Source organism: Papaver somniferum, chromosome 2, assembly GCF_003573695.1.
Source record: "Papaver somniferum cultivar HN1 chromosome 2, ASM357369v1, whole genome shotgun sequence".
In the NCBI taxonomy this organism is placed as follows: Eukaryota; Viridiplantae; Streptophyta; class Magnoliopsida; order Ranunculales; family Papaveraceae; genus Papaver; species Papaver somniferum.
The window spans coordinates 141554101-141626189 of NC_039359.1; the positions used below are offsets into that span (position 1 = coordinate 141554101).

The 72089-nt window shown below is 35.2% G+C and overlaps 1 protein-coding gene and 1 pseudogene across 4 annotated transcripts; both read left to right on the forward strand.

Annotated features, from left to right (window-relative positions):
* Nucleotides 1-17688: 17688 nt before the first annotated feature.
* Nucleotides 17689-20895, forward strand: LOC113354041 (annotated as a pseudogene).
* Nucleotides 20896-21599: 704 nt separating this feature from the next.
* On the forward strand, nt 21600-28558 carry LOC113349303 (glutamyl-tRNA(Gln) amidotransferase subunit C, chloroplastic/mitochondrial-like). Of its 4 annotated transcripts, XM_026593253.1 has the most exons (7): nt 21600-21877; nt 21968-22008; nt 22593-22717; nt 27030-27085; nt 27581-27632; nt 27740-27838; nt 28154-28558. In XM_026593253.1, the coding sequence occupies exons 1-6, from the start codon at nt 21665-21667 to the stop codon at nt 27802-27804; spliced, it is 552 nt and encodes a 183-aa protein (XP_026449038.1). In that variant the 5' UTR covers nt 21600-21664; the 3' UTR covers nt 27805-27838; nt 28154-28558. The 4 variants fall into 4 exon arrangements, with proteins under 4 accessions (XP_026449038.1, XP_026449040.1, XP_026449037.1 ...); XM_026593255.1 differs by lacking the exon at nt 22593-22717; XM_026593252.1 differs by having other exon boundaries at nt 27740-28545.
* The last annotated feature ends 43531 nt before the right edge of the window (nt 28559-72089 follow it).

Here is a 72089-nt window from a genome sequence, read left to right on the forward strand (position 1 = left end):
CTATTTGCTTCCGACGTTCTATTTTCTTTTGTGTGTGTAATTTTAAGATTCAATTTTTGTTCTGGACCCTCTCGAAAGTTTATCCTGAATCCTGATTGCTTTGTATGATTGATTTTTAGGATGTTGGAATCTCTCGAAACTATAACATTCGAGGTTGATTTTACAGGTGTGAACCCTAATACTGGATACCTTGATTGATTATTTTGTTCAATGTAATTTACTGTTTTTTATCGCCCGAGTTTCAAAATTCCATTAGTTAGACAATAATTAATTAATTATGTCTTGAGTTTTGGGTTTAATGTGTATCACCCAAATCAACGTGATAAACCCTTATTTTTAGTTTTTCTGTAGATTTTGTAGTGCAGATGAAACAATGTAATACATAAGTCATGGGGGATAGTGGTAGCTGCACTTCAAAGCCTCTCATATTCTTTGGATTCATGAAGGTGAGTCTCTTATAAGTTGTAATCAAATCTTGAGTTGTAGCAGGACGTCCTGTTTGTTGATTTGACAGGTAATATATCCCTGCTTAGAATTTGAAAGAAACTTTTTGATTTTTCTCTTTGTATCTGCCAGTCGTTTGTAGGGTTTCAATACATTGTTGGGATCTGATGATTCTTTTGAATGAGAATGCGCCTATAGAAAAAGCTCTATAATCAGTACTATTACCTATAAGATTTGTTTTTCACTAAAACAAAACTACAATTATGTACTAATCTATGTATCCTTGCAAGAATACTACCCAAAAAAAAAATATTTTTCGTTTGATCTTCTTCTTCTCAGTCTATTGACGCACAACGTTCCTCGGATAATTAACCTACAACATTAGGTTTTAAAAGGAATTCGTAATCTAGCAATACTAGAAATTATGAAGAAATACTAGAAACTATGAAGATTAGGGTTTTTGTAATCGGAGGAGGAGCTGAGTAAAGTTCCATCGACATTATTGGCAATTGATTTCAAAGAGAAAGATCCCCTTTGAATCAACTTTCTATTAAAGAGGCATGTATGAACTCATACAATCTTTATTACATTCTTGCGCATCAAACAACATAGCATTTCTGTTTTAAATGTCTAAAGTACCCGCAGTTCAACACGCGGGAGAAACTATGTTTTGTTTATTTATATTTTTTGGTTTAATGATAAGAAAGTATCTTTTGCTGAGATGTTGCTACGGATTTGGTTCATGTTCTTGTCATTTGTGTGATTCTATGTTTCGCAGTTCAGGGTTGTTACTCAGTTTTTGCTGGTGTAATCTTTACCCTAGGTACTGCTGCTAATAATCCTCCCTTCTAAGTTTTTCTTGGACATTAGAGTTGGCAGTAGTTTCCAAGGGAAGTTGAACGAACGGCAAAATTGTGTTTGGGACAGATGTGATGGTGATTACAAAATTTTAGGTTTCGTTAAGGCAGACTTGGAAGGTGAGGCTCAAGGCACTATGTGATTCTGGAAACTCCGGTGTTGGATGTGACTGCCGCTGTATGTGAGTTTCATATATTACATCGCTTCTTGGTTACTCATGTTAGCTGAATAACAAGTCCCAGAGCCTCCTGCTGAAATGTTTGTCTACCAGGTTTGCCAATTTAGATCTATGTATGGTATGTTCTTATGGGAATTAATTATTAAGGAAATTCTTTTTTGTGTAATTGATGTTAATCGATTAAGGAGGGTTTGTTTTTGGTGGATTGGTTTTGGTTTGGTTGGTGGCTATTGGTAACAAGTTTTCCTTTGGCGAATAGCTTTGGATTCTTCATGTAAGATTAATCTATTTATTTATCGTATTACCTCTGAGGCTTTGTCTATTGCTGACGCCATGTATGCTCTCTCAATGCGAGTCTTTTGGTGTTTTCTCTTAATACCTGAAATTACTGATCTTTTTAGTTATATCACTATGTAGTAAGATTGTCGGTACTAGAGCTACATCAGTGAAGGGAGTCATGACCATTCGGTTTTGGTGGTTTCTCTACGTAACTATGAACATTTTGGTTGATGCCTTATGGAGTGGTAGATGGGATTTGAGTTTACCTGGAAAGAGATTTATTAGTGAATCATTCCTTACTCAGTTTGAGCCTTTACTCTGATTAGTTGTTAATTATCTACAGGGGTCATAAATATAACCTTGATCTCTTACATTTTCATATTATATACCCTCACGTCTCATCATTTTTCATGGGAATCCGATATAGCTATGGCATACTGAGTACTGAGCATGAAGATTACTGGTTTTCTTAAATTTATTATTTACAATCTTGAAAATTTGGTAGTAGTTATTATTATGTAAGAAGAGCTTTTCCTTTTATGATCCCGAGTAGTTAATACTTGTGGCTCATATCTACGTTTTGCACCAATTGATTTGTTTCCTCTTAATTAGATTATGTAAGAAACTATATGACTCTCATCTGAGATTTGCTATACGAGAAGTCCAATAGTAGACCTACAACATTATATGGTGCAAGATCAAATGTTTCTTAAGCATCGATGTGATTCAGAAGCATGCGAGTTTGTGTTACGGGCAGGGTCTCCGGCTTTTAATGCAGTTGTTGTTACGTTGGAGAGATCGAATGTCAAAAATCTCTTTATTCCACCTACAACAGTTAGAAAGATCTATCCAAAGTCTGTTACCCATGGATGCAGCAACGTCCATAGCAGCGGTCACAACTTCAATTGAGCAACCAGCACCAACACCAGCAAGTGCTCCATCTAGAATTCCCAAACCTATGCGAGATGTTTTATATTAATACCATTTTCAGTTTTATTTGTATAACTGATATAATTTTTCTATTCTTCTTACTTTTATTTTTGTTGCCATGTTACAAAAGCAGCTACACTCCAAGAAAGTTAGAGAGAAATTCGGATAAGAACCCTCAACAACGCACTTATCTTATGGAATCTTGAAGGTAAGTGCATGTTTGCGGCACTCTGTTGTTAATATTAGGTGTATTTTGTCCATTTTGTTCATAAAACTGCTATTGCTAGCAGTCTGATGTAGTTTTTTTTCAGATGAACTGCTCAGGCTTCACATGCCTGATTCGCATGTATACATGCTCAGGCTTCTGCTTCAAAATATATCAATGAGATAGTCAATCGAGTGCTGCCTTTGCAAAACATTAGTAATGAATCCCTCAAAATCACTTTCAAGCAGGACCTGAGACGAACAACTTTCCCCCCATCACATCAACTGAAAGTGTCGGTCGAGGAGGTAGAAAATATCGTAAATAATTCTTATAAAAATACTGATAGTTTTTATTCTTAAGCTAATTCTCATTTGTCTCACCAGTTCATACCTGTGTTTGCATGGTAAGTACTTTTGTATTGAATTGTGTTTTACATCACTTTGATTTATGCAAGAGCTGTAGGAAGTAGCTACCTACAATATCTGTGAGCTCGGACAGATTTATTGGTTTGTTGGCCTTTGCGTCTAAATATATCCAGGTAACAATGTGTATTAGAAGTATGGATTCATTTTCTGCCATTTTCAAAGCTCCATAATCCTAAAAACAGGAAACATAGCATTCTACAGAACTCTTAATGCTTAGATTAAGCTCATTATTTCATGTTCATTAGTTGATTAACAAAACTCTATTCCATCTTCCAAATCCTGTTTTAAAAATAGTTTTTTTAGAACACTACTGTTTTAAGTTTCAGAGTTTTCAAATCCTATAGAAATATTTATTTGAAATCCCGTACAAGATTCTGAAAGTACAAAATCTTAATCACCAATTTACTTCATCTTATTCCTCCCAAGTTGGCAGAAAGCCAAGCCCTCCTTTACAAAGACAGAAGATAACAAGGTTGTCTTTACAGAATTTGAGGTGTCTGCTTGGGGTCTTTAGTTTGATGAAGGTAACTCTAATTGTTTCATCTTTGCTAGACTTTTCAGTATTAGAACTTTGTGATGTCCGATTGTTGGTCTTTTCTACTTGATTTCTTCAGTTGTGTGTATCACTCATTTATGAAATATAAAGTATTGCAGGGTTATGATGACTGCAATATGTTTTACGTGATGGATTTTTGTTGCTAGATGCTTCACAGTAAATTTTCAGAAATTCCTAAGATTATATAATTCAACATATTATAATTCAACATATTATAATTCAACAGATTATAATTTTCAGAAATCTTACAAGTTGTTAAAAACTACTGTATAACTTCTTAAGGATCAACAGTGGTACCCGTATGTTTGTCAAGTACGGTTGCATGGGTTACTCTAGCAAAAGTCAGATAATCTTCATATTATACATTTATTTTCCTTTACAATCAATTTTTAAGTTACTTGATGCATAATCGGACTTTAATCATTACAGTCTGTCCACTGCTTTCTAAAGTTCAATAAATTTTAGTAACATCTTCCTTGCCAAGTTCTCATAGTTAACAGCTACTTCCTTTATATATACAAACTGAAGCATTTTTTAGGTTATTGTATATTGAGTATTCCAAGGTGTAATTTCTGTTTGATTTCTAAAATATATTACTAATACGCAACAGTGTTTCTTACTTTTATCTTTTTTCCGATGTTTAATCTCTAGGTGTTAACATTATCAAGGGGGAAGATGTTATGTTCAAATTTAGGTTCAATACTGATCCTTATTCATTTCTTTCATTTCTTTTCGAAATAGACAAGTGCGCCGAGTGGGATGCAGATAGAAGCAATGGCAACTCGGATTATGAAAGTTAGTCTAATTCTTATGTTGGTTTCGGCCTTGGTAAGATTGTGTCTACAACATCTTTTAATATTACATTTGCTTGATTTAAATAGATGTTACTATGTAATTAGAAGTGGGATACCGTTTCTTCGAAGATTCTGAAAGTTTTGTTGTCGTCGTTGATAAGGCCTCATTTTTGAGTTATATATATTTTCAAAGCATGTCTTTTCAGTTCCTTCTATCGATGCTTTTCAAATGATACTGAAAAGATCAAATGAAGGCTTCCTTTTTCTGACTTTGGTCATTGCAGGTCTTTATGAAGGGTGTGCAGAAAATTCGTTAGATTCTTGAACAAAAATTTCACCCTAATGTTGATGATTTGTGTGCAAACATATTCTTGCAAATCCACCTGTTCAATTTAGTTAACTGTATTATTAAATATTATTTATAATTGGATATTTTTATTTTAGCGCAGGTCCAGTAACAAGCAGAGAATATTGCTACCTTGATAGTGACAACTAGTATCCAATGTTTACAAGTCTTACTAGCTCAGCCTCTTTGCTAAGTTGGTTGAGAATAAGAACCTTGAGGACTTGATCACCAACATTGGCTTGGGGTGGTGCTGCTGCCGTTGTTTTCTCTGCTTCATCAGGCACTGCTGCTGCACCGACACCCAAGGAGAAGGTAAGAATTGTGTGTTTTTAAACATTTTTTTTCCCATATTGCGTTCACTGACTTTATGTTTTAGAAGAGGCCAAGGAATTAGTGAGTTCTTAAAGGTCCATGTTTTTATATAGGCACATACATTATTTGTATTACATACGTTTATAGACTTTGGTGGATGTAATTTTGTGGTTTCTTATAATGTGAATTGTTCTTATTATGTCTAGAATGATGACGCTTTCTAAAAGTTTCAGAAGAAACCTCTGGAACCACCGCCTAAACATGACCTTATCCATTCCATATGTGATCTAGAAGGGTAGTGCTCTTCCCATGGGTGTTGGATGACTACAGGTGTTGACGTGGGTGATAGACGCCTCCACATAATAATTCACAGGTTTTGGTGACAACTTGGCGTTAACCTCTTATTACTTTCTGATTTGACTTGATTTATTGAAAATCATCCTCTTCAAGTAAGCCAGAAGGGTAAGTCTCTTCCCACGAGTGTTGGATGACTGCAGGTGTTGACATGGGTGATACACGCCTCCACATAAAAATTCTCAGGTCTTGGTGAGTACTTGGTTTTACCTTCTTATATGTGTCACCTCCGCCAGACTTATTACTTTTTGATTTGACTTTATTTATCGAAAATCATCCTCACCGAATTAATCATATACAAACGCATCTTAATAGAGCTTTAGAGACTAGGGTATGCAAGCCTGGGTAGTAATTCAGTAGTACTTCTAAGTGTAAGTGTTCCAGTTCAAATCCAAAGTTTATATTTTACGTTTAATGGTTCTCCAATTAAGTAAATTCTTTTTCTCCGTCTTGCAAACTTCTGCTATTACGTTACTCTAACTACCTCATTCGGCTCTTGAATAACAGTTTCCGCTTTCCGCTTTTTATAGGAGAAAGTGTTTAATGTTTGTTACTAAAGAATAACAACTAGTGTTATTCACTTGGAATAAATATCCACAGTTCCCCAAGTGTTTACAGTATATGAAATTATGAGATGAATATCATAAAACAAGGTTTGAACTTTTAAAATACTTCATTATAGTTGGTGGATTGGGTTTTGCTGATACTTGCTGACACTTGGTTGCTTATTGTGTTGATTGACTACTGACGTATTTATCTTTTTTGGTCTTATTAGAAATGCAAGGATATAGAAAAGGCGCAAAACTATTACTTTTTTCAGCATAACACGAAGATGATGAAGTTTATGATTCTTTACTTTTAGGCTTGATCACTGAAGATGAATGAATACAACTATTAGCTAAAGTGTGTTAGTATTTGTACGTCTAATTAGTTTCGCTGCTCTTGGAAGCATCTTCTATTAGAAATATAAATACTAACCCAACTTCTGTTAAAAGTCCCGAAAGAGCTTAGCACAAGTACTGCTATCCTCAGTGTTGATGCTGAATGACGGTGTTTCCTCCATGGCTATTGAGGTTAATTTAATACATTCCTCCATTTGTTATTTAAAACCAAGACCCAAAGTACACCTACGTCATAGTCAGTTGAAAATCAGTAGGCATGAAAGTTCCATCTGAAATCTTTGCGGCACAGTCCTAAGATGGGTTTATTCTTATGAACACGACTAACAAAAAGTTGGGTTTGTCATTATGGTTTGTCTATAACTAATTCTCCTTCCCAGGGATTTTTCTCTCAATGCCCTTAAATTCTACTGCTCATTATCGTACGGCAGTAACAAGAACCTGGAGTAAGTTAGGTTGCTGTTGAGCTTTCTATTGTTGTTGTTAGAGCTTCAAGTTGTAGGAATTGACTGTGAATTTTATTTAATGGAAACAGAGAAACAAGCTTTGCTAGGGTTGTTAGGTCTTTATGGCAATATATTACTGTAGGAGGAATGGTGTTGTTTGTCATGTATATATTTTACTTTTTTTGCTTGGTTGTTCGAGTGACTTCGTCTCTCCTGCTGGGTGGATAAACAAAAATTCAATGTTAAATTATGAAAAAATATAAATGTCAAATTTATGAGATTGTATCATCCATAATTATAGTCCAGTAATTCTGGATTGTATTATCCAGAATTATCTAGCCAGTCTAATCCGAGAGGAGTCTCTTGACTAGGTGCCATGAAATTTGTCAAATTAGCAAGTCGATGAGCAATATATTGACATTTAGTTATAAAAATTCAAATCAATATCCTTCAAGAAAAAAAAAAGTCAATGTAAAATAATTTGGTGTTCTTTCATTATATATAATAATGTTCAACATATGCAAAGTGTGCAAAATGCTTAGCTTACATGTTATGATTATAAAAGATCGAAAAAGAAAAAAACTTCAAGATTCTCACGTAGATAAAGGCGTCGAGAAACTCACATTAAAAACTATATCATTTATAAACTTGGAGAAAACACCGAGAATATATGTGCACACCGTGGACTGCCAAAAGTTTTAATGACTCATATGCAATTTTCTAATTTTTAATTAGTCAAAACAAATATGAATGGTGGAACAGGTTGACAAATTTGTTTGAGATAAATTTTTAAACAAGAAGAGTGACCTAATTATTTTTTCTAACACTAAGAAAATGATGTTACATGGTACATGTTGCTGCTTGAATTCAGAATCTCCCTGTATGAGAAAAGAAAAATGTATTGTAGGTCATCTAAAGATGCACACAGATAGTAGACAAAGGTGGATATTCAGTTTACCATCAACGTAACGATGAGAATAAATTGTCCATAATGAATGTAAGGGAAGATGTAAGAGAATTGACATCATCTTTAGGGGTTATTAGGTTATTGGAAAGGTGAGTGACATTTCAGATTCTCACACTAATATTACTTGATGCAATTCCTTTGAATATATTCACATACATTATTTTTTGAATATCTCTTGGGATGCAGAAAATGACCATAGATGGCTTTACTATCATAGTTCCTAACACCATGATAGCAAAATTGAATAATAATATTCAAAACATAATAATGCGTCATTGTTGTTTACAGACGATACGTCGATACCGAGTGTTTAAAGTGGAGAGTAAATTGAGTAAAAAAATATAGAAGCCACATGTGAATTGTTAGTTTTTAGAGAATTTTTTTACTAACTCAACGAATAACTTTTGTTATGTAAAAATAGATATAGTCTAGACAGCCATGTTAATGATATGAGTAAGAGACTAAATTAATCACTAAAGAAAATCACGTTAGAGACAAATTAAGAGTAAAATAAGAACATGTTCTTTGATAAGTTATCCGTGTAATAGATTGATGTCACCAATTCTTTTGCTAAGTTCTTCTAGCAATAATTCGACCTAGCTAATCTGACCCGACAAACAAAACACAGGGGTTGCAGGTCCTGACCAAATTACAGGATCCTCCTGGGTTGTAGGTCCGGGTAATACCTATAAACGACATGGGTTATTATCTTTTATTAGCTGTAAAAGAATTTATAAGTGCTAACTAAAATTCTATTACACTCTATGCATTTTTGACAACATTTCTTTAAACTGTTAATGAGCGTTGTTATTTCCCATTTTCAATTGATATTAGCACAATAACAAAAGTTATGGCACAAGATTTAACTTTGGTACATCTATCGACTGATTTTAACCGTGTTACTAATTTCCTTTTATAAAGTTATCTTTTGTATACATTTATCCATACATGCAAACCATTTCTTTAAAATTATCTTTCATATGAAATCTTATTAGAAATTAGAGTCTTTGTATAAACTTGGAAACTATATATAGATAAAAATAAAATAACAATGTGTTTAAGGGTTAGTTTACAATGAAGTTTAAACAATGCGTATTAACAAGGCTAACCCAAACACTATAAATTTAGTCAGGAAAGTGATTAATTCCTAAATAGTTGTCAAAGTACTAAACAAGACTTAAGTGTTTAAGTTTATCCCTAAGTAGGTATCCATGATTAAAGTAGGTATTACTTACCAGTTACCATGTAATTATAAATAAATACCAGTTACCATATGGTTATCTCTAAGTAGTTATCCATGATTATGAGGTATTAATAAAGAAAGAAAAACCTCAAAATAGGGCTTGCTTATGCATTCAGTTGTTTCTTATTTCATTAGGGATATTGATCTAGAAACATCAGTTTTGTTGGAACAATTAAAGTCTAAAAATGGTGCTTGCCCTTAGTGATAGCAAACCTCACTTGTGACACCTACACATATCTTTGTTATACCAAAAAATAGAAGAAATAGGAAAACATGGCTCTTCTTGGGTCGCTTATTTCAATTTCTTTATGGCTAAAAGAATTGCATGTTTGGGCAGAGAAACAGTGAACAAAACCACTCATGGCCCATTATCAGTGAAGTGTTATCTTTTACCAATTCCAAGTGTTATTCAAAGGATGATCAGAAAAATGATTCACTTCTTAGTTCTTTTTTTAGGTTGATTTAACCCATCGAGACCTTAAAAGCTTGGGCCAGTATGGGGTTAGTTGCCAAGTGAATTACCCGAGGAAAAGCTAAAGGTTTGGTGCACATCTTGATATGTTCTCATAATGAATCACCTTAATTCTATTAGTAGATTATGCTGATGCTTTATCTTTACTTAGACATAATTGTAGGTTACTTTTCGAAGTTACTCCTCCTGACTCAAATAGGAAAATGCATTTTTAATGAAAACCTACTACATTGTTTCATTTATATTTAACATCCCCATGCTAATGCACGAGTAAAGAAGTCAATTAGATACGCCAATGAACAAACTCTTTCTCCATAAAAAACAAGTTGCTCAAGAAAAGCCAAACTTACCATTATATCAAGTAGAGGCATTTTCATTTTTGTTAGTTTAATTTTACAATTGTATGCTCTGGACAGGTCACTCCGAAAAAGGAAAAGGTATGACCTAAAAAAGAGATTTTTTTACACCTTCATATAACTTACCATCGTATAAGTAGAGGCATTGTTTTCATTAATATAATTTTAATGTATGTTCTGGATAGGTTAATCCGAAAAAAAGGATGATATAAAAAAAGAGATTTGTTTGTACCTTCTAAAACGTGCTAATTTTTTTGTACCTTCTAATAACATTCATTCTTATCACATCTCCATAGTCCCATTGGAAGTGACTATTAGATTACAACTTCTAGGTTATTTTTTATGAAGGTTATCCTAATCTGCTTGATCTTTATACATTCACCATCAAAAAAATTTAATCTGTCAAGCTGAACCTGCTGGAGCTTCAAAATCATCGATGGAGGTTATTTGACAACAACCCTTGAGAAAAGTACAAAGTGGACCAAGGTCTAGAAGAACTGGCCATTGGCAGTTTAGTGTTTGGTTAGTGTTCTCTCCCACTCTTTTGTTCATCATTTTATTTGGTTCTTACTTTATTTTTTTTCCTGCTTACATTTGATGCAAGGATTGTTGAAATTAGTTTATTTGGGTAGCCCTTTTAACTTTTAAGTTAAAAGTTAACTCAGTTTTGAAGACTTTTTTTGTTTTGGTTTGATCTGATTGGTTCGCTTGATCATAGATGAATTTGAAACTGCACATGTTGCAGCTCAGTGAATCATATATACAAGTCATTAGTTGCTTCTGGACACACTCTTCTCTCAATGCATATGCTTTCATCTAAAATGATTCACTCTACCTTAGTTAAGAATCTTTTTTTTCAACTCAGAATAAGGAGAATAAGAATCAAACGCATTCATTCTTTTCGTGTACCTATATGATTTATATTTTTTGTTTAACTCTAACTAACTGAGTTATTTTACAACGACCACAATTGAAACATGTCCTATAAGAAATATCAGCACGATAAAGGAGTTTCGGAGCCCTTTAACATGACTTTTAACATGGATACTCTAAACCCCGCGGAACTTGAAACGATGATAACTTGATGTTTGCAATAGCATAATTAATATCAATGAGCTAATTAGATGCAGTACTAATATTTTGTTTCGGTTATTCGTAGCACGATGGTGAAGACTCTAGACTGATCTTTCATCAGTTACCATTATCATCCCTGCGTTTAAAGTAGAGATCAGCTGCTGCAGAGGACAGAAAAACAGCAAGCAACTCAGAACTATCCATTACCAGTGGGACCTCAATATAAAGGGTGCAGTTTGGAAGAATTGCATCTTGGATTCATGGGTAAACTCTTAGTGGACAAGAGTGACAAAATTAAAATGAAGATCGGAGACAACCTTTATATGTGACTGCAATATACAACCTCCATTCTATATATTATTAGCTTTCTTTAGTGAATCTTAATGTGACTTTGTTCTTACCCGTTCAACCCTGTTAAGTAAACTCTTTTTAGCTGAGTTTTGTTTGATATTTTGATATGATTTCATATGCATTCTTGCTAAAAAGGAGTAAAATCTGAAGTATATTTTCAACTCTAGGATTTTTAATACTATCTGAAATCTATACCTGTTGAGCTTCAAAGAAATATTAATAATATCCACGGTAAGCACATTGACCATAACTAAGGCTCAGAAGAATCACTTTTTTGTACGTATTATAGGTTTTCTCATTTTAGTATAGCATCGGCTCTTGGCTGAGAACAAAAATGACTTTATAAGTCGCCGTCTTTGTTTCTAGATAGACCAATCTATATTGGAGGCTTGGAGCAACATTCTTAAAAGTGACTATAATTCTTTTTTCCTGTTCGCAATGCATTGCAAATATAGAGCGTCTGTGATCCTCGGTATCAGTTTTACATAACGCTCCTAACCAAAATACCAATGGACCTTCCTTGATATATCTTTGCCATAACTAAACTCTCAATTTAATTGCATTCCATTGTTTTTATTTCTTAAAGCATGAGTATATTTCCTATTTAGTTCTTCATGGATGCGTCCTTTTTGTTTGCTACCTGTGTAAGTACTAATGGTGGCATCAAATTGAACTTCTAATTCGATTCTTCTATAGATAGTAGAATTCATCATCATGGTACATTAATGATGAATTTATTCGGTAAATATATGGCAAGGTGCACTACTGTCACTGTAAACTTGGGATTATACTGTTGGGGCAATATGTGTGCATGAAGCAGAGGATCAAGTAAACTCTCTTTTTGTTATGCTTATGGATCTTTCGTTCTCAAGTATCATTATATTATAACCCAATTACATTTAGCTAATGGTACTTGCTATCTTAGCTCAAATGGAAGAGCACATGGTTCCCATGTAGTTGTGGGTTCGACTTCCGCAGATGGCGAGTCTGACTTCGTTCAAGCCTAAGTTTTTCTATCGGTAAGCATGGCTTAGTGAACTCTGTAAATCTTAACATGTATTGTGCAATTGTTGAGATCCCATTTTGTTTCCCACTTAATTGGTGATGCTCAAAAGTAAGTTTGATCCCACAACAGAGAAATATTATTAGTGCATCTTAGGGAATGCTTTGGGTGCTCAAATATACATGGTGTAGGTAGTTTATTGATATGGATGTCTACTGTGAATGGTGATGATGTTACAACTCTTTTCATAAAAGTAAATTAATGAAACTATTAAACAACACATCTGTGTGTATTAGCAACTCCTCTATTTGCTGTCTTAGCTCAAATGGCAGAGCGCATGGTTTTCACCGATGTGGTTGTGGGTTCGACTCCCACAGATGGAATAGTTCATCCAGTAAGCCAAAACTTTTTATGCTTTAGATCCCGATACATAACAACGTGAAATTCAGTAAGTCAAAACCTTTTATGCTTAAGATCCCAATACATAGTGCGAACATAAGTGTAAATGTAGAAAACCTTTCATCTGTTTACATTTTTTTGTATCAAAATCAAATAATTACCAATGAAGTGATAAGTTTTTTTTTCTTTTTTTTTTTATTACTGAACATAAGGCAATACATTAATGGGTTAATGTCATTTCGAAGTACCAACCCCCAAGTTGGACGGAAAAACTTGGACAAAAAGTACCAAAAATCAATTATTAATAAAGGAAATAGGTTCATGCAGATATATTTTTCTTAAAAAAGAGTTTCACTCATATATATTTTTCCATCTTGCGTTCTTTCCCATATGTGATGTTTTGTTGTCCCTAAAAATGAGTTAGGTAAGGAAATAGGTTCATTTAGATGTCTGAGTGTCATCTTACATACTTACCGTTATATGATGTTTTGTAGTTTCATTATGGTGGGTTAGGTTGGGAACCAGAGATGAACCAATAAGATGTAAAAAAAATTACCATATCATGATTACCGAACATGAATTATTTTATAGTTTTTCGTTTTTTTCAATGCCTAAGTGAGTATTCTACTTAACAATAAAACCAAAAATTCTATTTTAATTAATCTATGGTTTTCGGGTTTGATATTTTTCAAGAATTCTGGTATACGTTGGGAATTAGTTGAAAAATATCACCCATATAATATCTCATGCATAATCAAGAAATGTTACAAACGGATAATTGCATATGTTGGTATGACATATAAACGGTGAACCTGAGTTGGAATTTTTATTTTAAAGGTTAATTGATAATCCATTACTTGCAGTTGAAGAAATACCACCCATATAATATCTCATGCATAATCAAGAAATGTTACAAACGGATAATTGCATATGTTGTTATGACATATAAACGATGAACCTGAGTTTGCAGTTGATGATTTATTATGTGGTTCGTTGTGTTTCTCATTTTATTTTTGTTGTTGTGGTTGCCATTACCTTTAAAATGTAGGTTCTAGCTATGGAAGACGAGGTCGATGCTTTGTTTCAAATCCCGATCCATTGATGTCCCTAGGTATAGTTTGAGATATATAAATATTTGATGGAAGGAACATGTTTTAGTCATCACCTAGGTATCATTCTGATGATTACTGTGATTCCCACCCAGTTGGTCAGAAATTAGAGAGAAACTTCTACGCTATCTATATTTTTTTGGGGGTTTTGATTTAACATTTGTGCTCTTTGGTCGAAAGGAGATCATTCGATGAAATAAATCTAGGAATGAAATGTATTTGGTAAAGTTTTTACATAGATTGAATTCCAAAAAGGTTAATTACTTCAAGTACATTTATCTAATATTTGAGTAAATCTGAAAAACTACAAACAGCCAAACAAGTTGACATATTTGTTGGTGTTAAATTTCTCGATAAGCATGTCAACTCATTTCTCTTTCTAATTCGGGTTTGTTTTGTCGTGTGGATTGTAACAAGCTATTAAGGTTGTCAATTGCACAAGTTTTGACTGTGATTTCTCAGAAACAAAAATCTTCCCTTGAGGGATTCTTACAACGACGATATTTCTACCTTGATCAGTTAACTTTGACTTGCAGATTGGACATAAAGTGGCTTGATTAGTTGTTGTAAGATGCATAGGTTTAACTTCGGTGGTGGTCTGAATTGGTAATTCCATTTGGTTTATTGTAATACATAATATCAAGCTCACCAGACATTTCAGTGTTGTACTTCTGGAAGTTTACCCTCTGGGTTCTCTTATTAGTGGCTTTATTTATTGTCAGCAACCAAAAAATGTCATGAAAATCCTTGCAAGGTTATCTTCACATTAGCATGTGTAAGTCTAGATTTATTCTTAACATTCTATTTCTACCATAATCTAGGATATCAAAAGGATTTATAAAGTTGTAAGATTTTGCTGAGGAGACATTTTTGTTTTACTTCAGTGAATTAATCCGTTGCAGATGTTTGAGAGTTTCAGTTTCCATCATTTAATAAAAGATAAGGAACTCAACTTAGAAGATTACTTTCTAGATAAGGCACTGTGAACTACAACTTCATCGTATTTGAATTTCATATCTTGGAAAATCATGTCTTTATATTTTAAAATTTTATTCCATAGATATAGAAACTCTCATATTTGCATTACCATGTTTGTCCAATCGAGTCAAACTAACTTGGTTAAGCATCAGACAAGGCATGACACATGATTCTCATTGACAACCAAAAACATTTTGCACATTGATTGTTGTTGAACATCTTGATTGTCAGTTTACTTAACCGTAGTCAAGTTTTTTACTTAACCCTATGTACCGAGTATTTACCTAGGAATGAAGAAACTAGACCTTAAAATCAAGTAAACATCAGAAATATGTTAAATTATGAACCCTTATATTGGATAACCATAAACATGTAACCAAATACCAAAACCAGAGGTTGGAAACAAAGATAACCGTGACTACGGCCCCGGCTCAACCTTTTGTTTTCTATATTACTAATATCTAATTCACTTTTAGATGTAGACAATAGTTTAGGCTATTGTGGCCAATTTGCCTTGGAAAGAGAAGATTCTAAAAAATCACAGATGTTCATTGCTAAAAATAAAATAAAAATAGACAAATAATTTAATTGATAAAACTTATATTGAATAACCATGGATAAATAAGATATACAATGACGAAAGATTGAGCAAAGGACATAGGCATGGTGATGCCTAGAGACATAAAAAAAAGGCAATCATTGCTTGAAAACAAGGTAATTAAACTCTTTAAAGGATCAAGAGCTCTGACAGTAATGCTGGAAAAGAACAAGAACCCATTAGACAACAAGGGAAAGAACAATCAATTCTTAAGGGATTCTTATGGGTCCTTCATCAAGAGGCAAAATATTCTGATAGCAAAAACAAACTGGAGAACTTCTCAGAGTATCAACATCATCAACAAAAAATTATCGATTTAAACCTTTTGAGTCATTAGAATCTAAAAAAGAAATGTTCAAACATGAATTTGAAACGAAAAAGTGTATGGAAGATTATAGGATAGGTTTAGCTATCCAGAAAGGAGTGGAGCGCAGATTGTTGCTAGGTTCCCAACCCTTTCAAACAATTCGGTGTAATTTGCTTTGTTTAAATAGTTATGTATTAAAAAAAAGTATAATTAAACAATATAAAAATTAAAAAAAGTTTAGAATGGTATTATATTTTTTTATGTTGCATGATTTTAATCATCGCAACATTGGCATCTTATTATAACATGAGACAAAGTACAAGGTGTTTGACAGCATCAAGATACTGGAGGATTATTTGAAGAATGAAGATCATATTGAATATGGGGAAGATAACCCAAATTTGACAAGAACATGATTACATTTTTAAGAGGTTGGGTCATAGAAAAGGTGTTTAAACAAAGATCATGCATCAGTCTTTTTCTACAAAGTGGGTTTAAACAAAAAGTTTACAAATACATGATCCATGAAAATATGGTTAAGTTAAAATCAAAAAAGAAACACATGTTACATCGATTCAAAACAATGTCTAAAAAGGATATAAGTTCCCGATTGGACTCGGAAAAGACTATGACTATACAAGAATAATGAAATGTCCAAATAGAGAAGCTTGGAGTTCAAAGACGGGTCAAAAACATATTCATTCACTTTTTGGAGTAGATTTTAATGGATCTAAATTCTTTTACTATTTTAGCCAATTTACATTCTTGACTAGGTGTGTTATAACTCCAGTTTATATTCTTAACTGCATCATATTCATGGGGCCCCAGGTTTTGGCCGTGTCAAAGACATTAACAACTGCTTAAACAACTTCAATAGATTTTGCATTATTTACCTGATTATTTACCTTTATTATTTTTGTGGTAATTTAAATTCTTATCCATATCATATTGTTTTCTCTTCAGAATAGATCTTTTGGAATGCTTTGGTAAAATTTACGATTTTTGCTTTAAAATTCTTAAAAATAAAAATTTCTTCTTTATAATATATGAAAGAAAATACTGGAATTGTTCATTTGTTCATTTCAAGTAAACAATTCAATTTTTGTTCAAACCACCGTTCAGCTCAATTTTGTTAGATAAAAATGCTCAACACTATCCACTTCAAGTCACCTGATACTTTGACTTCCATATATGACAGGTGAGGTTCACTTTTAATCAATGACCACCATTTAGTTATCCTGGAACCAATGAACCGACAATACAAAAAAAAAATTTAGGAAATCATTAACGATGATACTTAGATGACATAAACCAGAAAATATCAATTGAAACACCTGGATAATCATCATATTATTGATATTTTGAAATATTTTTACGGAACTATCAAGATAAAAACCATAAGTCCAATATCAAAAACTACGTGACGCTTGACACTAATCAGAGGTTGAGCCAGGGCCGTAAGGCCCCGATGATACCTAGTAATCATTATAAAATAATGGCAAGATGGTGATGTGTACCCTATGGATAGATTCTAGGACTTTTCTTTTCCGCCAACCAAAATGGTTAAACCAAGGCGTGTGCTCTAAATACAGATGAGCTATCCGTTTTAAAGTTCTGAGATTGTGTTTCTAAAGTTTTGTCTTTACCATTTTCATTGGATGCATGCGTAGTTACATCTACGATATTCAATGCAATTCATTATCCAAAATGCTTCTTTCCATTGTTCTTTTGCGATGGTAATGACAATGTTTAGTACTACATCTTGCTGTTACTGGGCCTTGCCACAACCGACACTCTGGAAAAATCAAATAACAACCGTCCATCAAAAACAACTATGATACAGGTGTATCCTACTCTTTTAGGGAACTTAGTTAACCTCAAACTAAGTTGAGGGAAGAATCCTATCTAGACAGAAATCTTTGTTTAAACAGGATGTAGAAATAAAGGTTCTATTTCATTCACTCAAAAATGAGTGAGTATCCTTAGACCCTTAGGTCATGAGATCAAAAAATCATTTATTAAATAACTCATTTTCTCCAACTGATTTCACCTGCCATTGGACGCTTGAGAAACCTGCAAACTATGTAAGGATGTGCTTTTTATTTCTCCTTTCATATTATTCTCTGTGTTGTTATGCTTAATCAGTTCTTGCCTTGTAATTTTTGTGTAGATATTTGAATGGGAATCGCTTAAATGGAAGAATTTTCCATTTGAAATAGGAAAAATTCAAGGCCTGCAATCTCTGTAAGTTGTAACTACTCTTTAGACTAGTATATTTGATTTTTTGATCTCTCAAGTTGAATTTTCAGAATGTAAAGTGATTTCATTGTTCAACACTTTCCAGGGATTTATCTGGGAATGCGTTGTATGGGTATATACCCTATTCTGTTTCACAGCTCAGAGAATTGTAAGTCTAGTTTTGTGAGTTTTTACATTTTCTTTTTCAGTTTTTCGCATGGGTCTTGACCAACAGAACATGTTTGATCTGTGTTGCAGAAATCTGAGAAATAATTCTTTAAGTGGGAGATTAAATCCTGATATGTGTCAAATGGATGCTCTGGGGTGCTAGTAAGTGTTAGAACTTTGTCACTCTTTTACCTCTATTTCAGTTGTTTACATGATTTTAATGTTATAATCTATAACAGTGATGTGAGTGGCAACAACATCAGGGGTACTGGGTACAATTCCTGAAAACATAGGAAACTGTACAAGTATTGAAACTTTGTAAGTTGCTATATCTCTACCACTTTTTCAAATGTTTCTTGATCTATATGCTCGCGTTTTATGATAAATTTCAATATGGTTTCAGGGATATCTCAAACAATGAGATTGCTGGGGAAATTCCTTACAGTATTGGTTCCTTACAAATGGCCAGGATCCTGTATGCATTCTTTCTTTACTTTGCTTATGTATTTGATTCAGCTTTTAAAGTTGAGGTCCCATGTATGATGTATTCTGATAAGGTTTATTTTCCTGGTTAATTGGCTGTTCATTCACTAGGTCACTTGAAGGTAACCGGCTCACTGGGAAGATTCCAGAGGTGATTGGTCGGATGCAAGCCCTTACTGTGCTGTATGCATCATAAACTCTCTGCTTTGGAAAACATAATTGTGCCTGCACTTGTCATTTATGTTTGCTTGTGTTGCTGGCTACATTCTAGAATTTTATGTCCTTATTTAGGGATTTAAGCGAGAATGAGTTTATCGGGCAAATTCCACCCATCATTGGCAATCTTTCTAGCATTGCAAAATTGTGAGTTGTTCATTGTTCTGAGCATTTGTGCTTGTGCATCTTTTAATGACACTTAGTATACTGAATGGTGACCTTTTTTTTTGTGTGTGTAGGTACCTACATGGAAACAAACTATCTGGAGCAATTCCTCCAGAGCTGGGAAAATTGTCCAAATTACCCCACTTGTGAGTGTTTTTTATTTCGATATGGTAAGTGATTTCAATTTTAAAAGTGACGTAGCTGCCACTAACGAGTAAGGTACATAAACAGGCATCTGAATGACAATCACCTAGTTGGCGCACTTCCAGCTGAGCTTGGAAAGCTAGAAAAACTGTTTGTACTGTGAGTTTAAGTTATATCTGTCGCAGGCTGCTTGAACTCTTTGCATGTTAATTTGAGGCAATTCTGAAACATGTCAAATCTTGACACAGGTATCTTGGCAACAACTTTCTTGAAGGGCCAATTCCAGAAAATATCAGCTTGTGCACAGCACTTAATCGGCTGTGAGTTTTATTAGTTTGGCATATGTAGTTTACCTTATCTGCTAAGTAGGTTTCTCATTCTTGTTATTTGCTGTCTTCAGTAATGTTTGCAGCAACAAGTTGAGTGGTTCTATCCCTTCTCAATTCAAGAATTTGGGAAATCTAACTTACTTGTAAGCATTTTTAGGCTCTCTTAGAGTCCTTCTTTGTTTAGAATCATCGCTTTTTGCCTCGTTGTTTTTTTCATATAGTTTTCCTGTGTAATATGTAGAAATCTCTCCACGAATCATTTCGAAGGACGTATTCCTGTTGAGGTTGGGAGAATAGTAAATCTGGACACATTGTAAGTATAAAGATTGGATTGCTTTCTCGCCCCGTAAATAATCTTTAAGCTAACATAAGGTTATGATGTAGGGATCTATCTAGCAACAACTTTTCAGGAGGTGTGCCGTCTTCTGTTGGTTATCTACAATATCTTGTTACCTTGTCAGTAAACTTCCTTTCTCCGAATATTTTCTAACTTTCATGAGAAATTCTTAGTAATGAACTTGTGCATTTCTCACATCCAGGAATCTGACTAAGAACCATCTTGCTGGTCCTATACCAGCTGAATTTGGAAGTCTCAGAAATCTTCAGATTCTGTAAGTTTACAAACAACCAAATGTGTTTGACATATTATTTACTCTTTGTTGTGCCATTTTATTCTGACCTTGCTATTACATCTCATAGGGACTTGTCTTTCAATAATCTCTCAGGCCAGATCCCAGACGAATTAGGTCAATTGGAAAATATCAACTCCTTGTAAGGCCTTGGTTTATCAACTGTCAGTTTGGTGCACTTGTGTTAACTAAAATGCTTCACTAACTCCATTTTTGTGAGGATACAGGGATCTCGCAAACAACAACTTGTCAGGTCTAGTTCCTCCTAACTTGAAGTTCCCACCTGAAAGGTATGCCTAGTTCTACTTATAAGATGATTAACTGGTTGTGTTTTTATTGGTTTATAAATTGTTCACCCCTGACAGTTTATTTTATCTGTTGCTAGATTCTATGGGAATCCATTGCTATGTGGAAGCTGGTCGCAATCATGTCCTGGAACATCTGATGAAGGATCCAGTGATGGCCAACTCTCCAAGCTCATCATAGCTCTTATAGTTCTAGTCTGTATTATTGTAGTTCTTATCGTAGTTCTTGTAGCTCTTTGTTACTACTTATAGACACATAGATACCCACAACTTTACTAGCTTTGACAGAAGTATATTAACTAATGCAGTTGCAATATGTTCATATACACCTCTAATGCCACGAAAAATTCGGACTATTCAAAGATTGAGTCTCTTGAGTCAATACTCTCTCAAATGTAATATATGTTTGAAGCTTTTGAAGCATTGTTCAAGTTGATGTTTTTGTTTATGTCAGTCACACCAAGCTTCGTTAATTCGGTTGATTGAGTGTCAGCAAATAGCTTTCCATTGGGAAAATGACCATGAGAAATGGTGACTGAATTTTGGAGCCATATTTCTGACAAATACTTCCTTGGATACATCTTGAAATCACCAATTTTCCAGACCCATACTTGCTTAAGAAAGCATAATTCATGGCTGCTACATCCATTCGCTCGAGAACAGGATCACACAGAGTCAAGGCTTAAACCCCAAGGGAAGTAAGTCCCAAGTACAGAATGGTGCAAGTTGTCCACAGCACATACCTCCTGACATGCCCAAACGCCAATCTCAGAAACTGTATTAACCTTGAGACCTGCTGGCACATATCTAAACAACAGAGAGAAGGAGGAAAATAGATTGCATTTTCTTATGCATCGAGGTTCTAAGAAATGATGTATCATCGGCATAATGTAAATGAGAGATGCACAATCGATTTAACAACATAGCTTGTCAGGAACATGCTGCAGAGGACAAAGAGACGGGCCTCGAGAGGGCCGCAGAGCTTACATACAAGAGGCGGCCTTTTGAGTTAAACTCCAAATTCTTTCTTTATCTCTTCTTCTCCGTCTCCTCTCCTTTTCATCCAATTTTCTTGTGTTATCTATTGAAAACCAGCAACAGAGAATGTATGCGAATGCTGTGATTAGGTGCAGGACATCTCTACACCACCATTACCAACAGCATAAATCTCTTGTTTGGTTCTCACAGAAACAGCATCAACTAACCAGTAATACTAATAATCATCGTAGTAATTTCTCAACTCAATCTTCAATCCTACCTCCTCCTGATGTTTCTCATTTAGCTCAAACTGCTCGAATCTCTCTCACACCAGACGAGGTTACTACGATTCACTCTCTCAATCAATTCTCTAATTACTGATTTGTTTTCAATTCTTTTGGTAATGATTATTATACGTATAATTTTCAGGTTGAGGAGTTTGCTCCTAAAATTCGACAAGTAATTGACTGGTAATTCTTATTTAAATCTCTCTTTTATTATATTCTTTTAACTTCTTTTCGTTTATTACATTCTCTATTTATCTTAGTCCATGAATGTTTAGTTCTACTGATTAGTTCAAATGATTGTTTGCTAATTTAAAAGTTAGGGTTTTGAATTTCTCGCCCACATAACGGACTGTTTTGTGGTGATTAGAGCATTTTTGTAAATGCTAGTGATCTAAACTATCATTGGAATGTCATTTTATAGCCTTTTGGAATGTCATTTTATAGCTGAGACACTACTTTTACTCATAGTCATAGACACTCACAACTTCAGTAGCTTTGGTAGAGGTAGATTAACTCAGACTGTTGTAATATGTTCGCATAAATCTGCACATCAAATTCAGACTGTTTAGAGATTGAGACTATTGACTCAATATTCTCGATTAAAAGTAACATGCTTGAAGCATGCGTTTGATTATGTGAATCACACCAAGCCTCATTAATCACTGAGAATGTTATTTAATCACTGAGAGATTGGCAGTTGCTTTTGGATTACTGAATACCGGACTTGGGGTGAGACTTTAGAAAACTAAAAACCTTAAAATTTGTAGGGATTGTCACGACGCAACCAAATTCATTGCCAAGATTTTTGATAGAGAGATTGTGGTGAGAGACGTAAAGCGGTTCCATCATTTCAAGGATGGGTTTTGCTCTTGTGGGGAACTGGGGGTTACTGGTGAGCTTTTACTCAGTAATAGTAATTGTTACCGAACTTGGCTTTCTTAATAAAAGACGCCGGCAGCTGTTTCCAACAGCTAGTCAGTAGGTAAAAAATGACAGTATTTTCTTTTCTTTTTCTCTCTTTCTCACTAAAACCAGCTTGGATCTCTCTACATAGTTCAGATCTTTTAATATACTGTATTTGAAGTAGTCGATGATATGCTATAGTTGCTAAGGTTTTAAAAATTGGATCTTCTTAAAATTTTCTGAAACCGGGTTTATTCAATTTTTCTCAAGAAATCAAAGAGAGGTTTTATACTTTCTTTGTACTTTCGGTCCTTATTGAATTGTTTTCCATAAGTAGAAATGATGATGTTTCTTTTTGAATGTGGTGGGGTTATTTTGTGCTGATATTGTTTGCATATTGGTTCTTTTAGATGTCATGATGTATCTGAGTGTTCGCTTTTAGAATTTGTTTTTGTTGTGAATTTAAGTTAAGGTAATCTGTGGATTCTTTATATTGGATGTAAAGATCTGACTGTCCCTGAGCTTTGGGACTCTTTCATATCGTGTCACATTCATGTGCTTTGTTTTTTTTTTTTGAATCTATACAGTTCTCTTGTTGATGCATAATGTACGAGTACTATGTCCTGTAAAGAATAGATAGAAAAACAAGATAGCTTCGGTTTTGTCTTGATTAATGGTTGTGTACAAAATGATGAAAACAACTAAGAATTAGAAACTTTCTAAATGATAGTGCTAATGAGATAGCTCTGAGTGATCAGTGGTTTGATTCTGCTAACTCGACCTAGGAACATGAAGGGGGTTAATGGATCCTTTTCATTTGTTTGCAAATGTTAATCATCTTATAGATTGTAAGTTTGAGGAACTAGCTTTGTTTGTCTATGTTGCTCTGTTTTCATTCGAGTTGCAGGGTTATTCACTACAGTCTACAAATGGGAACATTTATTTTGCTAGTGTTGCTGATTAGCTAGTTATTTTTTTTATTCTTTTTAAAGTAGTTTCTTTTGTGCTGTGCTCTTTTGCAATGAAGTTGAATGAACACGGTTTTCTGTAAGTAACCTTTTAGGACTTCTGTAGCTTCTTGGTAAGATTAGTCTGTATGGTAGAGACAAGCTCCTTTTTTTTATTCTTTTTTGCGAGAAGTTCTATGTAGGTGTGAATGTACGAGACACTAGGAGAAAAGCCTTCCTTGATGCTTTTGTGCCCCCATGGTTTTCTAGACATTGACAGACATAATTTCCAATAATTGTTTGTCTAAACAGTTGATATTGATCCTCGGATGTGCAATATTTATTTGTCCTGTAATTTCATTTTTTTAGATGCTTAGGACCGAGTGTCTTGAGGGAGGCACATAATGTGTCATTCACTAAGTGGGCAAACCTTTTAGGTAGATTAACTAGATGCTGTTGAAATTCTTTCACATAAATCTGTAACTTCCCCACAACTTCAGACAATTTAGAGATTCAGTCTCTTGACTTAATAATCTCTTTAAAAGTAATATGCTTGAAACTTTGAAGGATTGTTGAAGAAGAAGTTTGTGTCAGCACCAAGCCTTAAAAACTCAGTTGATTGTAAGTGTTGAATATGTTTAGAATACAACGGCGTATGCATGGCGTATCTGTAGTGAATTTATTAGTGGCTTACTATCTTCGAGAACAGCGGCAAACAGTAGCGTATTATAAATGATTGCATATCATAACTGATCTTGTATCAGAATTCTCATGTCAATGTTGTTATTAGGTTACAAATAAAGTGAATGGCTTACGCCTTACTATTAGAACTAGAATTTGAATGCACTTTGTTAGCTACGGTATATTGTTTTCTTTGACATAAAATAATCACCAATATCTGTATCCAAAGTCCAGTGATTGTTGTCAATTGCAAAAGCAAATATCATCAGATAGATTTGCTTAAATTCAGTTTGAACTGTTTGATTTATCGGGAAAATCAATGTATAGTTAGTTACTCAAAAGATCCATAGTCATATAATGATTCCATCACCGTTTTTTATTTTGTTTAGAAGACTCAATCAAGAAACCACCTACCAAAAGATAAATGCTTATTATCATCCATATGCTTTGATAGGTTAAGATAGCCTACTTTACTATGTTTGGTGCAAAAGAATCATGTGTTGACTCTAATTAAAAGCGTTTGATTAATCAACTTCTGTTAACATTCAGAACATGTACATCTTATCAGTTAGTAGTATATATATATATATATTTTTGTCATGATGTATCTTAACTTGGCATGTCCTACATTGAATCTTTGCTGTCTTCCCCTCCATGAGATAATCTTAATGTAGGAGATCCAAAAGTCCTAGCATGATCATTATTGAAGTCGGATTCGTAGTTGGTTGTGATGCATAATATACGAGCACTGTGTCCTGTAAAGAGAAAAGAAGATAGCTTCGGTGTTGTCTTTCTAAATGAAAGTGCCAACAAGATGGCTTTGAATGATCAGTGGTTTCATTCTGCTAACTCGACCTAGGAACATGAAGTGGGTTAACGGATCCTTTTCGTTTGTTAGCAAATGTTAATAATCTCATAGATAGTAAGTTGAGGAACTAGCTTTGTTTCACTATGTGGCTCTATTTTCATTTAAGTTGCAGGGTTGTACACTATAGATGGAAACGGTGATTTTGCTGATTAGCTAGTTATGTGATTTTTTTCTTTAAAGTAGTTTCTTTTGTGCTGTGCTCTTTTGCTATGAAGTTGAATGAACACGGTTTTCTGTGTGTAACCTTTTAGGACTTCTGTACCTTCTTGGTAAGATTAGTCTATATGGTAGGCAAGCTCCATTTTAATTTTTTTTTGTTTTGTTTTGTGAGAAGTTCTATGTAGGTGTGGATGTGCGAGGCACTAGAAAGAAAACCTACCTTGATGCTCTCGTTCCCCCATGGTTGTCTAGACATTGACAGACATGATTTCCATTATTCGTTTATCTAAAACAGTTGATTTGATCCTCGGATACAATATTTATTTGTCCTGTAATTTTATTTCTTTTAGATGCTTTGGAGGGCCAAGTGTCTTAAGGGAGGCACATAGTGTGTCATTCACTAAGATGGGAAACCTTCTGTAGGTGTAGACGAACTGTTGAAGTCTTTAGTACCTCCGATAGAGGTTGATCAATTAGATGCTGTTGAAATTCTTTCACATAAATCTATAACTTCCCTACAACTTCAGACAATTTAGAGATTCAGTCTCTTGACTTAATAATCTCTTTAAAAGTAATATGCTTGAAACTTTGAAGGATTGTTTAAGTAGAAGTGTGTTTGTCGGATCAGCACCAAGCCTTAAAAGTTCAGTGGATTATAAGTGCTGTATATGTTTAGAATACAGGGGTATATACATGGCTTATCTGTAGTAAAATTATCAGTGGCTTACTATCTTCGAGAACAGCGGCAAACAGTAGCATATTATAAACGATCACATATCATAACTGATCTTGTATCAGAATTCTCATGTCAATGTTGTTATCACAATGAATGGCTTATGCCTTACTTTTAGAACTGGTATTTGAATGCACTTTGTTAGTTACGGCATATTATTTTCTTTGACAGAAAACAATCACCAATATCTGTATCCAAACTCCTAAGTCCAGTGATTGTTGTCAATTGCATAAGCAAATATCATCAGATAGATTTGCTTAAATTCAGTTTGAACTGTTCGATTTATCGGGAAAATCAATGTATAGTTAGTTATTCAAAAGATCCATAGTCATACAATAATAATCGCCATTGTTTATCTTGTTTAGAAGACTGCTATCAAGAAACCACCTAGCAAAAGATAAATGCTTATTCTCATCTATATGTTCACATAGGCTAAGATAGCCTACTTTGTCATGTTTGCTGCAAAAGAATCATGTGTAGACTCTAATTAAACTGCGTTTTAACTTCAGTTCCTTTCCTTTTATTTCCAGTATTGAATTAACTTCTGCTAACATTCAGAACATGTTCTGAATGTTCATCTTATCAGTTAGTAGTATATATATCTTTTGTCATGATTTATCTTAACCTGGCATGTCCGGCATTGAATCTTTGTTGTCTTCCCCTCCATGAGGTAATCTTTATATAGGAAATCCAAATTTCATAGCTTGATCATTGTTGGAGTAGGATTTGTAGTTGGTTGTGATACTTCCTCAATTGCATTAGATTTGTTGAACTCGTCTTTTGTATTCTACACATTGCTAACTAGGGGGTTTTTCTGCTGTGTTTTCAATTGTATTGGGCTAGGTGTTGGTTCTCACTTTTGGTTTGTTAACTTCTTGGTGAATTGACCTGGATTTGCATCTTTTGGCCACAGGTTTGGACAACTTCAAGCAGTTGATCTTCATAGCATTGAACCAGCACTTCGCGCAGGTGCTTCGATTACTTCACTCGTACAGTAGAATTAATCCGTTAAACTCATTTTCGCGTGCAAAAGTTTCATATCAAGTTACAAATAGATTGTGCCTGCTACGTAAATTTCAATGTTTATTTGAACTTCAACCAAGTTTATGTGCAGATAATACTGTTCACAGTAGTTACTAGAAACCAACTTGAGACTCTATCTTACAGAGACACTGAAAGAAATTGACAACAAGCGTAGGAATTTCTGTTAGGGTTGTAATTGATTGGTTTATGATTTTTGTTAGTCATGTCTATGTGCTAGTGACTATTAAGAACATCCAATTACTCATTTTTCTTTCACTCTGCTGCGTATATATGCTACTAGTATTTTATTCTGTCTCATGTAAATTCTCCAAACTTCCAGCTCGATCTACTAGCTGTTACATCTTTTTAACTCCCTTGATAGGTAAAAGGATACTTTACAAACTTTGCTTCTATTCAGCTGACTTTCAATATTCTGTACAGATACCGAAGGTTACAATTTACGAGAAGATGTACCTGAAACATTTGACAATAGGTATTTTTTTCTTATTTCCTTTGTATTGTTTCGCTTGTTATTCAGATAGCACAGTAAGCACTTTTAGAGTCATTTAGATTGAATACTATTATATTTTACAAATTTAGGGAGGCGATCTTATCTGCTGTTCCAAGTTTCGAGGAACCATACATCAAAGTCCCTAAAATCTTGAACAAAGAGTGATATCCTGGTCAAAATTTTCTTTGGTAAGCACACAACTCAATTCCAGCAAGCAAAGAATGAGTACTGTAAGAGGCATCTATATTTATTTTCAAGACATTCAGAGGAGGTGTGTTCCAAGTAACATTCATATTAGTTCTATTTCTAGCAGAATTATTTGATAGAATAGGTGCATTGTGTAAAATGATGCTGAGTAATATAAAAGTAAACCTGATGAATAATAGTGGCATGATTAGGAGCAAGGTTACTAAATATTACTCTGCATCTTTGTTTCCAAATAAAGTGCATAATGCAAACTGTAATATGTATCAAATGAGGAGTATGATGAATGTTTATATCAGAATCCTGAGATTGCCAACTCTGAACCCAAGGAAGAACAGAAGTATGTTGCAGTATATTGTTGAGGGAAAAATTGTCTCTATATGGCTTGCGAGTAAGAACGGTGCAATAACAGATGATCTACATCTTCAGGTTGATCAGAGCTGCAGAGAACACAGTGTTGATCAACAGAACCCATATGCTGAAATAATCTAGATCTCACTGGCAGAGCATTATGTAATACTTTCCACATGAAAATCTGATACTTGCAAGGCATTTTCAATTTCTAATATTTTAACCATAACTGTGAAGACAGATTCAAAGTTGCACTGGAAATAGTATCTTGTTCACAAAGCATTTTGTAAGTTGATTGATTTGTAAAATACCAGAAGCAGTAAAAGGCCAAATAAGTTTATCTTCTTGATCTAGTTGAATGGGATTAGTGAGAATCGAGTTCACCTGAGATGAAGTAAAGAGTTGTCGAAGGAGAACAATATTCCACTGAGTCAATTAGAAAGATGTAAGTCATTCCAGTCTTATGGTGCTGTCGACAAACCCGGAATCCAATTAGAAGTTCATATATGAATACTTTGACCGTTTCCAACTTGCCATTTTGCACACTTGAGAATAATTTGAAGGCCAAATGCTTTGCCAAACCCAGCTAGAATTATCAGAATCTGGAGGGGGGAAAATTGAAGATCATTGTGAAGAAAGTATTTTCCTTCCAAAATTTTTGCCCACATAGCATCTTGACCATGAATTAACTGCCAGGCTAATTTTGCCGGAAAAGCCAAATTATAATTCTCCAAATTCCTGATACCTAACCATATTGTGAATAGTAGAATCAGGTAGCTTGAAGATTTGCATCTGGTACATACCCATTGTATAAGGCTGTCAATGACACTTATCGAAACAGATAGTCGCTCAGCCGCTTCCGTTACAATAAGAGTTACCGGATATCCGATATCCGACAACTTCCGTCGGAAATCTGAAATCCAATGTTGATTCCATTACGTTTAAGTTATTGGCTATCGGCATAATATTCCGATAATTTCCAGTATCTAACTGAAAACAAAAGTACCAGTTTTTCAAATCCAAATTCATCTTTTAGTTCAAAATCCATGCTAAACACAAAGTAAAGACATATAAATGTTCCAAATTGCTTAGTTACATGTTCTTGTAAAAGAAAAAACAAAAAATAAATAAACTGAGATGTGAATTTTCATAATTTGTAAGCAACCCGCTGCAATGTAACTGCAGATGCATTCCTCCTTAGTTCTTATATATCTACATTTTCAAAGAAAATATAATGTGTTAGTTTGCAATGGCAGTGCAATAAATATGAAAGGAAAGGAAAGGATCAAAGTAAAGTTATTAACCAATATTATTATTGTCATTGAGATATGGTAACCAATCACTCAAGCAAAGCAATGCGTGAACATAGTCTGGAGCTAATGAACTCCAGCACTAAACATTGATTCTGGAACAGGCAACACATCTCTTGCAATCTTTGCATGAGTTGGGTACTTAGGAGCATGATCCTTCCACGAATCGATATATCATACCTCAATTCTTATGTGCGTGTGCTTTTCGGAAGCAGTGGTTCCTTTAAGTATTTTTCCAACTCTGAAATCTGAACCTCAATCTCATTGTTTTCCATCATAAACTCATCATACTCAAAATCAATTCTAGTTGTTGTAGAATTCTCAATTCCAGCTAAACCCATTCCACTAGATGGATTACCAAAATAATCTGGAGATATAGAGTTGCTTTCATAAGAAGAGAAAAGTGCATTGAGTGTTATTTGAAATTTGTCATAATGAGTATAATAGTTCCGCACACTTGTACCTAGGATCTAAAACTACTCAATGCTCATCAACATGTTACATTCTCTCCAATAGCTATCAAACTTTGACCTCATCTTCAATCCCATTTATCTGATACACACATGATCACTAGTTTCCCATCCTTTAATGCATTTATTAATCTCATACACCCAATTGTAATAAATATTTGTTGTTGGATACTTAATCCCTGTAAATTTGGTTGAAATCACATCAAATACTTCCAAACACTCACGCCTGAGAACTTAGTAGCATAGTGAAGTCAGAATCCAATTCAGCTAGCCTAACAAATCCCTGTCTCAAATCAATTGGATCTTAAGCATCTTAAAGGTGGAGTTCCATATGGTGTCCACATCTAAACTAACAGACCTTCCAGGAAACTTAACTTGTGCTATAGCATTTGCAAACCTCTATTTTATAGCCTTACTTGACTTGACATTTTTCACACACTCTTTAATTGCATCTATAAATGGAGCAGCTACTTTCATCCCACATAATACAATTAAATGCAATACATGATTGCTACACCTCATTTGAAACAAATCCCCCTCAAGAACTAGACAATCCTTGCTATTAAGATAAGTCTTCAGGTTTGCCATCATAACATCATTGGATCTAGCATTGTCAGCAGATAAAGCAAAAAACTTATTATCTATATTCAAATCTAGAGATACTGATTTCACAAAATCTGCTAGAACTTCTCCAATTTGTGGTGATGGCACTAAAATGTATGCTAGTGTTTTCTTAATCAGTTTCCATTCATCATTTATCTAATGCATTGTCATACAATGATAACCATCTTTTGTATGTTTACATGTCCACATATCTATTGCTAAACTACATTTGGATGTTATTGTGTCAAATTATTTTTGTAATTGCAGTTTGAGGTCAGCATAAAGTTTCATGGTACCTTACCTAGTTATATTCCTACTGTAACACTTCACAGAAGGATTCAAAGACCTAACAAACTCTCTAAAATATGGATGCTCAACCATATTGATTGGATAATCATGGTTAGAAATCATCTTAGCACCAACTAACCTAGTAGCATCAGGATCATTTTTCTAATTAGCTAACTTAGTTTGTGTGTTACCTGTTTTGATTGCAGTTATCTTTCTTTGTCCAAGCTAATTCTCTGGCTTCTTTTTGCAGGTAATTGGATGGGACCTCAAGCGTCTGGTTCTTTGTGAACTTGGTGCTTCAATTCTGTTCACACAATGTTTGCATTCACCTAAAACAGATGATTCCTCCTTATATATGGTCCAACCTTTTTAGTAACTATTCTTTCCAATTCATCCGTACATCAGACCTTGTTGTACGTAGTTTCTTCTTTACTTCAGCTACAACTGGATCTTCCTCTTCTTCTCTGGGACGACTCATAGGTGTTGAGTTAATTGCCGAACCTTGAAAACATGTTGCTTGTTCTTGTAATTATGATGCCACCGAAATTGATGGGTTGTTTTAGGAACCCACACGATTGGATGCACTTTGGCTTTGTGACATAATTCACATGAATGATTTCACAAATAAATTTTGAAAATCCTAATTTCAGAAACCCTAAATTGAAAATTGATTTTCAAGATCAAAACTGAACCCAAAAGAAATAGAAGAAGAACCCTAGTTTTCTAATCAGTAATCACACATATTCGGATACCCTAATTTGAATGGAAGAAGAAGAATCAGAAGATGGAAGGCAGGAGAGGTGAGTTTTTTTTCTCTTTTTCTCTCTAGTTTGTGTCGAGTTGAACGAGAAAGGAAATAAAGAGTGAAGGGCATATAGGATTTCAGAACAATACACTTTACATTAACGATATCAGATATTATCATAAAGGAAACTAGCTCAGCCGGCTCCATTACAATAAATCAAAAAGTTCCGACAATTTCCCGGTTCCGAAATCCGATAACCGTTATGTTGGAAAAATTCCTATCGGATTCCGGATATTCGGAAACGGCTATCGGATTTCGGACTCCCATTGACAACATAATTTGTACTTAACGCACTATTAACTTGAGTGGTTCTTCCTGCTTGGCTGGAAAAGCAACAACGAAAAGAGCTATTGATTTCCATCAAGCTGAAGTATAGGCTTTACTTGAAACTATGGATTTAACATATGCTAATAGTTGGTCTGCAGTAGTTTTTGAAACTGATAATCTAAATATCAGCTCTTATCTACAACATCAATCGTCTCTTCCTCCTTGGAAAAGTGTTCCTCTTCTTAGACAATGTGTAAATAAATATAATGTAAATTTTGTTTGGTCGTGTGTGTTTGTATACAGAGATTGTAATAAAGCAGCTGATGCTCTAGCTAAAGCTGCTTTAAACATAATCTTTGTGGAGAATTGTGGTCTACTCCACCAATCTTGTAAATTCATCACTTAGATCATGATGGACCAAATTTGTTTGTGTAATATAAGTTGGTTTCGTTGTTAAAAATATAAATCGGGTTGCCAGTTTTGTTACCTTGGATCACGAGGAATTATACTCAGGAGACTGATAACACTTTTTAAAAAAAAAAAAAAAATTGATGATTTATTCCAAAAGCTAACTTAAGGTGTTAAGAACCTGTGGTGTAATAGAGTAACGCCTAATGTGGGATGTATGATCATCCCTAGCATTAGATTTTTCTACTAAAATTTTTAAATCAATACAAGTGGTGGGATATTGTCCCAATTAACAGTACAATAAAAAAATCTTGCCTTTTTGGCTAAAATATCCGCTACCCTATCGGCAGTTCTAGGAACAAAGAAAAATGTGATAAAATCCAAGAAGGATTTTGTTAGTACCTAAAAATTATTTCTCGGCAAAACAAATGCAGTGTTGTGGTACTTTCTTTTTTAGGTTTAAAAATCGAAATCGAACAGGGACAAGCCTAAATTACGATAGTAGTCGTTCCGTCCTGCTTCGGTAACGAGGAGAGGAAGATGGGTTGATCTTAGGGGAGGGGAGCAGAAATGTTTTGAGAAAATGGCAATGATATTGAATTGTGTGTGTTGGGTATTGAAAACTATGAAGAATAACAGAGCTTTTGGGTATGAAAGCTTGTTCTTTTTTCTGAATAGGCTTAGTGGCTTGTTTATAGTAGTTTGGAATACACACTTCCTTTCTCACAAGTATTAAAGGTCGTGAGGTTATGGAGAGATGGAGAATATGGGTATGAGGTGAGATAAACTGGGGAAATTTCTGGAAAACCCCATTTCAACGATCAATTATCTCTCCAACTGCTGTAACCGTCACCACTACTTGAACTTTTCACATGGGGTTTTGCCACGCCGCATGTTTCCATAGACCACCAGACCAATACCCTATAAATAATCCCCCCCAACCCACATGTGACGTATTTTGATATTTCTTAAGTGTTTTAGATGAGCTATGGATCTCATCTTATTTAGGCTAGATCGTAATCGTTGATATGCCATATGCCTTACAGGCATGTTGAATCGTATTTTGGCGTAGCTGTTGTGAAATGATGAGTGCTAAAAAGTGCATATTTCTATATATTTTTCTTGGCATTTAACTCATCTTTTGTGCATTAATTCTACATTTTATCCCATATTCTGTATTTTCATTGTTTTCAAGAATAAATATTTTTATTAATTAATTTTGCATTTTTAGGTAATAAATAAAGACTAGATGAGTTGCGGAGCGAAAAGAGCAAAGACACGAAAAAAATCCGGAGGAAACTCTAGCGGAAAAGAAGTGCAGAACGCGGTATGGAAGACTCAAGGATGAAAATGGGCTTAAAAAGGAAGAAATTGTTCTTAAAGAAGAAGTGGGCTCAAGATTACCTAAGCCCAAATCCAATTCCTAAACCTAAACCCATATCCTAAACCCAAAATTCAATACCCAAACCCGTTTTCCTTCTTAACCGTAAGATTGGATCCATTCCATCATCCAACGGTCGCTGCGTCATCATTCATCAGATTTCGATGCATATGACCAACATTACAACACCTAACTCCATCTTGAGCCGTTAGTTTCGTTGTATTTTTGCATCCAACGGTCGCTAATAATCTGTCTCCATCTCGCCGTTAAATTCGTTTCAGAAGTTATCATCCCACGGCTCAGCTTCGCGAAACATCAAAATCTTTATCCCTGCCTCACACCTTAATACCCAAATACCTTATACCCACACCCAAACAAGACCCTAAAAATTTTTCATCGGGTTCTCCTTCTTCTCCCCCTTTCTCCTTCTCCACAGCAGAGCCTTCCCCTTCCACCTGCTCCACTAACTCGCTGCCACCACCAACAACTCCACACGAGCCTTCAAATCTCTTTCATACCTAAACCCATCACTACCCTACCCCTCTATCAACTTATTTCATCATTTCTCAACCCTTTTTCTCTGAAACCCTAGGATTAAGGGATGATGAAATAAGTTAGGTTAGAGAAGCAATTGAGAGTAGCAGGAGATGCAATAGAAGAAATAGAAGCATGGGTCGAAGCTCTCAAGTGTTTTCAGATATTAGGTATGCATTAATTTCAATTTTTATCAAACCCTAATTTTTCTGTTTTTTGGGGATTTTGGAGAGAGTGTGTATAAACTATAAATAGATGCTTTGGGGTGTTGTAATAGGTGTTCTTGGGTTAGCCGAGATACCCCCTAATTGGGTTAATTTCAATTTCATGTTTAATTTCAATTTCAATTATACTGTCAGTACTTGTTCTTCACTGTTAAACTCTGTTTTGATGTTATGTTCATGTTCTTGTGTATGTTAATGTTCATGTAAATCACCATGTTTGTTATGTTCTAATTCACCACTAGGGTGAGAAGACAACTGAACTTTGTTGGTTAGCCCAACAGGACTGCGCTGCTGAGGAGAAAATCACAAGCCCAACTGGGCCTGCTGAAGTTGCTGCCAAGCTTAACAAGTTGAGCCAAGCCCATCTGGGCCTCAACAAAGACAAAAGCTTAGGATGATCCAAAGCCCAACTGGGCTTTTGCAACCAAACTGAGCAGCTGGGCTGTGCTTAAGCAAGTAAGCCTAAACCCATTAAGAGAACCCAACCTATGGGCTTCCATTTTTAATTTGTGGGCTTGTAATAATTTTTTCCATTTTTCTATTGGGTTTGTAATTAATTTCTTGTGGGCTTGTTTGTTTAATTGCTTGTGGGCTTGTGGTGTTAGATTGATTTGGGCCTGTAGTTTTAAATTAGAAAAACTGAACTTTTAAAAGCCCAACTGGGCCGCAGACCAAACAAGCAACAATTGGGCTATCTCAAAAGCTACATTGGGCTTCAGTTTGCATACACATTGTGGGCTTGTTCACCTTCCCTTGGCAAAGCAATTTCTCCCACCAATGTGGGCTTGCTCCCAATACTAAAACCAAAATTTTTGCTCCCAATTAAAAAAACCAAATTTTGGGCTTTGTAACATAGTTACTTAGCTTTTGAGCCAAATCATGTCTAGATCTTGGTATACAGTTGGGGAATACAACAAATCCCTTAGAGAACTTGCGTATGGACATACTCCACGTTATGAACCTCCCATAGACCATGATGTCAATAGTTATAGGAATTATTATGGACATTTTCAAAGTCTCGAGCCTCAATACATGAACCCTAATAACTATTCACACATGCATCATTCATCACAACGTGAAAATGAACATTTTGCTAGTGCCTCACTTACACAATCATCACTGATCGATCAATTAGAAGCTCGAATCGCAGCTTTAGAAATGCAATCACATGAGGAATCTGTCACATCTAATTTTCTTAGGCAACCTGAAATCTATGCATGTCCAGCATGTGGTAGTTTAGACCACCCTGTTGAGAATTGTCATATTTTGCATAATTTTAGGCAATCTAGAGAAAATCCAAGGTATGAAATGCCCATAAATTGTGAGAATGGTAGTCATTGGGACCATAATCAATCCTTTGAGGGTTGCGATCAATATTTTGTAAACCCTAATGACCATGCACACATGTACCATTCACCACAATTTGAACATGAAGAATTTTGTACTCCCATGAATTTAGACTCCACCACAGAAGCTTTCAGACTCAGTGAGCAAAACTTTGATAGATCTACATCACGAATTCAGGCATGTTTAGATCATATTTTGCTTCACCTACAAAAGGAGGAAATTCATGAGGAAATGTATGTTGTCCCTAATGAAGTGTCTAGTCCCATTATTGTAAATGATGTTGAATATGAACCTAATTTAGAGGAACATGAATCGACTAATGACACCACCACTGTTATGAGGACCAATATGCATGCTACCATGATGATGATTATGATGATATGTTAGAAGAACATGAAAATATTGTGGAACCTGTTGGTTCAAAAACATATGGCTTCTCGCCATCGACCTTCATGAATGTTGTTCTTTCTAATACTCATTGTAATTCATATGATTTTGATATTGACATGGGATTCGTACAATTATTCTGTGAAGATGAGCATGACATAGGAATAGTTGAATCTTCTGTAGACACTAATGTTAATATGCATGAAAATATATTTGATGTGTCTGATTCTCTACCTAGGTCACATTGTGATATTTCTCCTGATTTGCCGATGCATGAGAATAAATCTGTTGATGATGTTGATGACTCTGATTGTGATCTTTCCAATTTGTTTGATGATTGTGAGCATGTTGTGACACGTGTAGAAGACTTAGGAGATGTTGATGTGATTAGTAATGATGTGCCTATCGTCCTACATAAGTCACAATCTGATGGCCTTCCACCCAACCTAGATTTGGTTTGTACCCATATTGTCAAACCGACTTTTCTGAGAGTCCCTAATCTAGGTTTGGAACTGTGTGCTTCCCAAGTCCTTTTGGACTATTTTGCATCTAAGTATAATATCTTTGAGGACCCACAGTTGGAATTAGCATGTTTGCCCGTCCCTAGCACAGTTCATTTCGAGCTAGACCTTGTGCATGATGAACCCCCAAAACTGCGAGATTTTGTTTCCAAAATGTTGTCCGTTGAAAAATCCAGGTTTGGGGGTAGCTCATTTTGTTTCACAGTTTCACTTGCGTTTCTTTCCTGTTATATTTGTGTGAAGCTGTTGAAACCTCTACACTTCGTCTTTTGGGTTGATCCTCAACTCTTTAGATTATTGGTGTATGGTGAATTTTTTGTACATAATCCAGTAGATAAATTAAAAAAAAAAAACACTTTTGTTCCTTTTGTATATATTTTGCTAATCCAATATGATCTCGGCTGACATATGTTGGATTCTTTCCTTGAATAACAGATTCTAATCTTGCTTTCGCCGAAATCGGGTATTCTCTTTCCTTTTTCTCTACTCAGCATGATCCTCTTCATATGTTGTATTATAATATTGTTCATATTTTGAAACATTGAGGACAATGTTTAGTTTAGGTTTGGGGGTGAAAAGTGGATACTTTGATAATATGCCATAATTGAAAAAAAAAAAAAAAAAGCAGAACTCCTTCTTTTTGAAAAAATTTAAAAATTGAAAAAAAAATAAAAAATCATAAAAATGGAGCTCATTTACCTTGAAATGTTGACTCTTGTGCAAATATGTAAATTTTAGGAGTCTTAGTCTAGATATTTAGGCACCCTGATTCTAGCACAATTCACATGTGATAAGAAACTTGCACGCGCACGATCTACCAATACATGTATAGCCTCGATCTTCAAGGTGTTTGATAGGAAGTTAGATTGCTAATCACTTTAGAATACTGAATGAGACTTGACTAGCTTGTTCTTTGGTTGGCTGGGATAGAAGTTGGAGGATACGTTAAGAAAAGCAACCATAGAATTTGACCGGATGCATTCGATAAGGGCCACCTCTTGCTAAGAGTCATGTAATTATGTTTTTCTTTTTGTTCATGTATCAAAAGTGTCACTATGTTGTAAAGATCAAAGTTATTTCTTCAAAAAAAAAAAATCAGAAAAATTCAGAAAAATCAAAAAAATATCAGAAAAAAATAAAAAATCAAGTATTTATTTATTCCATGTTTTGTCATGTTAAAGACAATAGTTCTCTCTTGTTCCAAAAATAAAAGAGAGTAATCAACGTAAATAAGAGTCATGTAAAGAGTCATTTTTTTGTTGTAAATAGTCTTGTAATAAGCAAGGAGGGTGCAGCCATCGATGTATAACGCGGGTAAACTGAACATTCACAATTCTCGTAAAGCCGGACAGCTAGCTTGGCTTAGAATTCGGTTCTTAGCCTAAAAACTATCTCTTGGTGATTAGTAGTCATAACTTCAGGTCATTCTGGAAACATGTGTAGATACACTTTACACTCTTATCACATGTCTTTATTTGTTATCAGTGCTAGGATTGTGCCTTAGATAGCTAGATTGACATCTCCATTTTGCTGTGAGCTTCTACTGTCTTGCACATGTCACATTTCATGGAATCTGAGCTTATATTTTGTCCTAGAACTTTGTAGGTACGTTCTAGGCAAACCTTCACGAGACTGCACTCGTCCACTAGGCACACTTAGTGGTTTAAAAGGCTTAGTGCATACGCTAAATGCATTCGAGAGACCAGCGACAGTGGTATAGGTAGGATTTCCTTAGTTTTGTTTTACTTGAGGACAAGTAAAATTCAGGTTTGGGGGTATTTGATGAGTGCTAAAAAGTGCATATTTCTATATATTTTTCTTGGCATTTAACTCATCTTTTGTGCATTAATTCTACATTTTATCCCATATTCTGTATTTTCATTGTGTTCAAGAATAAATATTTTTATTAATTAATTTTGCATTTTTAGGTAATAAATAAAGACTAGATGAGTTGCGGAGCGAAAAGAGCAAAGACACGAAAAAAAGCCGGAGGAAACTCTAGCGGAAAAGAAGTGCAGAACGCGGTATGGAAGACTCAAGGATGAAAATGGGCTTAAAAAGGAAGAAATTGTTCTTAAAGAAGAAGTGGTCTCAAGATTACCTAATCCCAAATCCAATTCCTAAACCCAAACCCATATCCTAAACCCAAAATTCAATACCCAAACCCGTTTTCCTTCTTAACCGTAAGATTGGATCCATTCCATCATCCAACGGTCGCTGCGTCATCATTCATCAGATTTCGATGCACCTGACCAACACTACAACACCTAACTCCATCTTGAGCCGTTAGTTTCGCTGTATTTTTGCATCCAACGGTCGCTCATAATCTGTCTCCATCTCGCCGTTAGATTCGTTTCAGAAGTTATCATCCCACGGCTCAGCTTCGCGAAACATCAAAATCTTTATCCCTGCCTCACACCTTAATACCCAAATACCTAATACCCACACCCAAACAAGACCCTAACAAATTTCCATCGGGTTCTCCTTCTTCTCCCCCTTTCTTCTTCTCCACAGCAGAGCCTTCCCCTTCCACCTGCTCCACCATCTCGCTTCCACCACCACCAACTCCACATGATCCCTCAAATCTCTTCCATACGTAAACCCATCACTACCCTACCCCTCCATCAACTTATTTCATCATTTCTCAACCCTTTTTCTCTGAAACCCTAGGATTAAGGGATGATGAAATAAGTTAGGTTAGAGAAGCAATTGAGAGTAGCAGGAGACGCAATAGAGGAAATAGAAGCATGGGTCGAAGCTCTCAAGTGTTTTCAGATACTAGGTATGCATTAATTTCAATTTTTATCAAACCCTAATTTTTCTGTTTTTTGGGGATTTTGGAGAGAGTGTGTATAAACTATAAATAGATGCTTTGGGGTGTTGTAATAGGTGTTCTTGGGTTAGCCGAGATACCCCCTAATTGGGTTAATTTCAATTTCATGTTTAATTTCAATTTCAATTTCAATTATACTGTCAGTACTTGTTCTTCACTGTTAAACTCTGTTTTGATGTTATGTTCATGTTCTTGTGTATGTTAATGTTCATGTAAATCACCATGTTTGTTATGTTCTAATTCACCACTAGGGTGAGAAGACAACTGAACTTTGTTGGTTAGCCATTTGGGTTAGACCCTGTTGAGCTCAAAATATTTAGGTTAGTAACATTCCAAAGGTTCACTGGCTTGTGATTAGTGGTGCTTTAAACATACCATTAATGCTAGGAGTTAGTGATAATCTAAGGGATTCACAATGCCATATTAGTTAGAGACCTAGACCCTAAATGATCTGTGATTGCCTATGCTTTAATCAGATAGGCAATTATAGGGGTTATCCAAGGACTTTAGGTAGTTAACTAGCCACATAACAGGGATGTAACCAAGGTGAACTAGCTAGGTGAAGGAGAATTCTCATCCATCTTCATACACTTCCATCTTCAACTGTTTTGCTTGTTTTCTGTTTTCTTTCATTTATTTTACCTTCATTGCTCACTGTTTGTTTTTCTCTCATGCTCACAGTGGTGTCTTAACACCACAATCTTTACTTGTTTCACTCAGTGTTTACTGCCCCCATTCAGCTCTCATACATTAGTCCATTCAGCTCCATGTTAGCTTAGGAAGCAGCTAGAGAAGCTAGAAAACAACATTTGCTCCCCCTTGTCCCTGTGGACTTTCCCTTTCTTCCCATTCTAGCTACAATTGACCCTGTATACTTGCAGGTCAATTTGTAGGTTGTTTATAAAACCCACCATGAAACAACTTGTCCAAGGCCAACTGCGATATTGTAGCGCGCTCGTGCCTTGTTGAGGCGCAAAAGAATGGTTTGGCGCGTTAGTGGCTAGTTAAGAGGATATAATTTAGCATGGCATGATAATGGCGTAAAAGTGGCATAGCATGTTCGCACTTTATGCCACAACTAAGATGGAGAGAAATATCTCAGTTCATCTTTAGGTGAGATATTGGAGTGCCAAATTATCGCGTGGCTTTTGAATGGCTTATTTATGGTGATAAAATAGCAAGTGGCATACTGGATTATAAGGGCGCTGCAATGGCCCGTAGTGGCGCTATGATTGTCCTAATGATATTAAATCTAAAAGATGACTCAATAGCATTGGGCTTAGCTGCCACAACTAAAATTAGATCTAGTTGGATCTGTTAGCGTGTGGTGGCATGGTAGCTTTTTGACATATTATCGTTTGACGTGCCATGACCTTTAATGGCGCGCTGGCTAGGTAAGTTGCAGTTTTGGAGTTCCTTAACATGTTTTACCTTGGACACGGCTGATATGAGAGGAATGGTGGGGCCACGACAAAGCCATGAGCTTAATAAGCTAAGACGTGATCTATGGGAGTCATGGTAGCATATTTTGGATTTAAAAAGTGGCGTGTGGCATGTTGTTGGACCGTGGTGGCGCTGGCAAGATGTGTCCTTAGAAGTGGCGCACCATGCCCAAGGCCTCCACTCCAAGATTCTCGGATCCCATCTTAGCCATAGACTTTTATAGCACATGTACGACATTGTAGCACGTCTATGGCCATTAATAGAGGTTGGGTCAATGCGCGTTTGGCTATGGCTCAATATTGGCCGATTATGGTATATGAATAATATGAATAAGCCATGACCGAGAATTAGGGTTTGGCTTTAATTCGGCCAAGGCTATTAAAACAGGATTCCTTTTTCGACTGGGATAGCCAAGATGGATTAGGAATGGAGCTAAGATATCAAGAGAGGAGCATGAGCCAAAATTAGATCCTTTTTACACCGTTGATTGGCCGTGGCCTTGCGCGTTATAATGGTTATTCCTCAGAGCTGGCCAAGATCCTAAAATATTGCACTTTACACTATTTCCTTAGTCGCGGCTGGCCAAGGTTCAATAATGACGTACGATATGCTATGGCCTTGGCCTTGGCTGCCAAGGCGCGATAATGGCGCGCGACCTATGCCATGTCCTTGGCCTTGGATGCCAAGGCGCGATAATGGCGCGCGACCTATGCCATGTCCTTGGCCTTGGCTGCCAAGGCGCGATAATGGCGCGCGACCTATGCCATGTCCTTGGCCTTTGCTTCCATGTCCTTGGCCATTAGATACCATTAGTATTATAGTTGTGATCCCTCGTTTGTTGTCGCTTTGAATTTTTCCTCTCTATTTTATTTCATGCCAGTTTCCTTCATTGATGTATATCATTAGGTTGTTTGGTAATGGTCCAGCTATGTGTATCATATAACAATGTCTAATCCTATCTCAAAAAATATACATAAATAAGAGCGAGGAAGGATCCCTTTACACTTTATTCTCACACTATCTCATACTTTGGGTGCCTATTTTGTGAATAAAAACCAAATAGTATCGGATTTGAAGCTAACATTTTGAGGGTATACTCCTCTTAAAAAGCTTTACGTGCCTACCAAAATTGAGCGCATTATGAAACGTCTAACACCACCCTCTATCAATCTCAATTTAAATGGTTAAAAATCCGTGGATTCTCAAAGGATCATTTTCAAAGTAGTAGACGGGGGTATTGTACGTTTCGAAATACGCTCATTTTTGGTAGGAACGTAAAGCTTTGTAAGAAGAACATATCCCAAACATCTTAGCTTCGAATACTTAATCCTTTGGTTTTATTCACAAAAATGACGCCAAAGTGTGAGATGGGTCCTATCTCAATAAGAGTTGGGTTTGGAAATGAAAGACATTTGGAAAGTATAAGCACCACCAAGCATGCCTATATATACCTACTAGTAACTGTTGAACGCCCAACGGTTACTAACACTAATTCTAGGATGCAAGTTAGTAGCAAGTGAGAAAGATAATACTTGATGTTTCCCATAAATCCATGTAGTTTTTAATATGAATACAAGCTTAGTCGTTGAGCATTTTCTTACCAAAGCAGCAACTTAGAACATATACAGATTCGTCGATCTTAACTGGGAAACCAGCAACAGTCTTTTGATGCATTACCAATTGAAAAATAGATTTTTATTAGATAATTGATTTCTCTTTTTAAACTTTCAGATGTACCAAAATATTATTCGCAAAATTACTAGATGATAAACGAAACAAACGTCCTAGTACAAAACAAAAATAAAAATATAGTCTGCTTCTTTGGGCCATCTGATATCATTGGTAGGAAAGAGTAGATATACTATTTATTCTATACCTTCTAGTGCGAAGCTTCTCATATGCATAAGCCAACTCGTTAGCCTTCAATTGTATGCTTTTCTTATATCCACGATTCATTTCGTGCATCAAACATATTTTTTCTTATAGAATCATCAATATTACACATAAATTGTTGTGACGAGAGGTTCATATTGTTCCTCAAGTCATTACAAGATCCGACATCAAAAACAGAAAAGTAAACATTCAATGGAAGATAATACATATGTAACACAAAAGACACGGAGATTTAACGTGGTTCAGCAATGTGCCTACATCTTCTTCTTCTTTTTCGAAAAAGAGGCAAGCCTCATAAATATTGATAATAATTTTCCGATTCATGGTTAAACAATGTGCCTACATCTTCTTCTTCTTTCATCCATTTACATGACTGACTTGATAATTATTACAATCATAGAGACATCAAACATACAACAAATCTTAACCACTTAACATCATAGTTACATGGCCATATTTGAAAAAGAAGTCTAACCATTCCATACCAATTTCTACTTATCAGGACAAGTTTAAATGGTCTAGTTTGGATCAAAAGTAACACATCCAAACTACATAACAAATCTATAATCAATATAGATGTTAGGATCCATAGATCCAACTATTTCACAGGTATTTTTTTTTCAAAATCATAGTGAAATAAATGACAAAGGTATAATAGGATCCGTAGATCCAACCTTTTATCACTGATTTTTTCAGAGTAACAATAACACAAGTAGCAAAAATAGCTTAATTTGGTTGTTATAGAACAATATTGGTGAGGATTAGTCTGAGTCTTATTCAAATTCAATCTTCTGGAACTTTTAGTTGCCTGTGGTGTCTTTGATGCAATTGTTGTTGTTGGTGTCTTTGAATATCTTTTCGTGGTAGGTGTTAGAATTCTCATGATGTTGTTGTTGTTGTTTATCATCAACTTCATCACTATAAAACCAGAGATTATACAGTCCATAATAGAAAAGCAAATCTAAAACAATACCCAAATTAAAATTAAACATGTCGGCAAAGTACGAAAGAAAAACCCAACAAGTCTCCTGCATGTTCCTAAATCCATTGGCAGCTAAAATTCACTTCATTCATTTATCAGAGAACACACAATAAAATGGATACGTACTCAATACCCCTTCTTCCTTACCTTCTCAACTCACCTTCTACTCTCTCACAACTCTAAATCTAAGGGAGGATCTACGTCTGGCTAATGGATAGATTAATTCAATTCTTTGTGAGAACATAGATGTCTACATCCTAAAGGTTTAGACAAGACTAACGTAGATGATGCAGATTCATATAACCTAAAGGATATGCCTTTATTTATGGGATTACAATAGGGTGATTACTTGGAAGTTCTACTTCGATTAGGAAACCAAGCTTTCCTCAATTAGGAAACCTAAACTACCTAAGAATATGAAACTTTGTTTAAATGAAATTCTAAACACAATTCTGAAATTGGTGGTAAAACTTATTAGGAAATCGTTTAGTTATTTCCTAAAAGAGAGCTAACATCTAATAATTTTCCACCTTGGCAAGGTTTTTAGGATAACTTCAACTTCACTATTATCCACCTTTGCATGGAATCTTGACATTTTCCTTTCATACCTCTGTATTCTAATGCCTTTAATCACCCGCAGGTGCCAATCACCGAAACATGCTTCAATTCCACAAAAGGACGTCAGTACTTCACTCACCGTAGGTTCCAATCATCCGAAGATGCTGCAATCCCACACACGGGCTTTAAAATTTCAGTCATCTGATGATGTTATCCCACAATTGGGTTTTAATTCTTAAATTATCTAATGATGCATTACTTCAAATATCTGCAAAACAAGAAAGGTATCCACCCACCTAGCTCCTTTTTCAACAACAGTAAAAAAAGGTGTGTGAGAACATCCGAATGTATGATTCATAACATACCATATTTAAGGTGTTTAACGCTACGGAAAAATTATGCTCCCACATTGTAGTGGAAACAACAAAAGCATGCCGAATTCAATGCTCATAAGTTGACTCTTTAAGTAAACTTCAAACAAAACCCTTCTTCAATCATATTCCTAAGGTGTGTATGCCAAGAAACATTTATGTCGACTTCATCTTCAACCACTTCTCTTTTTTTTCTTAAACATTAAAGCTTTACCACCCAAAATATTTTCATATAGGAAATTCAATTCACCATTTTTTTCAATCGATCATATAATTGCATTATACTTGTACCCACCCGCTTCAAGTACTTATTCATGAAATCAAGTCAACCGGAATATATCAACCCCAGTAGTGTTCTCACAACACTAACAAATTCAAACGGTCAATAATTCTCTGATGAAACCTGCTTATAGGTTTCTATAATCCTCGCTAGAACATGCAACTGAGGCAAACTTGATTCTAACTTCTTCTATTTTTTTATATTAGGTCAAGGACAACATGATCGAATGAAAAATCAGTAACATTCAAAATCGTTTCCCTTGGAACTTTGAACAATTCTAAAGATTTTGACGAATTCAAATTTGTATCTTTACCTCTTCAACCCGAAGCTATGCGGAATACATTGGGTGTATACTTCAAGAAGTATATTAATGTCAAATCCTTCCTTCAAGTAGAGCTTCAACTTCAAAAGTGTATCAATCAACGAATGTGAAACATTTGGAAAAAGAAAAAAAAACAAACAAGCAAGCAAGCAAGCAAACAAACTTTTTTTTTTAATTTTTTATCATTCCCAATTTTCAAACTACAACAACTTCCGAAATTCTCCATGTGGTTGCCGGAAAATAACTTTACCCGACTTTTTCTGACAGAACTGTTGCAACCTTGCACCATGGTTCTAAACTGTCACAATCTTCCACCATAATTCTCTGAATTATCGAGATTGTTCACTACAAAGTCTGTCAAAAATGTCAACATCTCTTTGTGTTCTTCTTCAAATTTGGCATCTTTTTTTGGTATCTTCAAATACTATTTCTGACCCAATCCAAACGAGCTAGAAAACCTTAGATTTCGAGAATCTAGACCTAAGCTATGATACCCATTTGTTGTGCCGAGAGGTTCATATTATTCTCCAAGGCATTCCAGGATCCGGTATGAGAAACAGAAAAATAAACATTCAACGAAAGATAATGCACATTCAACATAAAATACATAGAGATTTAACATGGTTCGACAATGTGGTTACATCCACAGGCAACAGAAATTCACTTCATTCATATATCAGAGAACACACTATGTAATTGACACTCAACACCCCTTCTTGTTTACTTTCTCAACTCACCTTCTACTCTCTTCTAAACTCTAAAGCTACGGGAGGATCAACATCTTGCTAATGGAGAGATAACTTCTCTTCTTTATGAGAAGATAGATGTCTACAACCTAAGGGTTAATTTAGAAAAGACCGATGTAGATGATGTAGATTCATATAACTTAAAGGTCATTCCTTTATTTATATCTTACAATACTATAGGGTGATTCCTCGGGAACCAAGTTTTACTTCAATAGGAAAGCTATCCTCAATTAGGGAACCATTTGTCCCTTACTCTCAACAACAGAACTTGTTTCCTGATCCTTTATGGCAGCAAATATAATTCATTTCCATGTTTCATTCAACTTCTCTTGCAACCCTAACAAGCTCTAAATCCATTAAATCACCATTACTCATTACCTTGACAATGAGAACTACGAGTTCTCATTTTCTTCCTTAATTTCTTACTCAACCACTGAATCCATAAAGTTTGAGACATAAATTAGAAAACATCAAATAAATCATAATAATCAAAACCCATAATTATTTTATTTTTTTAAAAACAAAATTAATAAATCATTAACAACAATACCAACCTTAACCTACAAATTAAGACGGGAAAGAAAGAAAAAAATAATGAGAAACACATTCAAAGACTGAGATTTTTTTTTTTGATTTTATTAATCGAAGAGAAAGTCGATTTGATTTAGTCGAAAGATAAGATGTGATTTCGATAAAGATGAATAGAGAGAAAGAGCGGATTTTTTTTCTTTCATTTATTGATTATAAGAAAAAGGGGAAGGGCATATAGATAACCTAATACTACATATTAAAATTGTAGCTTGGGAAAAATGCCCGAAAAAGATATTGGAACCATAGAATTTGAATTCTTGGTTATTAGACAAGTATCAATATTTTAATTGTCTATTAGATCCAGAAATTAAAATCCAAGGGTTAATTAACCGATTTAGTGCATTTTCTCTTCTTTCCTTGGTTGTATATTTCTTAAATGTTCTAGTTTTGTTTCATTTGATTCATGGTAGGTCGTTCTACACTTTTCAAGGAAAGGCATCTCTTTGCAAGCGTCGCAACGACAAGCATTTTCTCCTCTCATGTACTAGTTGAGCGTTCAGAAGTTGAAGAACACTCTGTTTTCTTCATCCATCGTGACAAATGAACAATTATTTACAGACAGGGAAGGTGGCAATTTACGACATGATGTACCCGAAACATTTCACTTGTTTTCCCGGTAGTACAATAAGCATTTTTGTAGCCATTTAGATTGTATACTAATTAGATATTACAAATTTAGAGATGTGATCTTATCTGTTGTTCCAAGTTACGAGAAACCATATATCGAAGCTCCCAAAATCTTGAACAAAGAGTGATATTCTGGTTCAAGCAAGAAGAAAAATGCAGTTATCACCGTATAACCATTCAATAGCTTTCCTTGTACACTTATACCCTTTTTATTTACAAAGAAAAAATAATTACAAAAAAAATGTATTCTAGTGGAGTTATTTATTTAATAATCAGGTAAGAATAGTTGTTACACAAATTGTACTAATGATTAGCAGAAAAGTATTTGTTCGGTTAATTATGAAATTTATGGGGTCCCAACGGATTGGGATCACTTGTTTCTTTATTATCGTATAGTTCATATTATCATGTTTGTTAGTCCATTTAGCTTGAGAGTCACTGTTAATGAGCTTACGTTTACATGGTTAACTAGGAAAGATGGTAACTTTGGCTTTTGTCGTGGTGCTTGTCTGTCTATATGATGTGTGATATGCGCAAAACAAAAAACTTATTGATATTTGAGCAGAAAAAACCACACATCAATATTGTTATTTTACAAGGTGGTAATTGTGTACTACCACTTGCCTGAGATGGAGTAGCATCAAGTAGTTACTGCTTCAAACTCAGTTTAGAATCACTCGCCAACCTATTCCCCATTAGAAGCCTCCACCCCAAACTCTCAATCAAGATAAATGTTGATTAAATTTTTGAAAGAAATATTAAATTAAACTCAATTTATACATTAAACTTTACGATATGAGTTTTTCTTTATTGCATATGAATATCTTTGTTTGTTTATAAGGATTCTTTAATCAATACAAAATTCCTTTTTCATATAAATATTAGCTAGTAGTTTATATGTTGATATATAATTTTGTTAATAGTGTATACATGTTATCTTAATATGTTTAATATGTGCATTAATATTAAATCACTTATAAAAGTATATTTCATATCTTATAGATACAATATTTAATAAAAAAAAATAAAATCTTAAAATCTTTTTGTTTTTGTTTTTGTTTTTGTTTTTAAACACCGATAAATATTTGCAAGAGAGGAAATGGGGAATGATATTTGGTTTTAAAAACCAACATAACCTTATAATAATAACTATAATAATACTTAAAATATTAGTAAACACATATTTTTAAAGTTTTATGTGTAAACACCAATTACTAGTTTTATATATGTATATCGACAAGATATTACAAATTTAGGAAAGCAATCTTATCTTCGGTGCTAGGTTACGAGGAACCGCACATCAAACTACCAAAAATCTTAAACAAAGAGTGGCATTCCGGTAAGTTGTTCTCTTTCTACTATGTCAGATTTGTAAAATATGTCATTTCTTCATCAATTTTCCAATGAGTTATGGACTACTGAATAACCAAACATATATGAAAAGGTTTGCTTGCACATTGATAACATTAAACTGGAGGGATGGAGGAAACATTGATGGAAGTGAAAAGGAGACATTATCATCCTTATTCCCACCTAGATATACTCAAAAGAAGCAGGTTTTGATGAATATCCAAACGAAGAATGCGGTGTAAAACTCCTTTTTGAATCGCCAAGTCAGAACTCATGATAGCCTACTGTACCCACTATGTATAAATTTCAGTGGTTCAGGTTAATTTCACATTTTTTTAAAGGATACATAGGTATACATTTTATAGATATTGAGATCTTAATATTGTGTATGTGTATGTACATAAGACAAATCAGAAATTTTGAAAATTTTCGTAGTACGACTATTATAATTGCAATAAGGATTGGGGCAGTCACCATATCATATTGAATACTGGAGCATTTAGATTTTCAATTACGCGAATGGGCCTTGTAGTCATGAATTATGATTATCATTTGATCATGATTGTTTTTGCTTTCTTTGTTATGCTTTATGCTTGACGAATATTTTAGAGGTATTAATTATCTACTGAATCTTTGCCTCGTGCGGTCCTGAATCCGGTTGTGTGGTTGCCTATATGTATTCTGTTTTGAGTAATCATCTGGTCCCAAGAATTCTATTTAAACCATAGCTATACAGTATACTAGCCACGGGCGGATGAGCTGATCCCTTTAGGAGAAGATATCATGTTAATACCATCCCCAATCCATATTGAAAACTTTAACCCTCCAACGTGCCAGATAAGTAGAAGGATATACCAATGAGCTCTAGGATGTTTTTTTTCTTATAATTAGCCGCTACTTTAATTGACAGATGGAATCATGACAGTGTGAAGAAGAATGAGAGATGCATGTGAATGCGGCAATGCACAGTCTTCAGTTCATAGGGATCTGAATGTTGTGGTAATTCATTTTGTTGATTTTTAGTATCAAACTATAATATTTAAATTGATACTTAGATAGATATCTTGTTCTTCATTAGATGTACATATTTTGTTCTTTATTCCATGTACATAACGAAAAAAGAAAAATCTAGAATACAAACATAATGTTACTTCAGGATATATATTTTTTTTTCTTTTTACATGTCTTAAATCTTGATACCATCAAAACCGTAAATTCTTCAGGTTCAATGTGTATCGAATCATGACCAAACCTGAAATAACTAGAATTATATATCAATTAAGCTGGAATTGTATAATTAGTCAGGACTTCTAGATTGAATGAGATTGCAAGGGAGTAATTAATTTTGCACATGGTTAGGAAAACATAATTAGGGTTTTGAAGTCATGTGAGTCTTAATTGGGTTTTACTTTCAATCATAGGAGTAGTAATAAGGTAGCAGATGTTCTAGCAAAAGATGCAAGAAGTTAAGGTTCTCACAAACTGCGATGAAGACAAATGCCAGCTTTTACTGAATTTTCTTTAGATTATGACTCTAGGTTTTTTACTTTCAAATGATATGTACTTACAATCTGAGGATGATAGCATGTTGGAATTTTCTCATATCTAAGATGTCACTAATGAAATAAGGGTAGTCAACAAGTTATATATTTTTTCAATAGGAAATTAATTTATTGAGAAAAAAATTAAACTTATACATGAGACTTATCCTTTTCCAGTTTCCCAATTAAGAAGTTTGGAGGATAATTATAACAAACATGATCAAGTTTATTTTTACCAGAGAATCTGCTACATTATTAGCTTCTCTCTTGACATAACTACAAGACCAATTAGAAAAAAAAAATGAAAATATAAATGCATTCTTTTTTTTTAATATGAAAGAAAAAATTTATTGAAGTTAAGAGGTAACAGAATTGTTTTGGTCACTTAAGATCAATGTGTTGATCCAATTTGGCCAATTAGAGAACCAATCAACTGAAGATACCAGGGTTCTAGCAGATTTTGCTAAAGAGTCTGCTAAACTATTAGCATCCCTATGGACATAAGTACACTCCCAGAAATCAAAATCTGATAAAATAAAAAGAACATGTCCAACTATAAAAATGCATTCTTGAACAACACTATTTGTGGTCCAATTTATTGAACCTAGACTGCCATTAATAGCATTCACCACATTAACACATTTTCCTTCAGTTTTTAGATATTGAATATCTTTTTCCTTATCCCACTTCATAGCTTCTAAAGCTGCCACTAGTGCAGCCTTTTCCTCATCTACTGCTTTTGCATTCCCACCTTTTGCTTTACAAAAGGAACCTGTATCATTGCGCAGTATTAGTCCAAATCCCGTAGGTTGATCTACCGAGATAAATGAGGCATCAAAATTCAGTTTTAAATAATGTACAGTTGGTGGTTACCATATAATATTTTCATTCCCTAGTATTGACATTGTGACCGGTGAATTTGTTTTTTCACGATTATAAATGAATTCCTTCACTAAATTAATGAAACCAGAAGGTATGAGTTGCTTATTATCAAACACAACAACACATCTGTGTTTTCAGATCCACCATTGAACACAACAAATATATATGATCTTAACATGCATTTTCCGATCCCACAAATTGTTAGAATTGAATAAAGAATCTAACCAATCACAAAGATTAATATTTGGATTTATACCTACTATAGTATGATCAAGAGCAAACCATAACCTTTGAGAGACATGGCAATCAATTAGCAAATATTGACAAGTTTCATCAGTTGACTTACACAAAGGGAAGATAGGATCAATATTACTAACCACTTTGTGAAGTTTATCTCTTGTTGATAAACAATTGTGCGTGATCCTCCATATAATGTGAAGAACTTTAGGAGGTAGTTGTATTTTCCATAACTTTTTCCATGGAAAATTTGGAATATTAAAGACTTTGAACATTTTGGGATTCCTGCAATAAGATGTTATATGCAGATTTCAGCATAAAGCAGTAATTTCTAGTTCCCAATCATATAACTTGGTCCTTACCTACCATTGGTATTCTTTCCTCGAAATCTACTCCACATATTCATTTGGAAGCAAAACATGTAACATATTAAGATTCAAATTTCTAGTATCATTATCCATGAGATGAGAAACTTTAGTAACTCTACTAGAGGTATCCAAATGTCTTTCCAAAAATATTAATATCATTTCCATTAGATTTTCCCAACAAGAGTGTTATTTAACAATCCCTAAACCTTGACAGATCCCTCTCCAAAACTTATGTAGAGTTTCAGACAGGGGGTTAAAGTCAATGAAGTATTTGTGAGCCATAATTTGAACCTACATAGCATTATGTTCTGTAACTAATCTCCAAGCAAGTTCTGTCAGGAAGGCCTTATTAAACTCGGCAGATCTTCAGACCATGATGCTTAGGAGTAGCCACTACATCCCAAGATTTAGGAAACCATTTCCTACCATTATTATCCTTATGCCACAAAGAAATTCCTTTGAATGCTATCTATTATATCAGTTATTTTTTTAGGCATAGAAAAATTGCCAACAGGTTACATAGCCTCCGGTTTGGTGTTCAGTATATTAACTTTCTTTCTTTATTTATTTTTGATAAATAAGGAACCTTTTCATTAATAGGATTTCAAGGTTATAATGAGTTTAAGACGAAAATAAGAGAATATAAAGTAAAAAGAACATACAGTAAGAGTACAATACCGAGAAATCCGATAAGAGAAAGAGAAGGATTCCCGGAGTAAGACAAATACAAGTATGAATAAGATCCGATTAAATCGAAGAATGATGGTTTTTATCGGAATTAATTTCCAACCATTTAGTTTGTTTTTCTTCTTTAGAAAGAAATGCTCCCAAAGTAGGAGTGATTTGTTCAAATCTGTTGTAAATACTGATGAAGCTTCCGTCATCAAAAAGGCCACCGATATAGATTTCGTCGCCGGATAAGTTGATGATGAAGATTCCGATGAAGAGTTCGTCGCCGGAGACAACAAAGATGGAGATTTCGTCGTTGGAGAGCATCACTATTGATCTTAGATCCCAACCCAATAACCCAAAATCGCCATTAAAACGAAGATAAACCTCAAAAGAGTAGATAAAATCACCAAAACAGCGTAGATAAGCAGAAAACATAAAAAGAAAAACTAAACTAATCTACTTACTAACCTAGAAAGCAAGTAATACTTAAGAAACCTGCTCAGATCTAGTCCGAAAATGGACTAGATCTGAGCAGAGAATGGTTGTTTTTGATGATCTTGTTGGAGAAGAAAAAGGACTGAGAGAGGAGAAATTTAGTAACGTACGGTATATTAACTTTCAAAAAATAAATTAAGCAGACTAAATGAATATCTGGACCTAAGCACATTCAGTCGTTCAAAATTGATTACTTACTGTGTATATAGTTGACAATGAGATGGTTTTGTTTAGAACCACATATTTCATGTTGTCGTGGCATATGGTTCTTTCTTTTGATGGGTTGTATCAGCTCAATTAATAACCAAACTTCACCCCAGAAAAACAACACCTCTAACTTTGATCATTAATTGCAACCAAAGCACTACAATTAAAATTATGTCCTTGATTGATCTTTATCTCTAATTCTCTGGGTACCACACATTATATTTTGATTCAGACATTATTGAATGCTTTGAATAGCCTGAGTTTATAGTCTCGTCGCCATGGTTTACTGTTAACGTGGCTCATCTCCAGTACTCAAGATTATGCTTTTGTGCACGAGATTGGATGGTTGTACATAGCATTTTCTAGGGTTTAGCTAGTTAGCTACTTTTAGTAGACCCTACACTTTCCCGGTTACTTGCATTCATGTCACCGGAATTTTGTGCTCACAGATGACTTGTAACCATTTTTAGGTGCCTTCGCCAAAATGCGTCTTCCCCTATCACTCTTTTTTTTTTTTTGGTTGAAAGATGATTATAGTGTCCACGCAGGTGTGTTCGCCAAAAAATGCGCGTTCACCACAGCACGGTCGGTTTCACAATAGGTATCTACATGGCATTAAAGGTACTAGATTACTAATTACTAATTCTTGACAGAAACTAATCTTATATTCTAGTCTAATGTTATCAAAAGTACAAACAGTGAAGCACACAGTATTAGGTAGACCGGTTGTACATTTCTATGTTGATCTCTCGCCGGAACTAGTAATTAGTAAACAAATCCCAACTGTATACTAGCAATCGTGTACACATGAAATTGTCCTTTCATGGTTAATATTTAATGGTCACTAATTATTTAGAAAAATTGACTAATGGGAGCAACATTGCTAATAGGGGTACCAAATTAAGTGAGGTGTACCAAAACTATAATAAGACAAAACAGATTTTATATAGGACAAAATAGTTTTTGCTTTGGCTTGTTACACCCCCACTAAACCTGGCACCCCCATTAGCAGCTTTGTAATGGGAGTAGTGGGTAGGTGTTGTAATTATGTACCTGTACTAATCTTTTATTCGGAGGGTTCATCTTCGTCATTTTTTTAGCTTCTGACTAATTTTCATTTCGGGTGGATTCCAGATGCAGTGGATGCTGAAGTTGTTGCTCTTCTTTTGGCGATCTCTTGAGCAGAAGAGATGAATCTTCCTAAAGTTATCTTTCTTAGTGACTGTTTACAGCTGGTCAATTTTGTTAATGATGCTACTTTAGACATTAGCTGGAGAAGTATACACCTCCTGAATCGGTGTAGGATTTCCTTTGATAGTAATGTAACTTTCAAACTTTTGTATGTAAAGCGGTGTAATAATTCTCTAGCTCGGCTTGCACGTCGGGTTAGAAAAAACTTTCTTAAAGGTCTCTGGCATTTCCTTCCTTCTTTTTTGGACAATATTGCTAGGAAGGTGAACTTGCCTGTTGTTTGTAATTCCTTTTTGTCGTAATGCATTGGTGTGTTTCTTAGCAAAAAAAAAAAAAAGACTAATTTTTCATTTCGGCCTCATAAAACACTTAGTTTCGAAAATGTAGCATAGTGTCAATTTAATCATATGACATCGTAAAAACCACAACAAACGGGACAATTCTTTCGAGGTAAAACCTGTTTAGTTATTAAAAAAAAAGTCAACTTGATCATATTAACGGTACCTTCAAAAAGTTTTGTCTTTACGGCTTACTACAAGAAAACTTATTAATATGCACAAGAATTTGGGATTACTTCGTTGAAGGATAATGTTTTCGTTGGACTTATAACTCAAATATCACCACAAATGTGAAGTCTTGGAAGTTTAATTGGGGAGACAATAGACTTAGTGGAATATGGAATAACATCCCGGTCACAATATGGTGGTGCATATAGAGAGAGCGAAATGAAAGTCTTTGAAAACAAAAAGAAAAATTTGGTTAGCCTCATTAGAAACGTTAAACTACAAGTGTTCTTTTGGGCCGAATCGAACACAAAAATGTTAGGTCTAACGGCGAATATGGTAATAGCTTCATGGAACTCTTTATTTCGGCCTTCTTGAGCTTGTTGTCTTAGATTGCCGAATTCACTTTCAACTCTCTCTTCTTTTTTGTTTTCATTTGTATTCATTGGGTTGAGGTACCCCTCTTAAGTACCTTTTCTTTTCAATGAATTTTCTCTTTGATTGATTAAAAAAAAAATATGCACAAAAATTTTACATAAAATTTACATGACGATCGAGGATGTATTCATCTAATAGCTACCCGCAATGCCCAAATGCATTTCCTTTTCAATGGAAGATTAAATTTCTGTTTTACTGATTTCATTTTATAGTGTCTAAGTTAGACCTTAGAATTACATATCTCTGGATCAAACCTATTATGAAAAGCTGGTTATTCAAGATCTGGCCTTTTTGGGCTATATGTTATGAATACAAAATATCGCATAGCCATTACAGGACGTACTAGGGACACCTGCTAACGCGATAAGGACATAGTAACGACGAAGCTGTAAATCTGCTACGTCACTACTGACGTATGCGATGACATCATAAGAATCACACGAAATATGTGATAGCAAACGCGAGGAAAACGTTGACTTTCATATAACAAGGCGATGACATCGCATAGAGATTCCGAAATAAAAAGCGAAGTCGAGGGATTTATTAGCTGTCATCATCGCATAGAGATTTCCGAAATAAAAAGAGAAGTCGAGGGCTTTCTTAACTATCATCCATTATGCAAACCCCTATATGTGGGGCGAGGGACCAATGTAAAGGGGAGATATCTGTTTAGTCTGTTTTATTATCTTTGGGAGCGAGGAAATTGTTTGTGCTCCAAATTAGGGTTTGTGCTCTAAATTAGGGTTTGTGCTTATCCATACTTATAATATCTTAACTTTCATAGTAAGATTACGAGTTTACCACCATCATGTCTTTAGTTTTCATATATAATTACTTGGGTGTGGCTATAGAATTTCTTGTAGCTACATATGTTAGCCTAGATTTATCACTTTTCCAAATGAGAATTTGTATCACATTGGGTAGTTAAGTTGTTTACGGTATTTTGACTTTTGATCATGTCCAACTTTTGTCATCTTCTAACTCGATAGACACATGAGATTCTGACTCATCTATTCAATACATCTGAAAGGCTGAAACTGATTTGTTACACTTATTCAGAAATTGTTCCTAAATCAAATATTTTCGCGGAGTTTATTCTGACCTCAAATCAAGCATTTAAAAAAAAATCCAACATGTGACTCAGGTTGAGTTGAGGTAGACACTGAGTCAGATTAATACACCGAGTCAGATCCAAATAAAAAAGTTGCAAGTCTCTTTGTTCCATAATTGAGCGATCTCACGAGGAAAAAAGAATTTAAATGAATCCACGGGTTATCCCGAAAGAGAGAGGAGGTGGGACCCACACTAAATCTACCCTACTAAGAGTTGGAGGGAAGAAAGAAGAATTAACAGAAAACAAACCCGCTTTAAACGGACGACCAGGTTTATCTTACAAACCAACTCATCCAAAAATAATCAAGATTTGATCATCTTAATTATTTTTCTGTTGTAGTTGTGGGTACAAAATACCGCACACTCGTTTAGTATGTGAAGCAACTCCTTAAGTGATAAGCGAATACGATCGCATACAACATATTCAAGATGACGAACCAGATGACGTCACCTAATCACGAGTAAAGTGTGAAGATCTGTGCGACAGTAAAGAAACCGTGCAGCAATGGTAAATCCCTATGCGACAGTAACACACGTCAGATCCGAAATAAGGGGCTTTATTAGTTGTCCTCCACTATGTAAACTCCTATATAAGGAGCCGAGCGCCTTTGTAAACGACAGAGATCTTTTTAGAGAGCTTAGACAAGAAATTTATGAGAGGAAAAGATTATTTGCTTCCCAAGTTAGGGTTTTGTCATATCTTTGTACTTGTTCTTAGATTTTAATAAAAGTTCTTGAGATTCTTATGATGATTACTTAGATTGTTCTATAGATTTTATTAAGGGTGTAGTTGTGAGATTTCTCGCAACTACATTTTGGCGCTAGAATTCAGCTCAGAATGATGTACCCTATTGGTGAATTTCTTTAAAAACAAGTATAAATTTACTCATAACTCTTCATCACTCTATTAACAATCTTCGAAAGTTTCAGAAGTTTAGATCTAAAAGATTCAACCAAAAGTTTTATCTCAGAAATACAATTTTTAGTAGTAAAGTTTTCAATTCTGTAAACAGTACTTTTTCCTTCGTCAAGAGAAAATATAGTTCCAAGAATAACAAATGGTGAGACAAGCATCTATAACAGAACAAGCGGTGGAAACTAGAAGGAGCAGAAGAATCGCTGGAAGAAGAAGAAGTGAAATTGCTAAATCATCAAGGATGGGAGAAAGGAACAATCGAAGAAACCAAGTTCAAAATCAGATCCAACGCGAATCAGCGGAGAACAACACCATTGACTATGATGTGGTAAGTGTTCATACTACAAATACAGATTCAACAGAAGAAGACAAGCAGAGAACTAGAGATGCAGGACCAATAACAGATAATGAAGAGAATATGACCATAGAGGATCTCCGACAAAGATTAATCGTAGAAAGAAGGAGAGAAGAAGAAGTACGTGCGAATCTGAAGCGTCATAGCAATGAGTTAAGAGAAGAGAATATCATATTATAAGAGAAAAGGTCACAAAGTACAACGCGTACATGCTCAAGATCTAGAACAAGCAGGAGCACGTCAAGACGTAGCAGATCCAACCGCAGAGATGCCAGACAAGAACAACTTTTAGATAACAACATTGTTGAAAATAATCAGGTAGGTGATAATTTACAAGGACAGCGCGATGGTAACCGCGTATAGCAACAACAAAATGATGATCGATATGTACAACAAGGTGAAAACTACCGCATGCAAGAAGATCATAGAGGCAATCAACATGAACAACAAGGTGAACGTTATCGCACGCATCATGACCAGGATGATGGAACTGATGAAGAACAGAGAAGAATGATATTATAAGGAAGAGAAATTTTAAAAAATCAACGTGATCGCGCATATGAGGCTGAAAGATATAATGGCGCACAGAACAATGCAAGGAATGAAAGAGAAAGGCGTAGGAAAAGAAGAGAAGAAGCTGAAGAGCGAGTAAGACAAGCAAGGTTGAAAAGACCAATGCAGCAAGATACAAATCAAATCATGAATGAACAAATCTTAAGATAATTAGCAGAAGTAAGAGCGATGATGACAACGCGAAGAGATGGAGGTAGACGACAATTGGATGAAGCCATAGAAGAAGCGGGAAAACACCATTTGCAAGGAACATCCAAATAGCAGGGATACCAACTAAATGCGTTCTACCAGTATTTACCAATATTTTCGATGGAACCACATGTGCAGTGCAACACATAAAAGCTTACAGCAGATCTTTATTGTAATGGGAAGATAATGTCGCAGTTTTATGCAAATATTTTCCCGCCAGTTTAACTGGAGAAGCTTTGAAGTGTTTTGAAGGCCTACCCATGGGAACAATCAGAACGTTCAATCATTTGCAGACCATATTCTTGGGAGCATACATCAGTAACAACGTGCTACATCCAGGAATAGAGAAGGTGTTTAGCCTGCGAAGAAGAACCAATGAGAGCTTGCGAAACTTAACCACGCGTTGGAGAACTATATGTAGTGAAATGGCTGGAAGAGTAGAAGAGGAAAATCTCATACTATCTTTTATTAACGCACTCTTTCCAACAGACTTGTTGTATACGCAGATATTCAGAATCAAAGATACCATATCAATGACAGAACTACGCGAGTACCAAGAAGAGTATATCACTCTTGAAGAAAATCAGAGAGAAATGGAATCTTATCCTGTTGCGAATACAAATACAAAAGTTGGGAACACAAGTATACTCCCAAAGATAACAAACACAGTTGCAAGCACATCTCAAGGGAGTCAAGAAAAGATGATGATGGAAGATAACCAAAATCTAGTGGCTATGGGAAGCAGAGATCAAGAAATATATGAAAGAGAATGCAGGGAGAGGCAATACAATAACAATGCAGGCAATAACAAAGTTCAAAGACTTAATAACCAAGCAGAAGGATATGGAGGGAAAAAGAGATACCACAATAAAGGCCCATGAGGAAATAGAACAGTATAGGAGGAGATCAAAATGCCGCACTTAAATACTGCAATAGATAAAATCTGTGAGGCGATGATCTTAATGGAAGACATACCAGAACCACCAAATATGGGTCATGAACCACCATCAGGAAGAAGAAGCAGAGAATTTTGTGCTTATCATCGTTTTCATGGTCATACTACCAGCAATTGCAGAAATATACAAAAAATCATACTAAGAATGATAGATCAGGGGAAGTTAAATCATTTCATAGTGCAGTAGCAACAGAATTTACCACCGCCACCACCAGAAGGGCGGTCTCAGGAATGGAAGCTGGAAAGCAAACATACTTGATTGAAGTGGGAGTGAAATCAAAGAATTTATACTGTAATTATATAATACATTCATCTAGAAGCATATAAGACTTTCACGATAATGTCTTAAGTAGAGTTTACGCAAGAGACAATGACGGGAAAGAGATACTCAACCTCGAAAAGATATCACCATTGAAGGATTGGCATAGGCAACCAATTTCATTTAGCACAGAAGAAATACCAGGAGGTGGAGAACTGCATGAGAGCCCATTAGTGGTCAAACTGGAAATCAACCCAAAAGCAAAGACGGATGAAGAAGAAGAGGATGACGCAGACACGTGGGAAATAAATAGGATACTGATAGATCCTGGCAGCTCAGTTGATATATTTTTTTACCATACTTACAAGACTATGGGCTAAAGAGATGATGAACTCATCCCATCAACTTACAAGATTTATGGTTTTAATGGATCTGCAAATAAGCCAAAAGGAGAGATAAAGATGTGAATCCCACTTAAAAGCATAACAACAGAAATAGTATTATGCGTAGTTGATGTAGAATCTCCATATAATGCCTTGATAGGCAGACCATGGTTACACAGTATTCTAGGAGTGTCCTCAACTTTCCAGTGCATCAAATTCCCCTTGCCTCAAGGTGTTGGAGTAATAAGAGGATATCCAAACGAAGGAAAAACTTGTCATGATATAGATGTTGACAAATGTGAAGAACGCGCGAGTAAGCAAAGAGAATGGAAGAAAGATATACAAGAAGGAAATTGCGGTGAGAGATAAATGGTTGATGTTGTGAACAATAGCAGTGAAATCAACAAGACTTCTGCCAAGGCGACAACTTTCGCACAGAAAAGTATATATAACAAGTGCGTCAGAGAGAATAAATTCCAGATAGAAGAGATGGTGTTGAGACAAGAACCACCATTCCAGAAAAATGGAAAAGGAAAGTCAAAAGACGTATGGGTTGGACCATTCATCATTAAGAAAACTATTAGTAATGGACTGTATGAATTGGTGGAAAATAATGAAGAAACATAAGTTGGAGAAATTTGGAATCAAGTATATTTGAAGAAGTATGGTTCATGCGGCAATAATAGCGCGACAGAAGAAATGGCAAGTGTGCGAACAAGTATATTCGAAAGTATATGCGAACTTAATGAAACACAAAAGGCGAAAGAAGCAAGCAAGTCATCCAAGATATAAAAATTTTTAAGAAATAATTACAATGTAAGCGAAAAAACGAAGAAACAAGACATCAGAGTTGTACTAATCAAGCGTATGAATGAAAACGAAATATTCTTCTTTATATACATCAAACATTACAGAAAGGAAAAAATAATACCTTATAATAAGACCTTAATAAAAAAGGCATCAGAAGTAAAACCTCTAATAATAGGGGTAAGCTTGCTTGAAGGGGAAGTCAGGGGGAATATAAGGACGGCACCCTCCATTAGGGAGATGAATTGTGTCAACATACGTAAATATCATGGGGCTATGACTCAAAGGTGAGCATAGGCCTTTCGTATTTTGCACGACAATATATCCTGTAGAGGCAATAATACAAGAGATGATAAGGCGAAATCAATGGGTCATTACATGAAAGTGTAAAGACTTCCTACGATTTCTCCGCACAAGAACAAATGATACGTTAAGGAAAAATAAGGCCTCTAATTAGGGAGGCACAATAAGACCTCATGAGAAAAACAAAATTAAGATCAATATTATTTTGCAGGAAAGAAAGAAGTTCAAATATCAACGCACACATATTAAACGCGAATATAATCACACAATAAAATAGATAAGAGGATATATAAACGCGAATATAATCGCACAAGATGTAGCTGAGGCAGAAAACAAAGACACATTAATGAGGAAAAATAAAGGTAATCCTGATATGATACATAAACGTATTATAGGTATATGCGAATGCATGATATTATACAACATATGCCCAACTCAATCATCTTGCGACGACTAACAGGGGAAAGAATGAGAATGCAAGCATATAAAGGAGTGTTATTCGCCCCCATATGATAGACTCACGCACATGTTATACATTGCATATTATTATTGACGCAGAAGTTATATGCTATTATCTATGGAAGAACACTTTGCTCTCGATTAATGACAAATTTCAGGATTAAAGTACGCGAGAATAGAAGCAGGAAAAGGATTATACATTGAAGAAAAAGAATGTACATTCAAATCTCAAAAGTCACAAGGAAACCAGTGTACAAAGGATAAAAAAGAGAACATGATACAAAGAGTAGGACTTTACAAGTAGAGAAAGAGAAACCAAAACAGAATTCAGAAAATGCGGCTATTTCCCGCCCATATCATCTTCACCTCTTTCTTCAGCTCCAGAATCACCATTATCTTCATCTTCAGTTTCTTCATATTTCTCAATACTCTGCTTCGCAATCAGAGATTTCAGTTGCATCTTCATTATCTGAAACTTCAGCGAAATTATAATCTAGTATGGGAATATTGTTATCAGTGCATGTTAGAGCATAGCTCGGTCGACCTCGCATGCGTTGCTATCTCAAGCATGTTTGTCAATGTTAGTGATGAAAACTATAAGTCTTGATTTCTAACCTTCATAGCTAAGTCTCGGACTAGGATAGAAAAGTGTAGTTGAGCTCTAGGACTTCATGGCGATTCATCATACAACAACGAAGATCTATACAAGGAACCGTGGAACTTCATCAACAAAAAGGTATGTGGAGACTTGAACTTATCTATCACTCAAAAGTCTATCTATTCTATCTCCTACTTCTTATGAGACAAAAGTCGTATGCTATATAGACTAGATCATACACATTTGACATTTCGAGATGACCATTCATTGCTTATCTTTTATCTCGAAATCGTGTGTTGGTAAAGCATTTCGCTTTGATCAAGTTTATCTTCACCTAGTGACGAAAGTCATGAAAAGTTTCAATCACCTTGAGAATTGCTCTGACGTGAATCGGTCTGTGAATAACAGCTACATAGCGTCCTCTGAGAATGTCTCAATGATTAAAATGAGAGTTTAGATTACATAACCATGTATTCCTTGAACCGAAGTTTTCGAACTTTGTTGATCAAGATAAATCGGGAGGATGGGGGAATTGGCTTGCCAAGTCCGCGAACTGTCGGAAGTTCTCGACCGAGAATTTCTGCTGGATTTTCCAAAACTCGTTTGTGTGCTAAGTCCGCGAACCCAGTCCGCGAACTGGCGGAATTTCTCTTTCCGAGAATTTCTGCTGAGTTTGGAAAACTCAACTGATTAACTTAAGTCCGCGAACTTGTTTGTGAACTTAAGAGTTTATGATCTAAAGATGTGCTCTGAACATGAAACATTAAATTACTAAGGAATGCTTTATGCAAACCGTGGCTATAATGTTCATGAGCCGATTCAATCGAATCGAATCATCTTTGTTTCAATTGTGTCTTGTGTAGTTACATAAGATCTCATAGGAATTGAACAACTCCTTAACTAGTTCATTTGAGTCAATTGAACTAGTTATGGTGAAGAAGAACAAGGTTAATATGAAATGCTCATATGGTTAACCTTTTTGGGTTACTATGTTGAACCAACATACACGTACACGTTTGGGCATGGTTTTCACAAACCCAGTAAACGTTTACCCAAGTGTGTGTGACAAGCTAAGTTTTCGATCTAACGATTGAGAAATATTAGCTTGAATCTAAATCAGGTTTTCATCTAACGGTGAATAAGGATTGCTTTGTACCTAAGGCAAAACCCTGATTTGAAGGCTATATAAAGGAGACATCTAGCATTGTGCAAAACTAATCCCCACACGTCTGTGTGCTACTAGTGCGCCCGCTAGAGTCGATCTCCATTAACCTTTGATTTTCTTCTCTAAACTCAGTTTAACGACTTAAAGACTTCATTGGGATTGTGAAGCCAGACCGATATTACTTTATCGTAGTTGTGTGATCTGATATTGCATCTTATATCGTACGAGTACAATCGATTGATTGGCTTGATATCGTGAGAGTTCTCCGATAGGAAAGATAAAGAAGTCACAAACATCTTCGTCTCACTGTTTGTGATTCCTCGACAATCCGCTTGTGTAGTCAGGAAGGATTGTAGAGAGGTGATTGATTAATCTAGGCTGTTCTTCGGGAATATAAGACCGGATTATCAATTGGTTCCTGTTCACCTTGATTTTATATCAAAAGACGGAACAAAACCTAGGGTTTATCTGTGGGAGACAGATTTATCCTTTGATAGACTTTTCTGTGTGAGACAGATATGTTTATTATCAAGTCTGTGATTTTGGGTTACAACAAATCTTGGTTGTGGGTGAGATCAGCTAAGGGAATCAAGTGCGCAGTATCCTGCTGGGATCAGAGGCGTAGGAGTACAGCTGTACCTTGGATCGGTGGGAGACTGATTGGGGTTCAACTATAGTCCAGTCCGAAGTTAGTTTGCAGTAGGCTAGTGTCTGTAGCGGCTTAATACAGTGTGTATTCACTCTGGACTAGGTCCCGGGGTTTTTATGCATTTGCGGTTTCCTCGTTAACAAAATTTCTGGTGTCTGTGTTATATCTTTTCCGCATTATATTTTATACAATTGAAATAATACAGGTTGTGCGTTCGTGATCATCAATTGGAAATCCAACCTTTGGTTGTTGATTGATATTGATTGATCCTTGGACATTGGTCTTTGGTACCGTCCAAGTATTCCTTGTATTGGACAATGACTCGTTATTGTTTTTAGCTTGAGTAAAATCAAATCAAGAGAGAGATATTAACTCCTTGAGATACTTTTATCTAGATTGAGTCTGACTGTCTAGTTGATTCTCTAGCAAAGTATTTCGGGGTTAGTCCATACAGATTGCTAAGCGAAATATTGGGTGGTGTTGTTAGAGCCCCGCTTTTTCAATTGGTATCAGAGTAGGCAAACACGTTAAAGACCTCAAAAGTCTGTGTTTGTGGCAATATGACTATATGGACTGTAAAGTCTCAATTGACGCTCACCAGGTTTAAAAATAATCGTAGGAAAAGATCTGATAAACTGTTTAATCTTAAAAAGAGAATGGAAGAACAAATCCGGATCTATTCTGGTCTTGTTGAACAAAACCTAGGGTTTATCTGTGGGAGACAGATTTATCCTTTGATAGACTTTTCTGTGTGAGACAGATATGTTTATTATCAAGTCTGTGATTTTGGGTTACAACAAATCTTGGTTGTGGGTGAGATCAGCTAAGGGAATCAAGTGCGCAGTATCCTGCTGGGATCAGAGGCGTAGGAGTACAGCTGTACCTTGGATCGGTGGGAGACTGATTGGGGTTCAACTATAGTCCAGTCCGAAGTTAGTTTGCAGTAGGCTAGTGTCTGTAGCGGCTTAATACAGTGTGTATTCACTCTGGACTAGGTCCCGGGGTTTTTATGCATTTGCGGTTTCCTCGTTAACAAAATTTCTGGTGTCTGTGTTATATCTTTTCCGCATTATATTTTATACAATTGAAATAATACAGGTTGTGCGTTCGTGATCATCAATTGGAAATCCAACCTTTGGTTGTTGATTGATATTGATTGATCCTTGGACATTGGTCTTTGGTACCGTCCAAGTATTCCTTGTATTGGACAATGACTCGTTATTGTTTTTAGCTTGAGTAAAATCAAATCAAGAGAGAGATATTAACTCCTTGAGATACTTTTATCTAGATTGAGTCTGACTGTCTAGTTGATTCTCTAGCAAAGTATTTCGGGGTTAGTCCATACAGATTGCTAAGCGAAATATTGGGTGGTGTTGTTAGAGCCCCGCTTTTTCAATTGGTATCAGAGTAGGCAAACACGTTAAAGACCTCAAAAGTCTGTGTTTGTGGCAATATGACTATATGGACTGTAAAGTCTCAATTGACGCTCACCAGGTTTAAAAATAATCGTAGGAAAAGATCTGATAAACTGTTTAATCTTAAAAAGAGAATGGAAGAACAAATCCGGATCTATTCTGGTCTTGTTGCAGAAATTGCAAATCTTAAGCATTTGATATCCAGTAAAAATCTCTTTGAATCTGAGAGAATCCAGTTGTTCCTTTCTAAAGAACTGTTATCTTTCAGATAATGCTCAACGATCATTTGTTGAGAAAACTGATGTGACTAGGAACCTCAGGAAAATGCCAAGGTCTGACTTTTATGGATGCTCATCCGATCATCCTCGACGACCATGTACGTCGTCTTTAAAGAGTCTGAAGGCTGCAAGGATTCCTTATAAGAATACTGTGCAACCTTATGTTACTCAAAAGGGATGTACAATACTATCAAGGAATTCTGTACAAAAAAGTACCGATGGTATAGGCAGCCTTACTTCTTGTCCTACTTCCTCTCTTCGATGGTGTAGTAACAGTTGTTGTGGGCCTTCTCTACATGTGTTAGGCGATTCCTTCGTGTGTGTATCTTCTATCGTCTCCAAACGTGAAAAAGACTCTACAACCAAGACATAAGGACTTCTTTCAACTGGTTTCTATTCGTCTCATTTAGAACCAGGAAACATTGATGTAACTATGAGCAACTTCTCTTTGAAAAGATCAATGAATGATGAGTTAGATCAACTTCATAGATAAATCGTGTGGAACCTTGTATCATGCAAGTCCAATGTCTATAATGAAGGGTCTAAATGGGTATCCAGGAATGAGGGAGATTGTTTAAACACCTTCAGAAATAATCTCAGGCTCATTTCTCAAGGACACTCACGTGTTGAAGAATTTGAACTTAAGGAAACGATTGTTCCTATAGAATGCCTTTTAGCTTTTCGGCCTACACATTGTCGCAGGTCCTACGTAACAAGTGCTTCAGGGAACAAAAGAAGAAGAATCTCTGCACATGTGCCTTACCTTAGAAAGTCACTATGGGATAAACAAGGGGAGCTTTTTGATCCCATCACGTCTTCCTAACCCTAGACGTTCCTGTCCCCATGTTTGTCTCGAGAAAATGGGGATTTGTGTCGTTTGGCTCAAGAAGTGTATTTTTGGTTATTTTTGTTTTTACCTATATAAATCACTAAAAAAATACAAAAGATTTTGCTTGTCCAGGGTTTCAGCTGTTCACGGACAGTGTATCTCAAAAGCTTCTGTTCCATGGCACCCGTTACTAGATGCAGCACAAGCAAGAATGCAACCCTGGTAGCTAACGTACGTCGATGTACTTGGATCCCCTCCACAGGTTTGAAGAAAGTGAAGGCTACAATTAATGGTAAAAATCCTTCCTTAAACTGGTTCTTGTCGTCGTATCAAAGTGATGAAAATTTCAGGAACCTGGTAAAATATTTCATCAACAAAAGAAACAGCCTAAAATCTCGTATTTCTGCATCCTAAGAAGATATTGTTCACTATGAACGAATATTGTCTCAATCTACAAACATTGTACGAAAACCAGAAAAAGAACTCAGTAAGTTGACAGTGTTCTCAAAAGACTTGGAGGAGTTGAATGATCCCTTTGTTAATGAACTCTTCAATAATGAGAAGGAGTTCTCTGAAGAAACTTTGGAAGAGTTCATGAATGCCTAGGATGTCTTCCTTTTGGATTAGTTGGAAGAATAACTAGTGCTTTGAATAACGATGATTGTGACTACACAAAGCTATTTTTGTTTTCATCTTCTTATGTTTATTTTTTAGGTTTATTGGTATTAAATTCTAAAAATATTTGGAGGATGATGTTTATTGCAGTATTTTAATGGTTTGTGATATTGCAATATTTTTATGGGATATGTATTGTTTGCGTCCGTGAACTTGAAGATCCCATATTGCGGTCAAAAGTAAAGTCGTTTATGAATCGGTATTCGTATTGATGAAAGGACGAATGGAATTTTGACATATACAAAAGTTATGCCTATGCAGTCATGTATTTGATGGAAAATAGGATAAAATCTTTTGTTCAACAAGGATAAAGTCTATTATGTTGTTATGATGGAAAATAGAATAGATCCTTGTATGTTATCCACGGTATTGATCTTCATTGATCCATTTTATTATGTTTTACCGTGAAGGCTCCATTGTGTGTCTTATGTTGAGCACCTTACAACTAAGTCGATTTACCTTGGCTTTGTTGGATGTTCCATAAGATGCTATATGTCGAGCATTAGGAACTAAATTAATCAACTAAGTTTGGTTATTTAGTTAGTACTCCATATTCTATGATGAACTTAGTCGGGGTTCCATAAGTTCTCTTATGTTGAGCCCAAAATAATTAAATTGATTACTTCAGTGATTAGTTTGGTTATTTGTATTCCAATTAGATTAACTATAGGTTCTCTTGTAATTAATCTAGTTGAGTTTTCATATATTCCACAAGTTCTTGTGTTGAGTATATGAAAGGCTACACTATCATGTTCTTTGGTTAATGTAGTCATATATTCCGTAAGGTTTTCCTTATGTTGAGTATTTGAACGATTAAGTTAGTTATCTCCATATGATTGACTTAGTCGTAGCTCCGTGAGTTTACTTATGTTGAGCACTTTCAATTAAATTTATCACTTTTGTGGTTTGATTTAGTTGCGTATTCCAATTGAATTAATCATGGATTTGCTTGTGGTTAATTTGGTTGAGCTTTGGATATACAAAATCATTCCTATGTTTTTGGTGTCCAATAAAAAATCCTTCTTTTCTTTCGAAATTAAGGTCACTCTTGTTGTTCTCTCGGGAATGACATCAAATGGGGGAAAGTTCTTTTGAACTTGTGCTTAATGGTAATATCTTGCGGGGAGTGCGACTAGGAATTTTATATGGGTTATCTTGTATCTTAAAACTCCTTGATGAATATTGTTAGCTTCGGCTATTAGATTGCATCTAAATTAAGTTGGTATGTATTTTTCTTTTGGTCATGAAATGTCTCTTGTGGAAATTTCATTATGATCCCATTCTTGTACCTTTGACAATTTTATTAACAAAAAGGGGGAGAAATATTGTAGTTCACACTACAAATACATATGGTTTTCGGATAATTGTGTAAGGGGGAGTGGTTTCCATGATCGAGATGGAGTATTGACTAAGGGGGAGTGATACATATCACCGTAGTATTATTGTTAAAGTCGTGATACAATTGGACTTTGATGTTATATAATAATACTATGAGATGATTGTGACTACACAAAGCTATTTTTGTTTTCATCTTCTTATGTTTATTTTTTAGGTTTATTGGTATTAAATTCTAAAAATATTTGGAGGATGATGTTTATTGCAGTATTTTAATGGTTTGTGATATTGCAATATTTTTATGGGATATGTATTGTTTGCGTTCGTGAACTTGAAGATCCCATATTGCGGTCAAAAGTAAAGTCGTTTATGAATCAGTATTCGTATTGATGAAAGGACGAATGGACTTTTGACATATACAAAAGTTATGCCTATGCAGTCATGTATTTGATGGAAAATAGGATGATATCTTTTGTTTGACAAGGATAAAGTCTATTATATCGTTATGATGGAAAATAGAATAGAGCCTTGTATGTTATCCACGGTATTGATCTTCATTGATCCATCTTGTTATGTCTTACCGTGAAGGCTCCATTGAGTGTCTTATGTTGAGCACGATACAACTAAGTCGATTATTCTTATTGGCTTGTTGGTTGTTCCATAAGATGCTATATGTTGAGCATTAGGGACTAAATTAATCAACCAGTTTGGTTATTTAGTTTGTACTCCATAAGGTTTCTTTCTTATGTCGAGTACATGTACGGTTAAGGTTGTCATATTCTATGATGAACTTAGTCGTGGTTCCATAAGTTCTCTTATGTTGAACCCAAAATAATTAAATTGATTACTTCGGTGATTAGTTTGGTTGTTTGTATTCCAATTAGACTAATTATAGGTTCTCTTGTAATTAATCTAGTTGAGTTTTCATATATTTCACAAATTCTTGTGTTGAGTATATGAACGGCTATACTAATCATGTTCTATTGGTTAATATAGTCGTATATTCCGTAAGGTTTTCCTTATGTTGAGTATGTGAATGATTAAGTTAGTCATCTCCGTGTGATTACCCTAGTCGTAGCTCCGTAAGTTTCCTTATGTTGAGCACTTTCAATTAAATTGATCACTTTTGTGGTTTGATTTAGTTGTGTTTTCAGTTGAATTAATCATGGGTTTACTTGTGATTAATTTGGTTGAGCTTTGGATATAGAAAATCATTCCTATGGTTTTTGGTGTCCAATTAAAAAATCCTTCTTTTCTTTCGAAATTAAGGTCGCTCTTGTTGTTCTTTCGGGAATGACATCAAATGGGGGAGAGTTTTTTTCAACTTGTGCTTAATGGTAATATCTTGCGGGGTGTGCGGTTGTGGAATTTTATAGGGGTTATCTTGTATCTTAAAACTCCTTGATGAATGTTGTTAGCTTAGGCAATTAGATTGCATCTAAATTAAGTTGGTATGTATTTTTCTTTTGGTCATGAAATGTCTCTTGTGGAAATTTCATTATGATCCCATTCTTTTACCTTTGCCAATTTTATTGACAAAAAGGGGGAGAAATATTGTAGTTCACACTACAAAGACATATGGTTTTCGGATCATTGTGTAAGGGCGAGTGGTTTCCATGATCGATATGGAGTATTGACTAAGGGGGAGTGATACATATCACTGTAGTATTATTGTTAAAGTCGTGATACAATTGGACTTTGATGTTATATAATAATACTATGACACTGTATAATAATGATCGAGAATCTCGATTTCTCTCATTGTTATAGCTACGGATCTTCAACAACGATAGTGCTAAACTTACAACCTTTGGGATCATTGGAGTACTTGGAAGGACGAAAATTTAAAGGAACGTTGAAGACTAGACTATGGAATAGGAGCCACTAAAGTTTTTCTTTTTTGTATTGTATATGTATTAATAGTTTTGTCACTAAAATTGACAAAGGGGGAGATTGTTAGAGCATAGCTCGGTCAACCTCGCATGCGTTGCTATCTCAAGCATGTTTGTCAATGTTAGTGATCAAAACTATAAGTCTTGATTTCTAGCCTACATAGCTAAGTCTCAGACTAGGATAGAAAAGTGTAGTTGAGCTCAAGGACTTCATGACAATTCATCATACAACGACGAAGATCTATACAAGGAGTCGTGGAACTTCATCAACAAAAAGGTATGTGGAGACTTGAACTTATCTATCACTCAAAAGTCTATCTCTTCTATCTCCTATTTCTTATGAGACAAAAGTCGTATTCTATATAGACTAGATCATACACATTTGGTGTTTCGAGCTGAGCATTCATTGCTTATCTTTTATCTCGAAATTGTGTGTTGGTAAAGCGTTTCGCTTTGATCAATTTTATATTCACCTAGTGACGAAAGTCATGAAAAGTTTCAATCACTTTGAGAATTGCTCTGACGTGAATTGGTCTGTGAATAATGGCTACATGGCATTCTCTGAGAATGTCTCAATGATTGAAATAAGAGTTTAGATTACATAACCATGTATTCCTTGAACCGAAGTTTTCGAACTTTGTTGATCAAGAGAAATCGGGAGGATTGTGTAATTGGCTTGCCAAGTCCGCGAACCTAGTTCGCAGACTCAGTTCGCGAACTGTCGGAAGTTCTCGACCGAGAATTTCTGCTGGATTTTCCAAAACTCGTTTGTGTGCTAAGTCCGCGAACCCAGTCCTCGAATTTGCGGAAGTTCTCTTTCCGAGAATTTCTGCTGATTTTGGAAAACTCAACTGATTAACTTAAGTCCGCGAACTTGTTTGTGAACTTAAGAGGTTATGATCTAAAGATGTGCTCTGAACATGAAACATTAAATTACTAAGGAATGCTTTATGCAAACCGTGGCTATAATGTTCGTGAGCCGATTCAATCGAATCGAATCATCTTTGTTTCAATTGTGTCTTGTGTATTTACATAAGATCTCATAGGAATTGAACAACTCCTTAACTAGTTCATTTGAGTCAATTGAACTAGTTATGGTGAAGAAGAACAAGGTTAATATGAAATGCTCATATGGTTAACCTTTTTGGGTTACTATGTTGAACCAACATACACGTACACGTTTGGGCATGGTTTTCACAAACCCAGTAAACGTTTACCCAAGTGTGTGTGACAAGCTAAGTTTTCGATCTAACGATTGAGAAATATTAGCTTGAATCTAAATCAGGTTTTCATCTAACGGTGAATAAGGATTGCTTTGTACCTAAGGCAAAACCCTGATTTGAAGGCTATATAAAGGAGACATCTAGCATTGTGCAAAACTAATCCCCACACGTCTGTGTGCTACTAGTGCGCCCGCTAGAGTCGATCTCCATTAACCTTTGATTTTCTTCTCTAAACTCAGTTTAACGACTTAAAGACTTCATTGGGATTGTGAAGCCAGACCGATATTACTTTATCGTAGTTGTGTGATCTGATATTGCATCTTATATCGTACGAGTACAATCGATTGATTGGCTTGATATCGTGAGAGTTCTCCGATAGGAAAGATAAAGAAGTCACAAACATCTTCGTCTCACTGTTTGTGATTCCTCGACAATCCG

Bases quoted from the DNA above. Each gene is read 5' to 3' on its own strand.
- LOC113349303 (XM_026593253.1), top strand. From the start codon at position 21,665: ATGTATGCGAATGCTGTGATTAGGTGCAGGACATCTCTACACCACCAT. The intron at 22,009-22,592 runs GTAATTCTTATT...TAAAATTTGTAG, and splicing joins ATTCGACAAGTAATTGACTG to GGATTGTCACGACGCAACCA. The intron at 27,633-27,739 runs GTATTTTTTTCT...TTACAAATTTAG, and splicing joins CCTGAAACATTTGACAATAG to GGAGGCGATCTTATCTGCTG.